The sequence below is a fragment of the Bos indicus genome, chromosome 3, assembly GCF_029378745.1.
Source record: "Bos indicus isolate NIAB-ARS_2022 breed Sahiwal x Tharparkar chromosome 3, NIAB-ARS_B.indTharparkar_mat_pri_1.0, whole genome shotgun sequence".
Lineage (NCBI taxonomy): Eukaryota > Metazoa > Chordata > Mammalia > Artiodactyla > Bovidae > Bos > Bos indicus.
The window spans coordinates 90,447,117-90,519,205 of record NC_091762.1 but is presented as its reverse complement, the minus strand read 5'-3'; the positions used below and the strand labels follow the sequence as shown (position 1 = coordinate 90,519,205).

The 72,089-nt window shown below is 40.9% G+C and overlaps 2 long non-coding RNA genes across 3 annotated transcripts; one reads left to right on the top strand and one right to left on the bottom strand.

Moving 5' to 3' along the window:
* Positions 1-36,517: 36,517 nt before the first annotated feature.
* On the bottom strand, positions 36,518-68,720 carry LOC109556247 (uncharacterized). The gene is made up of 4 exons (XR_011565876.1): positions 66,328-68,720; positions 62,289-62,516; positions 47,369-47,450; positions 36,518-45,038 (listed from the first exon to the last, which is right to left on the bottom strand). It is a non-coding gene; the product is annotated as an uncharacterized lncRNA (long non-coding RNA).
* Positions 53,325-62,295, top strand: LOC109556248 (uncharacterized). Of its 2 annotated transcripts, XR_002180374.2 has the most exons (4): positions 53,325-53,513; positions 59,430-59,612; positions 60,803-60,870; positions 61,821-62,295. It is a non-coding gene; the product is annotated as an uncharacterized lncRNA (long non-coding RNA). The 2 variants fall into 2 exon arrangements; XR_011565875.1 differs by having other exon boundaries at positions 59,430-60,870.
* Positions 68,721-72,089: the final 3,369 nt, after the last annotated feature.

Below are 72,089 nucleotides of genomic sequence, written 5' to 3'. Positions count from 1 at the left end.
GCATTGGAGAAGGAAATGGCAGCCCACTCCAGTACTCTTGCCTGGAGAATCCCAGGGACGGCGGAGCCTGGTGGGCTGCCGTCTATGGGGTCACACAGAGACGGACACGACTGAAGAGACTTAGCATAGCATTAGCATGCATCAATGGAGGCAGTGTGGCATCTGGGAATCCCTGTACTTTCCACTGAATTTTTCTGTGAACCTAAAACTGCTCCAAATAACAGTCTATCAAAATAAAAAACAGCCCTAGTAAATAAGCAAATGAACAATTAAATATGTTAGAAATCATACCTGCTACATGAATTTTTTTTTAAAAAAAGGGGTGGAGGATACATTGAAATTTTAAATAAAGTGCTCTTGTTGAGAAAGTGGCACTTTTGTAAAATAAGGAAGTGAGAGGCACACACAGAGGCTCTTTCTCTACTGGACAGACAGAAACACATTTTTAATGTTTTGGCAAATGACAAAGCAAAGTTCAGGTGCCACACAGGTTAGAGGAAAACTCTCCAATCTAGGGATTAGGAAAGGCTTTTTGGAGGAGGTAACTACTGATACTAATTTTAAAAGGTGAATAAACTCTAATATAAAGCTTATATTTTCTATTCCTGATAAAGCGATATTTAGAAGATGAATTGACAATTAGATGAGTAACCACTTTGGGGGTGCAATTTTATGCAGGGCTCTGTTAAATATGACACCTCTCACTCAGTACTGTATTACTGATTAGCATATTTTGCATACTGTCTTTTCCCAGGGGAACTGCAATTGGCATTGGGGGTGGGGGTTGGGGGTAAAGGAGCTGTCTGGTTGAATGAAAGGGAGAAGGACCCAGAAATGGAATTTTGAGCAGGCATGCCTACAGATGGAGGGTGAGGGTGGAAGCGGGTCTGTAGTTTTCCACATAGGTGGCCAACTCGTTGGCCTCAGCGTGTTACCAGTCATGAGGCTGAAGCTAAATGCTTTGTCAGTGTCTGCTCCTCCAAAAGAACTGCCATGGCAACCGCAGTACCCACAGACTTTGCTGAAAGCCTTTTGAGTTTCAGCGGAAAGAAAGGGCCATGTCAAACAAATGCTGATTCCCCCTCCTTCAAGTGCAGAGTCTGTCCAAACCTGGGAGCTCTATTTTTCAGTCTGGCGGCTCCTCTTGTCCTAAAAGCCTAACCTTCAATTTGAAAATGTTCTGAAAGCTTTCCTCAAAATGAAAATATTTGTTCAAATCCTCAGAATGCAATAAGAAAATATCCTTCTAGCAAAAGCAATGACTTAGCATTTTGGGGTTGGCACAAAAGTAGGAAAACATAGCAGAGGGAATCATAGCCTGGCTGGCTATTGGCTGGGTCTTGCTTCTGAGGATTAAATCGCCTTATGAACTTGGCTTACCTTCTCTCTTGATGGCTCTTGGATAGTATTCCCAAGACCTCATACTTTTATGTGCTCTAATTTACTTGGAGAATCGCATAGAGACTTACAATATCATGCTGCAGAGACTAACTTCCACAACCTCTTTATTTTCAAGATGGGGAAACTGAGGTCCACAGAGGTTTTATAGTTTCTCTCCAAGGCCACACAGTTAGTTGGTGTCAGAACTGGGAATAAAACCCAGTTTCCTGACTCTTTCAATTACCTCACATTACCTTCTCCTCCTCTCAGAAACGTTTTTTCCCTATTATCCTTTTTATTCCTAGGTCGTAAGATGAAGTTTGTATTGATATTAGTAAACGTTCTTGGAGCACACTCCAGAGGAAGTATTCTCAAGTGTGTACTCTTTAGGGAAACATAATACATGAATGAGAAACTAGGTGGTCTGAAAGAGGAATTATAAATGATAACACTTATTTCAAGTTCTCAGCCTTACTGAATGATAGGAGCCAACTTGCTTAACTTCTCTGTTTCTGTATTTGCAAAGTCAGGATGATCTGTTTCCATTTAGTGGTTACTCTGAGAAGAATTTGAAATCAGTGATGGGGGGAGTAGCATTTGGGGACTGAGGAGAAAAGAATCCCCATGCCCAGGTTTTGCTTTTAGTAGCTGTAATTGTGTGCAGTCTACCCGAGTCGTCCCCAAGTTAAAATTCTACTTCCCTCCCTTTGTTGTAGTTAGACCCACTCTTATCTATGTAACATGAAGACTCAATCTTACTATGTTTTGTAGTCAGATCTCTGAGTTGTGCAATATTTTGTATACTTAATTCATCTACTCAAAAAATGTTTGCACACTAGATCATTGTGTTAAGTGCTGAGGTCACAAATGGTTTCTTTTTCAACATTCGTTCAACAAAGGCTGCATTTAGTTAGTGTCTACTACATAGAAATTCTTGTGCTAGGTGCTGAGAATACTAAGCTAATTAAGATTAAAATGACTTTGAGAAACACATCTCTAGTGTGAGGCACAGGATGAACAAATAAAATTTAAACTGAATTCAGGTTTATCATACATTATTAGGTTTTTTTCCCTAAGAAAAATTAGGTAAATATTATTCAATGTCTCCCGTGAGTTTACAAGCATAATAAGATGTGTTATTATCAAAATAAAGATAAGGAAGCTATGATATTAGACTGGATGTTGCTGTCTTGTTTCTCTTTCTGAAATTTCTACAATGTTGTAGAACATTCATGGAGCATATTTCAACTCTTAATAGTTGAAGAACCACTGCTAGGACTCAAGCCCAGTCCCTAACCTTGAAGTCCTCCTAGCATATGAGATTTTGCATTGTTATCCACTATTTTATCAACTTTATGGGTTTAAGTGTTAGTGTGCTCACTTTAGTGACCTCTGAAACACCCCCCTAGCTTGGATGGATATACCATGAGTCACCATGGCCGACAGATACTTTGTTCTATCTGCCAGGCAGGGTCCCTTTTAATATCCTCCAATGCTCTGTGTCATTAATGAGGCTTTGCAGAGCTGGTTTATAGGATGTGATATATCCCTCAAAGAGATGTAGACATGTGGGATGGTATCATGATTATACTTCAGGAACATCAACTGAGAGTTTCCTTAAAGATTCAGAAGCTGCTCTTCCCTGTGGAAACATTAAGCAGAGTAATAACTGGAAAGGAGGAATAAGAAAGAAGATATGAGTGACTACATTTGGTGATATACATTTCATAATTGTGCATTAAGAAGCTTCTAATCCTATAGACTTGCTTTTAATAGAAACTAGATCCTTTTGAGCTTTTTATCTCCTAGGGCATCTTCCAGCATTGTAAGAAAATCTCCTACATAACAAGAAAAAATGAGGCATTAGGGTCTGAGCAATGGACTAGTGTCAGCGACAACAAAACGGCTTTAAGGCTGAGAAGTGTGGATTTTTCAAAACGAAGTGGGGGTCTTTAGGAAGGTATTAGATGAATAACAGCAGAAGAGAAAGCAAGAACATTCATGATGAATGTGTGGAAATGTCTCCCAAGCCAGATTGGGCAATACCAAAGAACCAGGATCACATGGCTGAAAGAACCTAGCCCACACTGTTTTGTTATGGGTCTGAAGGTCCCTGGGCAGGGACACTACAGGGAAGTTACGCTGTTTGTTACAGATTGTTGCTGTTTTTCATGCCATGTGAATGTGACCCTAGAACAAAGCAATTATGCTGCTCTGAGGGAAGTTTAGACACACCCTCATAGAACAAGGGTCAAAACCAAAACCACGACTCTTAGTCTCTTAGTTTTGACTCTCCCAGAGGCAAACCCTGAGATGAGGATTCACATACAAGTAGTTTATTTGGGTCATGCAGACAACATTGGTAGGTAAATGGAGAAAAACAGAAGAATAAAGATGGCCTATAAAAGATGTATTATTAAGTCACCTACCAGCCAGGGAATTGAAGCTTAAGCCCTGGAACTTACAGTCTGGCAAGCTGAACAGGGCGCTATTCTGTGCTTCCAGGAATGAAGAATTGCACAACTGGCATCTGGGGGTGGGGGTGGCCTCTGCCAAGGTGTACTTAACAATACAAGAGACATAGAGGCAGGGAATGGATGCGGGAGGGAGTAGCACCAAGGGCATCTACTGTGCCTCCAGCTAAGAGGTCGAGAGGGCTGGTTTAGTGCCTGCTACAGAAGAGATCTGTCCCAGTGGCGAAACCCACAGCATCCAAGAGAGCACCTGATCCCCTTCTGAGGCAGATTCAGGTCCTATAAACTCTTCTCTGCAGATTCAAGCAATAATTATAAGGATGTATTAAGGAAGTTAATATATGATGACTACTAGCTTCCTCTAGAAAGGTTAGGGCATTCCACCTCAAGGGACTAGGCTAATTGGGTAACCCACAGCATCGTGACATGCGATAGAGAATGGGCTTTCAACTCAGAGGAATCTGAGTCAGAATTCCAACTCTGATGTTGACTACGTAAATGATTCTTACTTTCTGGTGCTTGCTTTCCTCACCTGTCAAGTAAGGGTCTGATCAGTTACATTTCATGGTTCTTGGGAGAATTCTGAAGGTCTGCATCTGTGAAGTGCCTGCTATGGTTTGTGGCATCTTGGAGGAATGTCACACATATGAATCAAAGGACATAAGCACCCACAGAACCCCTTTGATCTCTCCCAGGTGCTGAGCACCACCCATTTGGGTCTCCTCATACAAACCTTGTTTTACAAACCACCTTACTGATCCAGGCTGATCTGACCTGCTGAGGCACAGTTTAGAACACTCTGCTACCATGGAGGGAGCTTCTCTGATGCCCTCTAACAGGGTTCACAGAAAATTGCCTCAAATGCAACATCCTATGGGAGAAAAGGAAAGCAGCATTGGACTCAGACAAACCTGGCTTTGCTACTTCCTATTCTGCTATGTAAAAACGTTTACTCAGTACCTATTTTATCCAGATCACTATATCAGATGCTACATAACCTTAGGAAAATCCAGGAATCTTGCCAGAAACGAGACCCTTGGGGATGGAGGAGGAACACACACAGGGATTGTCCCTTTTTTGAACACAGGAAAGGACTCCTCCTCCAACTCCTAAGTCTAGCTCAGCTATCCAGGGAACTGGCAAAAGGGGATCAGAAAGGCCATGATCACCTCAAAAGGGTTGGAAGAACTGGGAAAAAGATGCTTGAGGTTACCACCACATCATAACCTCTGAGATTTAGAACAGCAGAAATGCTAATTCCAAAACCCTACTAGGTGAAGAATGAAGGCAACTGACTTGTAAACATGTTTCCCTTTCATTAATTTCTGGAGAACATCTCTAGGCCTTCCAAAGGTGATAGATCTGACACTGACACATGCACTGAAATGGATGGTAAGTACCAAGAGCTGGCATGAGGGTAGAATGATGTCAGGGAATAATAGTGTTCTACTTGCCTCAATCAAGTCAGCATGGATGGCTTTATAAAAAGTTAGGGGACATGCTGGCTAGTCTCCATAGACTCATACTCCTTCCTTTTCTACTGTGCCCTGGAAGGTTGACCTGAATAGGTGACATCAGAAAGTTCCCTGCTGCGCCACCCTGGGATGGTTACGTCCTTCACCAAAGGTCACACCTATGGTCAGGGGACCCCTCCTGTGCAGCTAGACTCCTAGTTCTCTCCCTGACTCTTTGGGTCTCATGGTAGTCACACCTCCTGGCTAATAATCTGCAGCACTGATCTATTCCTTCATGGCTTCCATATATTCTGGATACATTTTTGGGAATAAACCATTTATTAAACTTTCCTCAATCACCCGGTTTGGGTGCAAACCCTCTGTTTCCTGCTGGGATCCTGATAGTGATCTATGCATTGGGAGCATGGAATGACCTCTTCCATTTGTTAAGTTTTGGTCAGTATAACAACTTTAGTGAGATGTCTCCAGGTACTGAAGAATAAATTTAAAACAGTTTATTCTTATTCTAACATTTATCAACTATATTCTGTTAAATCTCCTATTGGGGGCAGGATGCATGTTCTCTATATCATACTTCAATAAGAATCCATAGCTTTCAATTACTCTTGCTTACTAAGAAAACGTCATTCTGTTTTTCAGAATAGTGTCGTCCATTCTGAAAACTTCAGTCTCATTCTTGTAATCCTTCCTTCTCACCCCATGTAGGTTTGGTTAGTGGCTCTGGCCCTTGAGGACAGAGCCCATGGTCAGCTCTCACAGACATCCCCTCACCCTCCTTTCCCTCTGTTCTTCCCACATGATATTGGGGGTGATGGGGAGGAAACAGGAAAGACACATTGTCCCCACTTAAATGGCCGTTCCAGGGGAGGTTGCTGGATTCTCTAAGATGAATTGTGGTGTTTCTCTAACACTGACTGGCCATTAGCTTCTTTTGATGCAGAAGGCACTCCAATAATCATCTCAACTGGAAATTACTGGTTTACATTTTCCGTCTTCTCCTCCCATTCAGTACATCATCAAGGGCATCCTAGCTACCACTCTCTTGCTTTGGGAGTATCCCACTAACTGACTATTTTACATCAGTGATGCCAGCAAAACTGCTCAACTCCAGCCTGATGAAGGAAAATTCCCAGGTCCTTGCTGACTGTCCTTTGGCATTGAGCCCCCAAATCTCACTCTTTTCTTTCTCACACCCTGCCAGCATTGGGCATTCTGATTTGTTGGTTAAGCAACTCCAAGAGAAGAAATCCCCAGCTGAGTGCAGGGGGCACATCTTGAGTATCCTCTACCTTTATGAACACTTTTTATAGGTTATTTTTCTCTGTGCTTCAGGAAAGGGAAATTCCTGGAGAAGTGAACGGAAAGTCTAGCTCTTCCATGAGCTGTGATGTCCTCTCTCTGTGCCAGCCCTCCTCTACTGTGAAATTAGGAAGGAGATGAGCGTGTTCTCAGCAAGCCCTCTTGGGCAGGTGCTGCTTCCAAATCTGGCACTTTTCTCCTTTGTTCTCATCTTTAGTTCTTAGTCATAATTCAAGGAAAATCAAAAAGTCTCACTCAGCATCTAACACTTGCCTATTCCACCAAATTTTGATGGGAATCCCACATCTATTACATCATTTGATCTTCAAAAAAAGGTCTAAATTTCTAGGGCTAATGTGAATCCCATTTCAAAAAGCAATAAACTTTACGAATAAGGTCTAAAGAAGACTAGTGATTTGTATGAAAATTAATGCTAGAATATGAATTTGATAATAGAAACCAGGTCTCTTGACGCAGTCTTGTTGTTTGTTGTTCAGTTGCTCAGTCGTGTCTGACTTTCTGAGATCCCATAGACTGCAGCACTTCAGGCTTCCCTGTCCTTCACTATTTCCTGGAGTTTGCTCAAACTCCTGTCCATTGAGTCAATGACATCATCCAAACATCTCATCCTCAGTCACCTCTTTCTCCTCCTGCCCTCAATCTTTTCCAGCATCAAGGTCTTTTTCAATGAGTTGGCTCTTTGCATCTTAAGTGGCCAGAGCTTCAGTTTCAGCATCAGTCCTTCCAATGAATATTCAGGATTGATTTCCTTTAGGATTGACTGGTTTGATCTTCTTACAGTCCAAGGGACTCTCAAGAGTCTTCTCCAACACCACACTTTGAAAGCATCAATTCCTTGGCACTCAGCCTTCTTTATGGTCCAACTTTCACCTCCATACATGACCACCAGAAAAAAGCAAAGCTTTGACTAGACAGACCTTGGTTGGCAAAGTGATGTCTCTGTGTTTTAATATGCTGTCTAGGTTTGTCATAGGTTTTCTTCCAAGGAGCAAGCATCTTGGAATTTCATGGCTGCAGTCACCATTTGCAGTGATTTTGGAGCCCAAGAAAATAAAGTCTGTCACTGTTTCCATTGTTTTCCCATCTATTTGCCACAAGGACATGGAACCAGATGCTGTGATCTTAGTTTTTTGAATGTCTAGTTTACAGTCACCTTTTTCACTATCCTCTTTCACCTTCATCAAGAGGCTCTTTAGCTCCTCTTTGCTTTCTGCCATTATGGTGGTGCCATCTGCATATCTGAGGCTATTGATATTTCTCCTGGCAATCTTAATTCCAGCTTGTGATTCACCCAGTCCAGCATTTCACATGATATACTCTGCATATAAGTTAAAGAAGCAGGGTGACAATATACAGCCTTGATGTACTCCTTTCCTAATTTTGAACCAGTCTGTTGTTCCATGTCTGGTTCTAACTGTTGCTTCTTGACTTGCATACAGGTTTCTCGGAGGCAGGTAGGGTCTAATGATTTTTCTGATGGCAGATTAGGCTGTGAACACCCTGAGGAACAAGAGCAGATCTTGCTTATTTCTGTTTTCTTACATACTTGACAAGGATAATATATGTCCTGCAAATATCAACTAAATAGAAGAGCAAATACGATTCTAGAATTTCCACTGAGTCTCAGAATCTCAGACTGGAACAGGTCATTAAAGGCCTCTAATCCAACTATTCAGACAATGGTTGAATTCCATCTACAAATCCATTTTCCTCTTTACTGTTGCTCTTCAGTCTCTTAAAACTTATGATCATAAGCTCCAAGCATTTCCTTTTCTCAGCCAAACATTTTCAGCTAATATACTGATTCCAGAAGGGATGTGGTCTTGAATCTTTCATGGGCCATAACTGAACCATCAGAAGCAGTGCCATGAATTGACAGGCACTGTACTAATTTCTTTACTTACTCTCTTATTAAATTCTCACAAGAAACCTATGGAAGAAGATGTAATGATTATTATCCCAACTTTAAGATGAGAAAATTAGGCTTAGGCTAGTTATATTATTTTTCCAGCATCACAGAGCTAGAAAATAGTAGTGTCATATTTTGAAGCTTGAGACTGATTCCAGGGCCTGAGGTTTCGCACATGACAGCTCTCAAACAGGATTCTTAGTTGTGGTCTGACCAGGACAGTGTGCGCTGGAGACATCAATGCCCCCATTTCAGAATACTACACTTAAGGCTTCCTACACCATCTAGGAAAACATTTTTTATAATGAAAAACAGATTCTTGCTTCTCTGCACTGTCTTGAAAACACAGCTTTGTGGCATTCTCCTTTTTCATGTGTGATTCTCTTCCAGGCAGTCCCATTCCACAGAGCTGCTGGTTTTAAGAAACCAATATACATCTCTCTCACTATAAGGATGTGGCGAGAAGAGTGAAGTGTGAGCATATCAAGGCAAGTGCCATATCAATCCTGTCAGTAAAGGAAGGCTGCTTGCTGAGAAGAAGATTCAGGTTGTTTTGAATGAAGTTGAAATAGGAAACTTCTCTGTGTCTTTCCAGTGCTCCACAATACCTGTGTCCACAAGGTATTTCTCCAGAGGGAGACTATGACTATGGCATTGGGAGATAGCCTGACATCTGTAGACATACTGACTGTAGTGTCATTGATTTATTAAACTAGGAGAAGCTTTAGGATCCATTGAGATAATCTCTCACTGAGAAGCAGAGGGGCAATCACTCATCCCGTGTCACAAAACAATTTACTGGTAAGCATAGTTCTAGGCCCCTGATTCCCAGGCTTGGATTCTTGTCACTGACTACTGCTCCCTCAACCAATGATTTGACAGATAAGACCATCTAGCCAGGGGATAGGTGAGAAATCTCACTTATTGACTCTTTGAGACTCATTGTGTATTTTGTCCTCATGAGCATTAAAACTTCATTGACAACTGATATTATCTTTATATTATAGATGAGGGGATTGAGGCTCAAAATTTTAAGTAACTTGTGTATGTGCACATAGCAGGAAAGTGGAAGAATGTACCAGGTCTGTCCAACTCCAAAGCTTGTGTCCCCTCCAATAATAACATGGCCGTAGCTGAACCCTGATCATTCTTCCTCTCCTCTTCTCTATCTCTCCCTCTTCTTTCTCGGTCTCTCTGTTTCTTCACTCTCTCTCTCTTTATAGGGTCCCTTTCCCAGTATATAGAGCCACCATGCACACAGTGACCAAACCAGAAACTAGTCTTCCTTTCCTTTCAAGCCCCACATTTAATCAAGCTCTAAGATTTGTACATGCTCTTTCCTAAAAATCTGCCTACTTCTTTCCCCTCCTACTGACACTACCCATGACATCACCAGCTATCACCTGGACCACCATAGAAAGCTTTCAATCAACCACTCGCCACCCCTCACCCCCCATCTCCACACTCCATGCAGGAGCTAGAGGGATCTTATCTGATTGTATCATTGCTCTACCTAAAACTCACTGATGGCTGGCTATTGCCTTTGGGATGAACTCCCAAATTCCTAATAGAGTTGACAGGATCCTCAGATGGTGCATCTGACCCCCATTCAGACATGCCTTCCATCCTGCTCTCCAGGTCGCCACCCGGCCTTCTCATGTGCTTGGAGACATATTTGCTTTGTTAACACTCAGACTTCAGACCTCAGCCAAAACTTCATATGTGTAAGTTCACCTTCCAACTTTCCAGATCAGTTTTTTGTTGTTGTTGTTCAGTCCGTTAGTCATGTCTAACTTTTTGTAACACAATGGACTGCAGCACACCAGGCTTCCCTGTCCTGCACTATCTCCCAGAGCTTGCTCAAACTCATTTTCATTGAGTCAGCGATGCCATCCAACCATCTCATCCTGTCATCCCCTTCTCATCCTGCCTTCAATCTTTCCCAGCATCAGGGTCTTTGCTAATGAGTCAGCTCTTCGCATCAGGTGGCCAAAGTATTGGCACTTCAGATTCAGCACCAGTCCTTCCAATGAATATTCAGGATTGATTTTCTTTAGGATTGACTGGCTTGATCTCCTTGCTGTCCAAGGGACTCTCAAGAGTCTTCTCCATCACCACAGCTCAAAAGCATCAAATCTTTGGTGCTCAGCTTTCTTTATGGTCCAACTTTCACATCCATACATGACTACTGAAAAAAACATAGCTTTGACTAGATGGACCTTTGTTGGCAAAGTAATGTCTCTGCTTTTTAATATGCTGTCCAGGTTTGTCACAGCTTTTCTTATAAGTAGCAAGCATCCTTTAATTTCATGGCAGCAATCACCATCTACAGTGATTTTGGAGTCCAAGAAAAGAAAGTCTGTCACTGTTTCCATTGTTTCCCCATCTATTTGCCATGAAGTGATGGGACCAGATGCCATAAACTTTGATTTTTGAAAGTTGAGTTTTAAGCCAGCTTTTTCACTCTCCTCTTTCACCTTCATGAAGAGGCTCTTTAGTTGCTCTTCGCTTTCTGCCTTAAGGGTGGTGTCATCTGTATATTTGAGGTTATTGATGTTTCTCCCAGCCATCTTGATTCCAGTTTGTGCTTCATCCAGCCTGGCATTTTGCATGATGTATTCTACATATAAGTTAAATAAACAGTGTGACACTATACAGCCTTGACATACTCCTGTCTGAATTTGGAACCAGTCCATTGTGCCATGTGCAGTTTAAATGGTTGCTTCTTGACCTGCATACAGGTTTCTCAGGAGGCAGGTAAGGCATCTGATATTCCCATCTCTTTAAGAATTTTCCACAGTCAAAGGCTTTGGTGTAGTCAACAAAGCAGAAGTAGATGTTTTTCTGGAATTCTCTTGTTTTTTGTTGACCCAACAAATGTTGGAAATTTGATTTCTGGTTCCTCTATCTAAATCCAGCTTGAACATATGGAAGTTCTTGGTTCATGTACTGTTGAAGCCTGGCTTGGAGAATTTTGAGCATTACTTTGTTAGCATGTGAAATTAGTGCAATTGTGCAGTAGTATGAATATTCTTTGGCATTGCCTTTCTTTGGAATTGGAATGAAAAGTGATATTTTCCAGTCTTGTGGCCACTGCTGAGTTTCCCAAATTTGCTGGTATATTAAGTACAGCACTTTCACAGCATCATCTTTTAGGATTTGAAATAGCTCAACTGAAATTCCATCACCTCCACTAGCTTTGTTTGTAGTGATACTTTCTAAGGCCCACTTGACTTTACACTCCATGATGTCTGGTTCTAGGTGAGTGATCACACCATTGTAGTTATCTGGGTCATTAAGATCTTTTTTGTGTAGTTCTTCTGTGTATTCTTGCCACCTCTTCTTAATATCTTCTGCTTATGTTAGGTACATACCATTTCTGTCCTTTATTGTGCCCATCTTTGCATGAAATGTTCCCTTGGTATCTCTAATTTTCTTGAAGGGATCTCTAGTCTTTCCCATTCTGTTGTTTTCCTCTATTTATTTGCACGGGTAACTTAGAAAGGCTTTCTTATCTCTCCTTGCTATCCTTTGGAACTCTGCATTTGGATGGTATATCTTTCCTTTTCTCTTTTGCTTCTCTTCTTTTCTCAGCTATTTGTAAGGTCTCCTCAGACAACCATTTGCCTTTGCTCCTCGTTTCACACACTCCCATGGCAATCTTTGTTTAATCTATAGTCTCATTCAGCAGCCTGGAAACACATGGTCCTCATCTATCTTTCCTTGTGGACCATGTGCTCTGTGAGGACTGGTGCTCTGACTACCCTGAGTGCTCTGCTCTTCCATTTACCTAGCCCAGTGAGTGGAACATGTTTTTAAGTCACTTAGTCACGTCTGACTCTGCAACCACACAAACTGCAGCATACCAGGCTTCCCTGTTTTTCACTATCTCCCTGAGTTTGCTCAAATTCATACCCATGGTGTCAACGATGCCATCCAACCATCTCATCCTCTGTCGCCCCTTCTCCTCTTGTCCTCAGTCTTTCCCAGCCTTAGGTCTTTTCCTAAGTGAGTCAGCTCTTTGCATCAGGTGGCCAAAGTATTGGAGCTGCAGTTTCAGCAACGGTTCTTGCAGTAAGTATTTGGGGTTGATTTACTCTAGGATTGACTGGTTTGATCTCTTTGCTGTCCAAGGGACTCTCAAGAGTTTTATATAGCACCACAGTTCAAAAGCATTTATTCTTTGAGCCTCAGTCTTCTTTATGGCCCAACTCTCACATGTTGAGTGTATAGTTAATACATGGTGAATGAATAAATTAAATTAAGGATTAACTCTCCAACTGAAAAGATGAGTAATGTGTGGAATCTGAGCATTTCTGCTACTACGACTACTACTAAGTCACTTCAGTCATGTCCGACTCTGTGCGACCCCAGAGATGACAGCCCAGCTGGCTCCCCCATCCCTGGGATTCTCCAGGCAAGAACACTGGAGTGGGTTGCCATTACCTTCTCCAATGCATGAAGGTGAAAAGAGAAAGTGAAGTCACTCAGTCATGTCTGACTCTTAGTGACCCCATGGACTGCAGCCCACCAGGCTCCTTCGTCCATGGGATTTTCCAGGCAAGAGTACTGGAGTGGGGTGCCATTGCCTTCTCCTACAGACAACCTCTAACTCACATCCTTATAGACTGCTACACATTGAATCATAGAATCGAGGTATTAAGTGTGGTTTGTCTTGTGCTGTTTAATGCTTCTTTGTTTTCCCAAAATGAATGGTACTATTGTAAACAATAGCTTGTGTGGACTGGATTTGGATTCACTAGCATTGGTTCACGTGGTGAATTTAATCATTGCATGCAATGTATTGGCCATGTTTTTTGTTGTTTTTTTTTTCCTTTCCATCACCAAATATTAAATGCATGCTGGCTTAACCTCCTACTAATGGTCTTCCTTCAAAGATAAATAACCAAAAGGCCAGCACATGTGTCTGAGTGTTGGCAGCAATATTTATATATAAACACAATGTGCCTAGATGTAGCAACTTCGAACAGCACAGTGCTTGAAGGATCTCTGGGAATCATTAAACACAAATCTCTTACATCACAGATGTGAACATTGGACTTCCAGGTCAAGAGGGTAGATTAAGTACATGCTAAAATTACCCCTTCCACAGTTCAAACTCATAGAAATTCTGGATGAAATATTTTCAAAAGGACATAAACCAACTACAAAGCAAAGAAGGAAAATCTCACTCTGCCAGAAATTTAGAGAGAACCCCAGTGGTGAGTGGAAGCTGAGGCTGAATTACTCCTAGGGGATTAGGTCCACCACAAGCTTCAGGAACCAAAGTTTCAATGCTACATTGGAAAAGGATTGGGGCAAGACTCAGATTTCTATGAGGATCTGAAGCTAGGACCCCTGCATGGACACAGGAGTTAGAATAGGCTTTTTGTCCATGAAGAAGGATATGAAAATCTCCAACAAGTGGCACTAGACCATAACCAGAAACAAGCCTAAGGTACCCGGGCCCCTTACTGAGAGTAGGCTGCAGCATGAAATGAGAATCTAAAATTGTGACTTACCAGGAACAAACTTAACTTGTCTTATACATGTGGGAAGTCAAAATTCTAGAAACTAACTAACATGGAAAACAATTTAGAGGAAACAAGCTCTACAATGTCTGGTCAAGGACAAACATTAAAATACCTTATTGACTTTGGACACGACTGAGTGACTGAACTGAACTGAACTGATTGACTTTGGACAGAAAATCAAAAGCTACTTTAAAGAATTTATAACTTTACACAGCATTTGGAAGGGCCCGGAGAACAAGATCAGGAAGGCCATTGCTGGCTTTCAGGATATGGCAGTGCAGGAATAGCAAGCAGACTGCTGCCAGTGAGTTCAGCTGCTTGAAGTGGGAGATTCTTCAGAGCAAGAGTCAGAAAGTTATGGTCTATGGGGCAAACCTGGATCACAGCCTGTTATTACACTGCTGGCTACCTACGAATGTTTCTTCTTTTTTTATATTTACAGAGGGAAGTTAAAAAGAAGATAGGATATGAAATGGAGACCATATAGCCTGCAAAGGTGGAAATATTTATAGCTTAGACCTTAACAGAAAAAGTTTTCTTGACCCTTCTTCATGAGGCTCTCTGGAAGGTGCTTGACAAAACCCCACCTTTGCTGTTGCCAGTGTTCTTGCACACTCTTGCAGCAGCTGTGCCTGAAGAACAGTTCTTACACTATCCAAGTCTTATGTGTTTCTCACTGTCAAATTCTAACCAAAGGATTCTGGGAAATGTAATTCTCATACTTCACTCCTAGATATAGTGGAGACTGTTCAAAGGACAGTGACAATCCAGATGTGAAGTTCACAACCCAGCATAAATGTGGGAGAAAAATCCTGCATAAGATAACTCACACAGAAGATGAGCCCATTCCAAAACATATATATATATATATATATATGTATGTATACACACACACATATAAAGGTAAATATATAATTAAATATATATATATATATAATGTAGCATATAATATGTATTATGAAACATGTATATATGTTCAAAGACATAATTTTCTCAGTCAAACCTGATTCTGTATGACCCCATGGGCTATAGCCCGCCAGGCTCCTTTATCATTGGGATTCTCCAGGCAAGAATACTAGAGTGGGTTGTCATTTCCTCTTCCAGGGGATCTTCCCAACCCAGGGATCAAACTCATGTCTCCTATGTCTCCTGCATTCCAAGTGGATCCTTTACCCAATGAGCTATTAGGGAAGCCATTATTATATGTCATATAGTATATATTATAAAACATGTATATATATTCAAAGGAATAATAAATCAATACATAAATCAATGCATGTAAGAAGGATCATTAAGTGTCTAAGTGTCCCTGTAAAATAGGGACACTTAAACATGAAGACCAGAAAACATTGTGATCTGAAGAGAAATTTAATAAGCATACTTAAAATGTTTAAAGAACAAAGGCAAAATGGCAACAAAAAGAAAAAGGGAGATTTTTGAAAAGTAAATATAACAAAAACCAAGGTAAGTGTTAGTCGCTCAGTCATGTCTGACTCTCTGTGACCCCATGGACTGTAGCCCACCAAGCTTCTCTGTCCATGAAATTCTCCAGGCAAGAACACTGGAGAGGGTAGCCATTCCCTTCTGTAGGGGATATTCCTGACCCAGGAATCAAATCCAGCTCTTCTGCATTGCAGGCAGATTTTTTACCATCTGAACCATCAGGGAAGCCTACAAAAACCAAAGTAACCACCAAGATATCACTTCATATTCACTTTACTATCTATGGAGCTTTGCTGGAAAATAAATAACTGTTAGATAGAAGTACATATAAGAAATAACTATGAAGAAAAAAATGGCAAACTAATTGGTAATTCTAAATAAGTAAATAAGAATCAACTATAATATGAATAAACAATAAGCATGAAAACATTCATGTAAGTATTGAAAATGAGCTGAAAGTATAAAATTAGGTGGGCTTCTGTGGTGGCTTACAGGTAAGGAATCCACTTGCCAATGAGTCACACAAGAGTTGGATGTAACTTAGCGACTAAACAACAATAACATAAAAATAGATAACAGTATCATCATAGTGGGGGTAGGGCTTTGGCAGAGAGCTGTGAAAACACACTCAGATCCACATATCTTTTGAGAATAGGATATAAACACTGATTAGCTTTAGACTTAGAGTCCCTTAGGCAACAAGGAGATCAAACCATTCAATCCTAAAGGAAACCAACCCTCAATATTCATTGGATGGACTGATGCTAAGGCTGAAATTAAAGTACTTTCGCCACATTATGCAAAGAGCTGATTCATTGGAAAGGACCCTGATGCTGGGAAAGATTGAGGGCAGGAGGAGAAGGGGATGACAGAGAATGAGCTGGTTGGATGGTATCACAGACTCAAGGGACATGAGTTTTTGAGAAAACTCCTGGAGATAGTGAAGGACAGAGAGGTCTGGCATGCTGCAGTCTATGGGGTCGCAAAGAGTCAGACATGACTTAGTGACTGAACAACAACAAAAAGCTTTAGACTTTATTAGAAAATTGGAAATTTAGGCATATAATACATGCTAAAATCTTAAGTGTTAGTCGCTCAGTCGTGTCCAACTCTTTGTGACCCCATGGACTGTAGTCCACCAGTCTTCTCTGTTCATGGACTTCTCCAGGCAGGAATCCTGGAATGAGTAGCCATTCCCTTCTCCAGGGTGCCTTCCCTGGAGATTCAATCCCCATCCCAGGGATTGAATCCAGGTCTCCTGCATTGCAGCCAGATTCTTTACTGTCTGAACCATCAGGGAAGCCCCTATTGATAATTTTTAAATGAATAAATTTTACATTTTCTAAATATAGCAGTGTAAATATGAGCATCAAAGAAAATTTATCATTCCCACAGAAGGTAAAAAAGGATGAATAGCAGAAGACCCAGGGGCTCAAGAAGGAGTCCTGGAGAAGCTGAAGTCCTGCAGCCAATTCAATCTGGATCAGGACCATGTCCATGGAGCAGGATTCCCAGGTCACTGTTATTATATTTACAACAAGATATCTCTTTCTATACAGCACAACTGATTTTTGCAGAGGAACCTTGTGAGTCAAGAAACACCTGGAGTAACAGGCAAATTTGGCCTTGGAATACGGAATGAAGCAGGGCAAAGACTAATAGAGTTTTGCCAAGAAAATGCACTGGTCATAACAAACACCCTCTTCCAACAATACAAGAGAAGACTCTACACATGGACATCACCAGATGGTCAACACTGAAATCAGATTGATTATATTCTTTGCAGCCAAAGATGGAGAAGCTCTATACAGTCAGTAAAAACAAGACCAGGAGCTGACTGTGGCTCAGACCATGAACTCCTTATTGCCAAATTCAGACTTAAATTGAAGAAAGTAGGGAAAACCATTAGACCATTCAGGTATGACCTAAATCAAATCCCTTATGATTATACAGTGGAAGTGATAAATAGATTTAAGGGCCTAGATCTGATAGATAGAGTGCCTGATGAACTATGGAATGAGGTTCGTGATATTGTACAGGAGACAGGGATCAAGACCATTCCCACAGAAAAGAAATGCAAAAAAGCAAAATGGCTGTCTGGGGAGGCCTTACAAATAGCTGTGAAAAGAAGAGAAGTGAAAAGCAAAGGAGAAAAGGAAAGATACAAACATCTGAATGCAGAATTCCAAAGAATAACAAGAAGAGATAAGAAAGCCTTCTTCAGCAATCAATGCAAAGAAATAGAGGAAAACAACAGAATGGGAAAGACTAGAGATCTCTTCAAGAAAATTGGAGATACCAAGGGAACATTTCATGCAAAGATGAGCTCGATAAAGGACAGAAATGGTATGGACCTAACAGAAGCAGAAGATATTAAGAAGAGATGGCAAGAATACACAGAAGAACTATACAAAAAAGATCTTCACGACCCAGATAATCACGATGGTGTGATCACTGACCTAGAGCCAGATATCCTGGAATGTGAAGTCAAGTGGGCCTTAGAAAGCATCACTACGAACAAAGCTAATGGAGGTGATGGAATTCCAATTGAGCTATACCAAATCCTGAAAGATGATGCTGTGAAAGTGCTGCACTCAATATGCCAGCAAATTGGGAAAACTCAGCAGTGGCCACAGGACTGGAAAGGTCAGTTTTCATTCCAATCCCTAAGAAAGGCAATGCCAAAGAATGTTCAAACTACTGCACAATCGCACTCATCTCACACGCTAGTAAAGTAATGCTCAAAATTCTCCAAGCCAGGTTTCAGCAATATGTGAACCGTGAACTTCCAGATGTTCAAGGTGGTTTTAGAAAAGGCAGAGGAACCAGAGATCAAATTGCCAACATCCTCTGGATCATAGAAAAAAGCAAGAGAGTTTCAGAAAAACATCTATTTCTGCTTTATTGACTATGCCAAAGCCTTTGACTGTGTGAATCACAATAAACTGTGGAAAATTCTGAAAGAGATGGGAATACCAGACCACCTGATCTGCCTCTTGAGTAATTTGTATGCAGGTCAGGAAGCAACAGTTAGAACTGGACATGGAACAATAGACTGGTTCCAAATAGGAAAAGGAGTTCATCGAGGCTGTATATTTAACTTATATGCAGAGTACATCATGAGAAATGCTGGACTGGAAGAAACACAAGCTGGAATCAAGATTGCTGGGAGAAATATCAATCACCTCAGATATGCAGATGACACCACCCTTATGGCAGAAAGTGAAGAGGAACTCAAAAGCCTCTTGATGAAAGTGAAAGAGGAGAGTGAAAAAGTTGGCTTAAAGCTCAACATTCAGAAAACTAAGATCATGGCATCCGGTCCCACCACTTCATGGGAAATAGATGGGGAAACAGTGGAAACAGTGTCAGATTTTATTTTTCTGGGCTCCAAAATCACTGCAGATGGTGACTGCAGCCATGAAATTAAAAGACGCTTACTCCTTGGAAGGAAAGTTATGACCAACCTAGATAGCATATTCAAAAGCAGAGACATTACTTTGCCAACAAAGGTTTGTCTAGTCAAGGCTATGGTTTTTCCTGTGGTCATGTATGGATGTGAGAGTTGGACTGTGAAGAAGGCTGAGCACCAAAGAATTGATGCTTTTGAACTGTGGTGTTGGAGAAGACTCTTGAGAGTCCCTTGGACTGCAAGGAGATCCAAAAGTCCATTCTGAAGGAGATCAGCCCTGGGATTTCTTTGGAAGGAATGATGCTAAAGCTGAAACTCCAGTCCTTTGGCCACCTCATGCGAAGAGTTGATTCATTGGAAAAGACTCTGATGCTGGAAGGGATTGGGGGCAGGAGGAGAAGGGGATGACAGAGGATGAGATGGCTGGATGGCATCACTGACTCGATGGACCTGAGTCTGAGTGAACTCCGGGAGTTGGTGATGGACAAGGAGGCCTGGCATGCTGTGATTCATGGGGTCACAAAGAGTTGGACATGACTGAGCGACTTATCTGATCTGATCTGATCTGATAAAAAGTTAGCATATAATTTGACAGTATAGTGAGTGGGGGAAAAAAGCAACAGCAGTGCACGTTGTGTTTAAATATACATAGTTTAAATTCCAACTGCTGCATCCACTGGCTATATCTTGGGATAAACTATTCAACATCTCAGATTAAAGTTCATTTGCTGAATTAAAGTAGTAATACCTATCTCACAGAGTTACTGTGAATATCAGTTTATTTAACATAGATTAAACAAACACAAAGCACCTGGTTTAATTCTGTATGCTTAAGGCAAGTTCAATAAATAGAGCTAGAGTTAATGCTAGAGGAATTTCCAAACTAAGAAGAAAGATGTCCACACTGGAAAGGTAGTGTTGAACATTAGCTTTAAAGAATTTGGCAAAACCATTAACCAATAGATAGATAAATTAATTTTAAAAATGGATGGTGAGGTGAGAAATAAAGAAGGTTAGGAAACACGTTGGGAAACATGGCATAAAATGAATGAAAGCAAAGCCTTAGCATTGATGTAGGAAGATGTAAGCCTGCCAGAGTCTCACCTACATAGGGCCAGTTATGAGGCATGGAGACAGGTTAGGTACCTTAGCACAAGTTGGGCAACAGGCTAACACCTGTTTTTGTAGACATAATTCTAATGAATCCCATCCACACCCATTGTTTATGTACTGTCTATGGCTACTTTAGCAACAGCTAGGTTGAGTAGTCATATCAGAGACCATGTTTCTATAAGGCCTACAACATTTACTCTCTGGCCCTTTTAGAGAAAGTTGGCCAACTCCTAGTTTAAGGAATATGCATGCTTGAACCATCTCTCCTGCTATATAAATAGTGAGGTCAATTCTATGCCTTTAAAACAGATCAACTTATCATATAGTGGGTCAATTAAAGATGAGCTCCAACTACTTTCAACCTACTTTCTACAAGTGTTTTAACTCCCTTGCTTTGGTCCCATCTAGTTTTGACTATCTTCTCACCTCTAGCTTTATCTCTCATGTCTTATCTGTGCTTACTTCTTGAAACTGATCATTGAACCTGACTTCCCTAGTTTAGGAAACACCCGCAAAAGTGCTCTCCTCTGTCTTTTCTTGCTCTGCCTGCTTTGTATAAATGTCCTATCTTATCTGGATGTAGTCCTCCATGAAGGAAGAAGACACCAGAATCACTTTGAGAGCAAGGAGCATATCTTACCTCTGTTCTCAGATTCTGACACATGAGAGAACCTAAGGAAATATCTATTGAATAAATAACATTATGTAAAGAGAGGAAAATCCAGACATTTATAGAGAACAAGCTGGCCAAAAGAAAAGAGGAAAGAAAATGTGCATACCTTAGTTTCATAGGAGCCAAGGAGTATTGGGGAATTGGTGAAACAGCAGGAAGAGTCCAGATCAAAGAGGGCGACGTGTATATGGTAAGACATTTGGATCTGAGTTTGAAGGCAGCTGAATGGTTTACAATCAGGACTGGGACAAACTTTTTTTTCTTTTAAATTTGTTTCAATGTCCTGTGATTTGAAGCTAGAAGGATAGAGGTGACAGGGATGAGAAAAGAGAAAGGAGGGGTTTAAGGATTGTGATATCAACTCCCCACCCTGCTGGGCCTTGAAGAGCAGGAAAGCTGAATTCTGTGAAACTCTGGTTCCCAGGCACCCATGCCAACCAGCTTCAGTTCAGCTTGGCAACGTGAGGCACTTGTGGCAGTTTGGAAGGGGGAGGAGGGAAGCTATCAGTGTATTTCTGCCCCCTCTTTCTGTTCCAGAGGTGTCCCTAGTAGCGTCAGCCTCTCCTTTACTGTCACAGCACCCTGTGCCAGGCCCTCTCTGGATATTCCCAGGCCCAGTTGGTTTTCCTCTCTCCTGGGTTAACGCTGTCATGCAGTATGAATTCCTTTGGTCCCTGAGGCCCTAAGAGTGGAAGCAGCTTTCTCTTAAATTTTTAATCTCTAGGTTGACTCACTGTCTCTACTTGACCTTGCAGTTCTGCTAACAAATTTGTCACCAGTTCATCAAGCTAAATCTCCCCTATTAAATGTCCTGGTAGGTTATGTTTCTCTGACTGCACTTGATTAAGACAATGATGAAAGAAGACCAAAGAATTAGCATTTATCCCTGCATTCCTAGTCCTTTGGATCAACATAGTAGATACTCGTTGAGTCAAACTATTGAATGAAATGAACGCTCTTTCCTTCTCTTTTCCAACTCTTAGTAATAATGAATCCAAAAAGCAAGGATGAAAATGATAGCTAAGATAAGAAAGCATTCTCTGGATTCATGCATGTGAAAGAATCATAATGAGACAAGCTCATGTGTTAGGGACTGCCATGCATTCTGAAGCCACAGAAAGCAACCTTCTCATAAGATCCAGTTTAGACAAAGTGGTTGGAATACAGAAGCTACCCCAATTTGTGTGGAAGGATCAAATTTAGATACAATGCTGGAATTCTAAACGCCTTGCGGTTCAGGTTGGAAGATTGGATGGAGGTTGACAGCTACATAGGGCTCAGCAGGACAGGAAGACCTAAGAGCAGCAGACATGGGCTCATTCTTCCCAGTATCGTATCCAGTTTCTAACCCTCAACCAACCTCTGGAATATTTTTTATAATCAGTCTTTCCGAGACTCTATGTTTTGATCAAACTTTCCGTAAGTGGCTGTATGACATTGGAATGAACACAGAACTTGGAATCTGAAAATAGGATACTAATTTTCACTTTGCTGTTTAATAACCTTGAAAGATGGTTAAGATATGAAACTCTTTAAGCTACAGTTTTTCATCTATAGATAGACACAATAATACCTACATCATAAGGGAATTGTGACGTCCAAATGAAATTTTCTACTATATTAATAAATAAGACTCAGGGAACTCAAACAAGGGCTCTGTAATCACCTAAAGGGGTGGGATGGGGAGGGAGATGTGAGAGAGGTTCAAGAGGGAGGGGACATATGTATACCTATGGCTGATTTATGTTGATGTTTGGCAGAAACCAACAAAATTCTGTAAAGCAATTATCCTTCAATTAAATAAAAATCAATTGATTTTTTAAAAAGTACGTAGGGCTTCTATGGTGACTCAGTGGTAAAGAATCTGCCTGCCAATGCAGGATACATGGGTTTGATCCCTGGTCCAGGAAGATTCCACATTTCCACATATGTGAAGCAACTAAACCCACGAGCCATAGCTACTGAAGTCTGCATACCCTAGAGCTGGTGCCCACAGTAAGAGAAGCCACCACAATGAAAAGCCTGGGTACCACAATGTAGCCCCCTCTCACTGCAACTAGATAAAGCCCACAAACACAGCAAAAAATAAATAAATAAATAAAATAAGTACAATGGTGCTATGAAGTGGTGCTATAAAAGAAACAGATGTGCTGTGAAGTCAGATTTGGGTTGGAGCCTTATTCATTGCTTTAGCTCAGGGTCTCTTCACCTGTAAAATGAGGATAATAATAATAATATCTATTTGGTAGTGTTTTTATAAAGATTAAGATCAACAATTGTAAATTGCTCAGCACAGCCTTTGTAAATTGTAAGCATTCAGTGCTATCAACATCATGTCCTGCTTTGCACATTTGAAACACATGCTTATGTGCATACTTTAATCTCCAGAACACCCCTTAAGGTAATTATTGCTGTTAATCCCATTTTAAAGATGTTTATACTGAGGCTTCACTTGCCTAAGATAACATTCATCTTTGCCTAGGATTACATAGCTACTTACATAGTCAGATCTGACCCTGACTGCAAAACCCTACTCAGAAATAATATGCATATTACCTCTGAATTATCAGCTATTAATATTGTTGTTATTATTACTGAAACTTATGTAAGGTGGCTGGCACAGACTGGTTTTTTTTTTTTTTTTAATTAATCTACTTTTTATGTGTAAAGGAGCATTTACTACCATCTATGATGTATACCAGGGCTTCCCTGGTGGCTCACATGGTAAAGGATCTGCCTGCAATGCAGGAGACCTGGGCTTGATTCCTGGGTCAGAAAGATCCACTGGAGAAGGAAATGGCAACCCACTCCAGGATTCTTGCCTGGAAAACCCCATGGACAGAGGAGCCTGGCAAGCTACAGTCCATGGGGTCGCAAAAGAATTGGACACGACTTAGCAACTAAACAACACCACCAAAGATGTACAGTATTGTGGGTGAGGTGCAACAGTCATTTTCTCAAGTGAATTAGGGTCATTTTGCCTGCTGACATACAAAGTGAGATTTTTTTTTTTCAATTTGCCATAGAGACAGTAAATCCTATTTTAAAAAATTTTTAAATTAACATCTAAATCAAAATGATGTATATTTTAGAGAGATTTTTAGTAAAAGTAATACAATGTTATCTGTATTTTTTTACAATAAGCCAAAAAAAGAGCAATGTGCTCAGAGTCCAGGACCCAAGGGGTTAGGTACAGCTCTGTGACCTTGAGCATATCCTCAGATCTTGCTGAGCTTCAGTTTCCTGGTCCATAAACTGAGAATATTGAATAATGTGACTTCTGGCATCTTTTCCAATTCTAAAATATGAATGTTATTGTGCCCCTAATGTCAATGTCTTTTATGGTGATGATGGCAATAGAAGAAATATATTTAACTGGGCACCTTCAAGTTTTCATCTGATAGCACTAATGCAGGCTCATATCCTCTCATACTTGGCTTGCAACAAAGTGTTATTCTAAAATTACAGCTCCCTCAAATCACATTATTTCAATGTATTAAGCTGAACCCTAACACTTGAAGTTTGAAGTTTTTATGATTTTGGCCAGAGTAGACATCCTGTTTTCCAGCAAGAGAGGCCTTTAAAATTCACTTCTCTGCAAATCCACTCTCTCTCAAAATTGTGTTTTGATGGGTTAAGTGCAAATGAATCAAAAACATACGGATTTCATTTTCCTTGAAATTCACATGGGTGAAAAGTGGGGAGTGGAAGAGAAGAGAAAGAGGAGAAAGAGATAGTGGGCAGCTACACAATAGAAGAGAGAGGTTCCATCAAATCAAAGAATTTGCATCAAATCTGATACAACTGCCAGGTGAGGGTTGTAACAGATTCACTGCCACTCTCCGATAGCTAAAGGGACTCTTGTGTCCCTAAAGATCGAACTACAAATGCAGCACAATGAGAGGAAAAGGACACTGGCTTTGAAATCAGATCACAGTTTGGACAATTGCTAGCAGTGTGAGTCCATGCAAGTCAGTTATCTTTGGAGCTGCATTTCTGTAAATGGAGATGGTAACACCTACTACATCTGGTTATTATAAGGCTTGTTAAACAACATGGATAAAGCTCTTAAGAACAGACCTGGAACACTGTATTAATAGTACCTACTATCTGTTCTTTCTTCTAGGTTATTTGGCATCTAACCTAACTGCCAGGGAGAATGGGCCTCTGGTGGAACCATCTCAATTTAGGCATCTGTAAATGTGCTTTATCAGCTCCGCCCACCCTTCACCCTTCATTTCTAAGTCCTGTGGAAAGTCAGCATCCTGCAAAAATAATTGTGTGTGCCTTAGAATTACTGTGACTGCAAAACAGTATGCACATAAATACGTTATATCTGGTGGCGGGAAAGACACAAACAGAGGCAAGTCTCCAGCTCCTTCTCAGCTGTGAGGAAGGCAAGTTCCTCATTTGCTTCCTTCTGGACTCTTACAGGCTTGCTTCCTATCTCTGTTCAATTCCTGTTGCCCTCTGTCTTTCTAGCTGTTTCCAGAGTTTCCTTCTATTATTGATTCTCCCCAAGGCCCCTGGGGCTGGTTGTAAGGAAGAAATTAATTAAGACCAAGTCTCCCTCTCTGCTCCTCTAAAGCCTTGGGCCTGCTTTGTTCCTTTTATGTCACTACTTAATCCCACCCCCTCACCTCTTCCCCTCACAACTGGCCACCCCTTGAGAGTGGGAGGAAGGGAGGAGTAACCACACAGTTAATTTGCTGCTACTGCTGGTCCTAACAGATTAAGTGGATTGAAGTTTAAAATGCACCCTTACAACACTCTAAACCCTGAACCAAATTGCTTTTAAAGACCAATCTTTGGGTTGTACCCACACCCACGTATTCTGTGACTTGGCTTTTTTTTTGTCTTTAAAATGCATTTAGTAAGTCAGTCTTTCCTGAGTGTTATCTCTCACACATCTGTCACTATGCCTTAAGGAGGTGGGGTGTTGACCCTAGGTCTCTGATCTCTATAGAGGTGCTAAGGGTCCAGTGAAACTAGCAAAGGAGCTGATGGAAGACCAAAAAAAAAAACTCCATAGATTACCATTTTCTTCCTACAACCCCAAAAGATCAAACCTATACACATGTTTTTTTGCATTAGTCAGGAGGGAAATTATTATGAGAAAAATATATAATAAAAACAAGAAAAAATAATACCTACTTCCTGAGCATCTTGGAGAAGGCAATGGCACCCCACTCCAGCACTTTTGCCTGGAAAAGCCATGGGAAGAGGAGCCTGGTAGGCTGTAGTCCATAGGGTCACTAAGAGTCGGACATGACTGAATGACTTTGCTTTCACTTTTCATTTTCATGCATTGGAGAAGGAAATGGCAACCCACTCCAATGTTCTTGCCTGGAGAATCCCAGGGAACGGGGGAGCCCAGTGGGCTGCCGTCTATGGGGTCGTACAGAGTCGGACACGACTGAAGCGACTTAGCAGCAGCAGCAGCCTGAGCATCTACTATGTGCCAACACTGTATGAAATGCTTTACGTTCATCATCTTCCTCAACTGCAACAATTCTTGAAATGCATATTTTATACCAACCCTACAATTGAGGATACAGAAGGTCAGAGGGGTGAAGTAACTTGCCCAAGGCCACACTGTTTGTTCAGAGCCAAGACTGGATACTAGGCTTTTCAGACTGCAAACTGTATGCTCTTTCTACTGTTAGAAGAAAAGAGAAAGAAAGAAAGTGAAATCGCTCAGTCATTTTTGACTCTTTGCGACCCCATGGACACCAGGCTCCTCCGTCCATGGGATTTTCTAGGCAAGAGTACTGGAGTGGGTTGCCATTTCCTTCTCCAGGGAACTTCCTGACCCAGGGATTGAACCCAGGTCTCCCACATTGTAGGCAGACACCTTACTGTCTGAGCCACCAGGGAAGTCACTGTTGGAAGAAGGTGATCCTTATTAGCTACCTATGGGTAGGTAATGGATTAGAAAGACAGTGAAGGAGGCAGGGCTTAGAACTTACTTTGGGAGACACCCACGACCTGAGCACCTGAAGCCAGGCAGGAAGCCAGCACTAATGAGGGTGCCAGCAATTGGAAGGTTGAGGCAGGGCTTGAATGCAGGGCAGCACATTTATGCCAAATAGAAGCTTTACCTGGAGATGCCAAATTGAGCCACTCCTGTATAAAGATGGTTTTCTGAACTCAGTTCCAAAACTAAAAGGAAATTTAATGGTCAGGATGGATCAACAGCTCAACGGTTCGGGCCTAGACCAATCCCACCACCATACATGAGTCTCCTCGTCTCACCTGTGCAGTGTGACAACAGAACATTATCATTTTTAAAATGTGACTATTAGTATCACTAATAACACATCATTATCATGTGAATATCATGTATTCAGTTCCTGCTATAGGATAAGCATGGGATTAGGCAATTGTAAATTATTTGATGTAACTCTTAGAACAAATTAAGTCCATATCAGGACCTCTTCAGGGGTTTAAAGAGTTGAATTACATTGTCCACTTACTTTGTAAGTAGCAGAATAAGGATATGAACAGAAAATTCTGAGGAATATATTGTATGAAACTGTGGGTATGAGGAACTACATATCTTGAATAACTGAAAACAAATAATAACAAAAGCGATGGAAGCCTGTGTTTTGCTTCCTCATTAAGAGGAAAAAAGGGAAGTCTTTGGCTCAGATGATAAAGCATCTGCCTGCAATGTGGGAGACCCAGGTTTGATCCCTGGGTCAGGAAGATCCCCTGGAGAAGGAAATAGCAACCCACTCCAGTACTTCTCACCTGGAAAATCCCATGGATGGAGGAGCCTGGTAGGCTATAGTCCATGGGGTCGCAAAGAGTTGGACATGACTGAGGGACTTCACTTTCTTTCTTTTTCTTTTAAAGGGAAAAAAAATCAGTCAGTGATAATAAAGAAAAAGAAAATGGTTTATACCTAGTGAAAAGTCTTCAGCATAGTAGTTATAATTCTATGAGTCTTTGGTTTTCTGAGTCTAAAGCAATCACTTCCAGTTCACAGTATATAGCAATTCAAACTCTTCATTTCTTCAAACTTGTTAAGTATGAGAGATGGGGGAAGGGAAAGAATGTGGTCTTACTGGTCTCATCATTAAAGTAAATTTCATAGCACACTGCCTTTATTGAAACACCATCCCCACAGCCCACTTTTGTCTACCTTGAACGGACTGATAAACTTCTGTTCATCCTAAAAACTCCCCCTAGATGTCAATTTCTCAGGGACATCACCCATTTCAGGCCAACCCTTCATTCTCTACCCATTATCAATGTGACTGCAGCAGCTGGGGCTCACTTGCCATGGTTCCTATTATACTGTTTTCACTGCATATTCTGTTTTGTGGACTCTGCTCCCCTTGAGGCAGGGGCTGCCCTTTTAATCTCTGTACCTCAGCGTATAGTATATGGCTCAGTAATCAATGAGTAAAGGAATGAATCAATAATTTTTTAATTTATTTGTTTTAATGGGAGGCTAATTACTTTGCAATATTGTAGTGGTTTTTGCCATACATTGACATGAATCAGCCATAAATTTTTAAGACTAAAACTTGGTTTCCCTGTTAATCCAGAATTCTATTTAAACAAACCCACATCCATGCTTCTAAACTGTCTGTAATTTACTCACCATAAATAATGTGAAATTATGTGTACATTCCCTAGGTAAAAACTAAGCCCAGAGGCCTCCACAAGGATTCTAATCAGGAATAGAAACTGCAAAGGGTATGAGCTGGCATTACATGAAAAAGGCTGTAGTCAGAAGCAACTATGACATCAACAGCTAGAAGCAATTCCAAGGCTTTGTTATTTAGCAAAGTGAATGTCATAAATATATTTAATTGGTGATATTTATAGTTGGAAAATTACCAAGACAAATGTTGGAATGGGCTCCCATTGGTGAAATACATACCAATTGGCTAAAGTATTTTAGAGATTCTCTCACACTCTTGTATATTCAGGGTGTTAAGAATCCAGCAAGGTTTAGAAGTTGTAACTCTTCAGAAAGTTGCCTCCACCTTTTGCCCTGGATGGCTGGTGGTAACTTCAAGAGTCATAGAACCCTGCCTCTGGGAAGTTGCTATATTTGCCTTGGGAGTCACATTTTATTCAAAATTCTGTTTATAGTAACTGAAAAGACAAAGAGCTAGATATTCAACTTTAGAAAACACATGTATGAACTGTTTGGTATCAGCTTGTTAATGATATATTTGTTTTTTATGAAATGTTTATATGCATGGAATAATTTGATCTGAGATTAGCTTTTAAAATAACTTGGTAGCAAGGTTTTAAGGGAGCAGCTAAAGTGTGCCCACCCCAAACTCTTTGAACCTTCTACTTTCTACCAAAAAGAATCCAAGATGTGTGTTTAACCCAACTGACTTAAGTCAGTTTCTGACACATGACCTTAATATCTTGCATTATAACTAACCAAGGCAATTTGCACATATGAAAAAGGTTTCTGCAAAGAGAAATAAATGTTTACTTAAAGTGCATGGAAGCAAATTAGTGCCTCCACTGAAAATTTCCAGATTGTTTTAAACACAATCCAGTTTTGTCAACTGAGGATTTTTGTACTTGCCAATGCAAAGTTTGTACTTGCTAATTCAAGAGAACAGAAGTAGACTTCCCTCTAAGATCTGGTTCCCTATTACATAAGTGACCTTTTACTTCCTATTGTTTTACAAAACTGCTTTCAAAAGTGTCACATGCTAACCCCCCCTCACCAAAAAATGACTTTTGTGGTTATATGGTCAAACTTTCAGTTGTAGTCAATAGAACCGACACTAGCTAATTTGAGCAGAAAGAATTTTATAGAAACCATTATATAACCTAATATTAAGTACTACATGCAGTCAGTAAGGTGTCTATGCTAATGCTAAGTCACTTCAGTCGTGTCCGACTCTGTGTGACCCCATAGACGGCAGCCCACCGGGCTCTCCCGTCCCTGGGATTCTCCAGGCAAGAACACTGGAGTGGGCTGCCATTTCCTTCTCCAAGTAAGGTGTCTAGCTGCACCATAAGAATGGCTGATAGGACTCCAGTAAGCATTTTCTCAGACTTTAATATGCACACAAATCTTCTTGACTCTGGTTAAAACAGATTCCCATTCTACAGGTCTAGGGTGTGGCCTGAGTTTTGCTTTTCTAACAAGCTCACTGGTGATGCCAGTGCTGGTCTGTGAAACACACTTTGGGTAGTGAGACTGCCTGTAGCAGAGTCCTAACTATCATGGCTGCTACACGCCACAGGAGACTCATAATGCTAAAACTGGACATTCGAGATTCTGCCTCAACTTCCTTTTCCCAAAACTAAACATCTCTCCATTTTCCCCTTCTAGAAGATTGAGTCATTCTGAGCTCCCTCCTCTCATTTACTCTTCTTCCTTTTAAAACTTGTTTGCCTGGCATGACTCAAGTCAAACACAGCATTTTAGTTCAAGGATGTCTAGCAAATGCAGCTTTGGGATGTCTATCCAGTGTAGGAAGACACCCTAAAAATGGAATAAAATGGGTGCTGAGTGAGCCAATCTGTAATATTTTGATTAAGAACAATTATAGTGGCTAGCAACCCACTCCAGTACTCTTGCCTGGAAAGTCCCATGGATGGAGGAGCCTGGTGGGCTGCTGTCCATGGGGTTGCAAAGAGTCGGACATGACTGAGCAACTTCCAATTGCTCAGCAATTGGAGCAACTTCTCCAATGCAAGAAACTTTCACTTTCATGCATTGGAGAAGGAAATGGCAATCCACTCCAGTGTTCTTGCCTGGAGAATCCCAGGATCGGTGGAGCCTGGTGGGCTACCGTCTACGGGGTCGCACAGAATTGGACACAACTGAAGTGACTTAGCAGCAGCAGCAACATCTATTTTAACTACTATATACTACTAGACATTATGAAAAATGTTTTACTTGTAGTATCTTAAAATCCCATGACATATGAATTATTTTTATCCATGCACAGATTAGGAAACTGAGAAGCAGAGCTGTTGGCAGTTTTGCCCAAAGTCACAAAGATGGACAATGATAAAGAATTAGAATACAGTCGTCAAACACCAAAGCCCACATTTACTATTAACCCATGCTGTCTTATATGAGACTGGAAAAATCCTATTGCTATGTTAGAGATGCATGACCTAGTGCCCTTTAAAGTCTCAGAGAAATTCTACAGTAAAAAAAAAGAAAAAAAAAAAACAAACCTGTTCAGCCTTGCTAAACCACTATTTCCCAAACATACTTGAACATGGAAATTTTTATTTTGTCATAATGTGTATCAACATTAGGAACATTAGAAAACATTGCACAAAACAAACTTTAGAAAATGTAGTCTTATATAATTTTTTGGCTTCAAATAGATTGTAGTTTAGGATTTTAAGCCAGGCCAAACTTCCACTGCTACCTTCTCCCCTGAAATGGTAGGTCTCGAAATTTCTTGTGCATCAGAACCACCTCGACTTCAGATTCCATAGTTCTAAAGAATTTTCCTTCCTAGAAAATTCTCAGGAGATGCTGATGTTGTGATCCACACTTTGACTATTGGCCTGGACATTAGGAAAGTCGTTGTCCGTTTCTGAACTTTGTTTCTTTGTTTGTAAAATGGAGACAATCATGTCTACTTCATAGTAGACAAAAATAGATAAATAAAAGAAGGCTTCATTCACTCAAGTACTTTGAGTGTTTACTATGTGCAAAATATGTTGCTTACTGTGGGGATACTGTGATGACTCCAATAGAAAAGATCCCCATCCTCAAGAACTTCCATCCTGCCTAAAGGAAGGACGTGAGATAACTGTGTGTGTCGTGTGTATGATCATACATGGCCCACTGGATGTGTTCATTAAGCATTCATTCTGTTGCTTCTTTCTCCTTTATTCACCTCCAAATAAGCCTTACCCATTCCTAAATCCCCATCTGCATCCATAGACATCATCTACTCCACACCTTTTCCCAAACCCAATCATATTAATCCTATAGTCCACAACCCAGAACCCACCTCCTTACTGGAGTCTTTCTTAAGTATACCATGCCATGATTACTTTTTATTACATTAAACTTCTATTATACTTATACCCCACTTTCTATGTGGGACTTTAAGTGCAATCATCATTTTCCATTAGTATACAGATATAGATATAAAAATATTCCTAAGCAGATTGTGGCAGAAAGTGAAGAGGAATGAAAAAGCCTCTTGATGAAAGTGAAAGTGGAGAGTGAAAAAGTTGGCTTAAAGCTCAACATTCAGAAAATGAAGATCATGGCATCTGGTCCCATCACTTCATGGGAAATAGATGGGGAAACAGTGGAAACAGTGTCAGACTTTATTTTGGGGGACTCCAAAATCACTGCAGATGGTGACTGCAGCCATGAAATTAAAAGACGCTTACTCCTTGGAAAAGAAGTTATGACCAACCTAGATAGCATATTGAAAAGCAGAGACATTCCTTTGCCAAAAAAGGTCCGTCTAGTCAAGGCTATGGTTTTTCCTGTGGTCATGTACGGATGTGAGAGTTGGACTGGGAAGAAAGCTGAGCGCCGAAAAATTGATGCTTTTGAACTGTAGTGTTGGAAAAGACTCTTGAGAGCCCCTTGGACTGCAAGGAGATCCAAAAGTCCATTCTGAAGGAGATCAGCCCTGGAATTTCTTTGGAAGAAATGATGCTGAAGCTTAAACTCCAGTATTTTGGCCACCTCATGCAAAGAATTGACTCATTGGAAAAGACTCTGATGCTGGGAGGGATTGGGGGCAGGAGGAGAAGGGGACGACAGAGGATGAGATGGCTGGATGGCATCACTGAGTCTGAGTGAACCCCGGGAGTTGGTGATGGACAGGGAGGCCTGGAGTGCTGCGATTCATGGGGTCACAAAGAGTTGGACACGACTGAGCGACTGAACTGAACTGAACTGAAGCAGATTGTAATAATCTAGGGGAGACGGGGGCTTCATGCCTTACCCGTGTCTTCAAATACTGATGGAGTACCTACTAGATACAAGACACCAAGGGCATGTTTTGCCTTCCTCAGAGTGCACTGTTCACCAAAAATGCTTGTAAAATTGAATACTTGACTAATTTGATGAAACCTATAGAGCCCCTACTATTTGGTGAAAAGTGCTAGAAATTCAGAGATAAATATAATAATGGCCCTTTTTGTTAGATGGTGAGTTCCTTGGGGACTGAGATAATGTTGGTTTCACATCTGAATCCTTAACAGGAACAGAGTATCTGGTGCAGTGGAGATTTTATTTTATTTTAATATATTTATCTATTTTAAAAAATAGATAAATAAAAGAATGCTCTAGAATAACTTACAGAAAATCACTATAATACACGGTGGCAAAAACAATGATAGAAGTCCACCCAGAGTTCTATTAAATCCTAGAGGAATAAGTTTCTCTTTCTATGGAGTAGAAGTCTTCTTAGGAAATGGAAAAGTTGCATGAAGCTGATTGTGAAATATGAGAGCATTTCTCCAACTGAAGATTGAAAGAAAAGACCATAAGAGGAAAAGTAGATGCAATGGTCTTACAGAATAGAAGTATGAATTGTTATCAAAGAATGATAGAAATGAAAGCGATTGCCAAGAGTGGATAAAAATAAAGTGGAGAATAGAGGGAGGCAGGTACAAACTTGGAAAGGCATGGACTATATGCAAAGGAATCTGAATCTTATCTTAGGCTAGTGGTTGTACACCTGGAGGCCTATGTTTTGTGTGCCAAACCAGATTTGAGATCAGGTTAAATGACTTCCCAATATTAAAAGTGGTAAAATTTTACATAAATGTTCAGGCTTTTTTTCTTTTCTTGAAAATTTGAAAGATTTGGCAATACTAGGCTCATATTTTTTGTGGCATTCATGGCTAGTACTAAGTAGAGGTTGATCCCATAATTTGGGGTAAATAATGAAATAATCATGCTTTGATTTTCCATGTGTTTTTTTTATCTTAGATTTATTTATTCATTCTTCATTCATCAAACATTCCTGAATAGCATGTATCAAACTCTGTGTAAGGGAAGTAGACAGGGGTTCACAGTCTAGCAAAAAATATGAGTCTATAAATAAACTTTTACCAGAGTTACCAGCACTTTCCTAGAACTCTTTACTGGTATGGAGTAAAGGAAGTCAGATAGACCTGGTAAAGACCTGAAAGCCTTTCCGGAAGAGCCGAGATATGAACAGTTTCTTAAACATCGAACAAATAAACCCCTTCCAAAAGAATAAATGGGGAAATGGGTTTCCCAAAGAGAGCAAAAGTGAGTGTGCTTGATACGGAGAGGGAATTAAAGAAAACTTTTACATGGCTTGACACAGGGGGAATTAAAAAATAAAGGTTGGGATGAAGAAAAGTGACTATGAATTGATAGGCAAGGGTGAGATCACAAGTTTTTAGCTCTTGTGTGAGGAAATGTAGACTGTGTTACCAGGAATACCATGGCTGCATTAAGTACAGATGTTCTGGGCACATCAATGGTGACTCTGATATTCTACAAATTCTGAATTTTTTTAGCCTTAGTACTATTTTCTTAGAAAGAGGCTAGGCTTCAAAACATACTTCAAAATATTTTCTGATAAATTAATGGATACAGATAAAGAGTACTATTAGATTTTATATTTCCAGTGTCCCAGAATCTTAAGGCTGGAAGTTATCCTATGCAGTGGTCCCCAACGTTTTTGGCACCAGGGATGGGTTTCCTAGCAGGCAATTTTTCCACAGACTGGGAGAAGGGGTGGTTTCGGGATGATTCAATGCATTACATTTATCATGCAGTTTATTTCTATTATTATTACATCAGCTCCACTTCAGATCATCAGACATTAGATCCAAGAAGGTTGGAGACCCCTGCAGAGAGTATCTAACCTCTCACTTCCCAATTAAGAAATGAAAGCACAGAGAGGGAGAATCTTGCCTAATGTCACACAGGATATACAAGAGAACTAGGTCTAGACTCTGAGCTTCTTCTCCTCCTTAGTCTGATGTTTAAGACCAATCTCTCCACTCCATTCAAGGACTTCCTGCAGCATAATCAAGCTGCATTGCTGAGTCCTGTTTTCTAGAATTAACTGCCTTTCTCAAACTGTTGTTTTAGTAACAATTTTCATTTCCAATGATTTTCATTTAAAAATTGGAATTGCATTACCCAGGTTGGTGGGGGGTTTGGGGGGAAGAAGGGGGATAAAATTTTGGTTTAAAGACAATGTAAAATTGCTCTTAACTTTTTGATTAAAATCACCTAATTAGAGACATTGTGCTCTTTGGGGCAAGTCACAAATCAGAAAAGAAACTTTGCTAATGTTTTTGGACCATGTCCATAGGGAAGGGGACTTGGGGAATTAGAGGTGAGGTGGGGGGAGGGATTAATTACACTGTAAAGGAGTCACAAATTATCCCTGCACAGCGGCTAGGATCTGGGCCCCTGAATTTAAAAGTCTACAGGAAATACAAGCAGGCTGTCTGCCTGAACAAAACTCCTAGATGAAAAAGTTCCTCTGCTTCTACATCTGGCTTTTCTCACTCTTTTTCCCATTAAGTAGCATTTGAGTAGATTTAGAGAAAAAAGTCTTATTATACCATGGCAATTGAGAACCAACATTTCGAATAAGCACAGATTATAAACAACTAAAGATCACTGAGCAGAGAGTTAGGAAACCAATGGGTACCAATCAGTCTCCCAGGAAACCACCTCCAATTCCCAGCAAGCCAACTAGAGTTGGTCCTCATTATTTGTCAATTCTGTGTGTGTGAATGGATGTGACAGCTGGACAATAAAGAAGGCAGAGTGCCAAAGAACAGATGTGTTTGAACTGTGGTGTTGGAGAAGACTCTTGAGAGTCCCTTGGACTGCAAGGAGATCCAACCAGTAAATCTTAAAGGAAATCAACTCTGACTACTCTTTGGAAGGACTGATGCTGAAGCTGAAGCTCCAATACTTTGGCCACCTGATGTGAAGAGCTGGCTCATTGGACAGGAGCCTGATGTGGTAAAGATTTAAGGTGGAAGGAGAAGAGAGTGACAGAGAATTAGATGGTTGGATGGCATCACAGATTCAATGGACATGGACAAGCATCTGGGAGATGCTGAAGGACATGGAGGCCTGGCATGCTGCAGGCCACAGCGTCATGAAGAGTTGGACATGACTTGGTGACTGAGCAACAACAACAAAATATGTGTGAAATCACAAGCTTGCTAAAATTTATTTGTAATCCCCCGAGTCAATACTTAGGGGGCTTTCATGTTTATTCATAGACATGCACAAGGCGCAGAAGATTTGAGATGCTCATCACACACGACACCAGCTAAGTTCAAACTAGGAGATGCTTGGTCTTCTCATCTTGGCCCACCCTATAAATGAGCGTCCTCCTTGTGTTCTAACAGGCCAGGTTTTTCACACATTTTTGCTCTCTGTTGGTGATTTTACTGTTGAAAATGCCACCACCAAACATAGTTGCAATTCTGTCTAGGGTTTCTAAGTGTAGGAAGATTGTGATGTGCCTTACAGAGAAAAATATGTGTGTGTTTGACCAGCTTCCTTTAGCCATGAGTTATAGCACTGTTGGGTGTGAGCTCAAGGCTAATGATTCAACAATATATATTAAATAAGGTATCTTTAAACAGAAATTCACATAAAACAGGATTATGAATTGATTAGTTGACAAAGGTGTTGTGAACAGAGGCTCAGAGGAGCCTAACACTATATTTCCCCTAGGAGCCAAGGTTCAGTATTTTCTAATTTGGTACTTGTGGCAACTTTATAGAACATAGGTCCATAAATAACAAGAATTAGCTGTAATTCAGTGACAGCTCAAAAGTCTCCAAATCTCTGACCTCTTTATTTAAACCAGTGCCACTCCTCTCCAGAGGCACTTCCCATTTCCTTTCTCACCATTAGTTTTCTCCATGGCACTAATCACCTTCTGACATATTCAATAGCATGACTTTAATTGTTTATTTTTTGCCTCTCTCCTCTAGAAAGTAAGTATACACACTACTATATATAAAATAAAAAACTAGTAAGAACCTTCATGACAAATAGATGGGGAAAAAGTGGATGGTGGCAGATTTTATTTTCTTAGGTTCCAAAATCACTGCTGACAGTGACTTGAGCTGTGAAATTAAAAGATGCTTGCTCCTTGAAAGAAGCTATGACAGACCTAGACAGCATATTGAAAAGCAAAGTTATCACTTTGCTGAAAAAGGGCCATATAGCCAAAGCTATGGTTTTTCCAGTAGTTATGTATGGATGTGAAAGTTTGACCATAAAGAAGGCTGAGTGCTGAAGAATTGATGCTTTTGAACTGTGGTGCTGGAGAAGACTCTTGAGAGTCTCTTGGACTGCAAGGAGATCAAACCAGTTAATCCTAAAGGAAATCAACCCTGAATATTCATTGGAAGGACTGATGCTAAGTCTGAAGATCTAATACTTTGGCCACCTGATGCAAAGAGCTGACTCATTGGACGAGATCCTGATGCTGGGAAAGATTGAGGGCAGGAAGAGAAAGGGACCACAGAAGATGAGATGGCTGGATGGCATCACTGACTCCATGGACGTGACTTTGAGCAGACTCCAGGAGATAACAAAGGACAGGGAGTACTGGCATGCTGCAGTCCCTGGGGCCACAAAGAGTTGCACGTTTTAACGACTGAACAACAGCAGCAAGAAGAACCTACTGTACAGCACAGGGAATTTGACTCAGTACTCTATAATGACCTATATGGGAAAAGAATCTTAAAAAGAGTTGATATATGCATCCATATCTAAGTATAACTGAATCGCTTTGCTGTACAGCAGAAACTAATACAACATTGTAAATCAACTATGCTCCAATAAAATTTTTAAAAAGTAAGCTTTACGAAGGCAGGGATGTTTGTCTGTCTGGTTCAATGCTCTAAACTCAGCACTTAAATAATAAGTAATGCAGAGTAACCATATAAGAAAGAGTTGAAAGGGTGAATGAATGGATGAATGAATTACGTATGCTTGTCAAGACTTCTGGGAGGAAAACCAGCAGGTCCTGTGTCTCTTCCTGACTCTATTAGTCTCTTGGTGACTATATTACTTTAGCTAAAATATGTGCTTCATTAGGCTTGTACTTCTTTAAGCTTCATTCATGAAGCATAAGGGTAGAGTTTGAGCATTTTGTAGATTGTGTTCTGCTTTTAAAATAGAGAAAAGCTATGCATACCCTACCTAGAAAAAAATACATATTCAGATTTACATGCAACATTTTACACATATCTTCAGGTGCTTTGTGGAATGCTATCTATAATTTGTGGATCTCAGTTTGAGAAATGGCAGCCTTGGACTAGACTGAGTATCTGAGTTATCTTCTTTTAACCTCCTTTTTTTTTTTTGACCCTCCCTTAGGAAAAAAAGGAGTCCTCAAAACTTACCACATACATAGCTTTGGGTTAGGTGATACGAGGAAAGCATCAGTTCAGTTCAGTTCACTTCAATCACTCAGTCGTGTCAGACTCTTTGTGACCCCATGAATCATAGCATGCCAGGCTTCCTGTCCATCATCAACTCCCAGAGTTCACTCAAACTCATGTCCATTGAGTCAGTAATGTCATCCAGCCATCTCATCCTTTGTCATCCCCTTCTCCTCCTGCCCCCAATCCCTCCCAGTATCAGGGTCTTTTCCAATGAGTCAACTCTTTGCATGAGGTGGCCAAAATACTGGAGTTTCAGCTTCAGCATCAGTCCTTCCAAAGGACACCCAGGATTGGTCTCCTTTAGAATGGACTGGTTGGATCCCCTTGCAGTCCAAGGGACTCTCAAGAGCCTTCTCTAACACCACAGTTCAAAAGCATCAATTCTTCGGGGCTCAGCTTTCTTTTTTTTTTTTATTTTATTTTTACACTTTACATAATTGTATTAGTTTTGCCAAATATCAAAATGAATCCATCACAGGTATACATGTGCTCCCCATCCTGAACCCTCCTCCCTCCTCCCTCCCCATACCATCCCTCTGGGTCGTCCCAGTGCACTAGCCCCAAGCATCCAGTATCGTGCATTGAACCTGGACTGGCATCTCGTTTCATACATGATATTTTACATGTTTCAATGCCATTCTCCCAAATCTTCCCACCCTCTCCCTCAGCTTTCTTTACAGTCCAACTCTCACATCCATACATGACCACTGGAAAAACCATAGCCTTGACTAGACAGACCTTTGTTGGCAAAGTAAACCACCTCTGCTTTTGAATATGCTATCTAGGTTGGTCATAACTTTCCTTCCAAGGAGTAAGCGTCTTTTAATTTCATGGCTGCAGTCACCAACTGCAGTGATTTTGGAGCCCCAAAAAAATAAAGTCTGACACTGTTTCCACTGTTTCCCCATCTATTTCCCATGAAGTGATAGGACCAGATGCCATGATCTTATTTTCTGAATGTTGAGCTTTAAGCCAACTTTTTCACTCTCCTCTTTCACTTTCATCAAGAGGCTTTTTAGTTCCTCTTCATTTTCTGCCATAAGGGTGCTGTCATCTGCATATGTGAGGTTATTGACATTTCTCCCAGCAATCTTGATTCCAGCTTGTGCTTCTTCCAGTCCAGTGTTTCTCATGATGTACTCTGCATATATGTTAAATAAGCAGGGTAACAAAATACAGCCTTGACGTACTCCTTTTCCTATTTGGAACCAGTCTGTTGTGCCATGCCCAATTCTAACTGTTGCTTCCTGAGCTGCATACAGGTTTCTCAAGAGGCAGGTCAGGTAGTCTGATATTCCCATCTCTTTCAGAATTTCCAGTTTATTGTGATCCACACAGTCAAAGGCTTTGACATAGTCAATAAAGCAGAAATAGAAGTTTTTCTGGAACTCTCTTGCTTTTTCGATGATCCAGCGGATGTTGGCGATTTGATCTCTGGTTCCTCTGCCTTTTCTAAAACCGATTTGAACATTTGGAAGTTCACTGTTCATGTATTACTGAAGCCTGGCTTGGAGAATTTTGAGCATTACTTTACAAGCTTGTGAGATGAGTGCAATTGTGTGGTAGTTTGAGCATTCTTTGGCATTGCCTTTCTTTGGGATTGGAATGAAAACTGACCTTCTCCAGTCCTGTGGCCACTGCTGAGTTTTCCAAATGTGCTTGCACATTGAGTGCAGCACTTTCAGAGCATCATCTTTTAGGATTTGAAATAGCTTAGCTGGAATTCCATCACCTCCACTAGCTTTGTTCATAGTGATGCTTTCTAAGGCCCACTTGACTTCACATTCCAGGATGTCTGGCTCTAGGTGAGTGATCACACTATTGTGATTATTGGGTCGTGAGAGAAAAGCATAGGAGATGTAATAAAAATAAGACTCAATTTTCAGCCTCAGTGGTATAACAAAAGAGAACAGAGAGTAAAATATAAAATAAATTAATTTTAGATGGAGGGCATATACTGGGCAAAGACAAAGATATGAAAAATTCAGGAGATGGTTGTGGAATGAATAGTTCTGGTTTCTATCTGGGAACCCCTGTCAGGCTTAACTACACAAGTCGATTAGGGAAGAAACAAGTTGTCCTGTTTTGTCAGCAAGAGCACAGGAAGACTACAGTCATCTGCAACTGAAGCTATCGTGGATAATTTTGTTCCATCCCCACCACCTTGTCCTACCCCAAGACAGCCAATGTCTAGACCCAGTGGCCAGGAATTGCTTGGCTTTCTTCTTTCCACCCCTATCATTTATTATGCATGTACTAAGTACCTATTCTGTACCATATATTTTCATATACATGGTCTCATTTATTTACTACTTTTTTTCAGATGAGGCAGTTGAAGCTCAAAAAGCCACATTTATTGGTAGAGCCAATGCTAAGAATCCATGGCTTATGACTGCAAATCCATGTTCTTTATCCTGCACCATACTGCTTTTGACTGGGCACACCTATCCTCAGTTGTAGTGGAGTGGAATTTGAAAGGATGCAGAGATAAGGATGTAGCCTGAAGGAATTTGGAACAAGGTGATGGACATATGTCAGGATGTTATAACAGAGACACCAAGTTAAGATAATGCACCACAGAGAATGGACTGTTTACACCATGCTGCAGGTGATACCGGCATTGTGACACCCCCTAAAATACAAACATCTCCTCTTAAAGTGTTTAATTATGACACCATTAAATCACAATAAATATTATTATTTTTTGGAATATATGGTTCAGGAGCTGAGAGACAGAAGACTTGTTTGAGTTCTTAGAACTTGTCAGGAAAAGACCCAGACTTTGGACCCAGGGGTGAATGATTCCACAGTTGGCCTTTTTCCTACCCTATAGCATTGCTTTTCTGGTTTGAACGTAGACTTTGTTGTGAAGAGAGAACTCGCCAGATAAGTATTCCATTCTGCACTTAGGAAAGTTTAGGTGGAGCCAATTGATTTCAAATGGTTCTTCTAGTAGACACTTTCACAACTCCCAATTTCCAACTTGTTTTATAGAACTCTTGGATCCCACATGTCTTCCTCCTGCTTTTATTCGAGGACATATGGCTTTCTAACTGGAATCCCTTCTCCATAAGCCAGTGAACCTTGATTGAACAGGAAATTAAGTTCCTTCCCTCTAGTTTGCACACTTGCCAGCTGTCCCCTCCATTTCCCTTTTACAGCCCAGGTAATATGCGAAGACAGACCCTGCGTGTACCAGTTGGTGAGAAAAAATGCTAACTGTTGGTTGAACCTGAAGAATGGCCCTACAGATGTTTCTATAGCCATTGTATTCCACACATCCTGCTCTCTGCTTTCACTTAACTAATTAGTATTTCCACAATCAGGACATCCATGTGCCCCATCTTGGTGCCTCTGCTCAAACTATCTCATTTAATCTATGGCCCCTTAACCTCAAATCCTCTTGCCTAAAACTTGTTTATCTTTAAAACAAAGAAAAAAAATAGCTCAAATGCTACTTCCTCTAAGAAGTCTTCACTGGTCTCCAATGATGGTGATCTCTACTTTACATACTCACCTGTACACCTCTTATGGTACCTTATATTATCACAATTTATAAAAATGTATGAAAGTGTATTTTCTCCTCTACTTAGCTACTTGACACCTCAATTTTCTTATGACAGGAACTCTATGGGATTAACATTTGATTCCCCACAACACAGTGTCTTGTGTGTACTAGTTAAATTCCTCGCCAAAACGATCATTGTCATCATACTGTCTCTAACTTAACAAGCACTTATTTTGAGCCAAGTTATTTTTCATGCATTACTTCCATTTTTTACAATAACCCTGAAGGGTATTTTTCAATATCCTCATTGTTCAAGTGAGGAAATCAAGACTCAAGTCAGCCAATAATTGGAGGAGCAAGAATTCAATCTTGAGTCTAGGTTTCCAAAGCCCATTCTTCTTGACAATACAGTTTGATGTTACTGAAAAATATGCTTTAAATAAGTGAGGGATTGCATATATTCATGGAAGTCTCTCGCACCCCTACCATCTGAAACAAAATTAAGATCAGAAAAAGGTCACTGGGGAGGGAGGATGGAGGAGGGTTCAGGATGGGGAACACATGTATACCTGTGGCAGATTCATTTCGATATTTGGCAAAACCAATACAATATTGTAAAGTTTAAAAATAAAATAAAATTAAAAAAAAAAAAAACTCAAGTGAAAAATCCCTCCCCCCAAAAAAGAGAAAAAGGTCACTGAGTACCTCCAATAGTTGTCAAGAAGTCCTTAAACAAAATAAATAAAGCCATTTATTTTGAGAAACATTGCAGTATAGTGATCTTGAACACAAATTCTAGAACTAGATTTCCTTCAACTGAATGTTGATTCTCCTATTTGATAACTAGGTGTTCTTGGAATTACTTAACCTCTGTCTCATTTCGTCATTTGTAAAATGGGCATCATCATCATGATCATCTTCATCACCATTCCTGCTTCCAAAGGTTTATTGTGAGAATTAAATGAGTCATATAAATAAGGAACTTAGGAATGTGCTCAAAAGCTTAGTTGAGTTTTTATTGGGCCAGCCATTGCAAATTGCTGGCTTATAGATAGGATCCAGTTTACAGACTGTTTTTAACTGTAATTGTTTCACTTAGTATATTCTAAAGCAGTAATTTACTGCTAACATTTAAAATACTTTAGATTATCCACAAAAAATGCAGATTTCTCTTGGAAAATCAGACAATCTAGTAACTCTGAAAACCTCTTGCTCCCTGGCCATAATCTATTGGTCCATGAGTAACAACTGGCCCTATTTTTAAAAAGCATGCTCCTAGGACTTCTCTCAGTGCCTAAGACTCCAAGCTACCAATGCAGGGGGCCTGGGTTGCATCCTCGTCAGGGCACTAGAATTTACATGCTGCAACTAACAAGCCCACGTGAGACAACCAAGACTAAATGCAGACAAATAAATTAATTAATTTAAAAATTAAAATAAAAAAGGATGAACTCTTCAGTATATTATCAGGATCCTTATATGCAGGTCAAGAAGCAACAGTTAGAACTGGACATGGAACAACAGACTGGTTCCAAATTGGGAAAGGAGTACATCAAAACTGTATATTGTCACCCTGCTTATTTAATTTGTATGCAGAGTACATCATGAGAAACACTGGGTTGGATGAAGCACAAGCTGGAATCAAGATTTCCAGAAGAAATATCAATAACATCAGATATGCAGATGACACCACTCTTATGGTAGAAAGCAAAAAAGAACTAAAGAGCCTCTTGATGAAAGTGAAAGAGGAGCATGAAAAAGTTGGCTTAAAGCTCAACATTCAGAAAGCTAAGATCATGGCATCTGGTTCCATCACTTCATGGCAAATAAATGGGGAAATAGTGGAAATAGTGGCAGACTTTACTTTTGGGGGCTCCAAAATCACTTCAGATGGTAATTGCAGCCATAAAATTAAAAGATACTTGCTCCTTGGAAGAAAAGCTATGACCAACCTAGACACAATATTAAAAAACAGAGACATTACTTTGCAACAAAGGTCCATCTAGTCAAAGCTATGATTTTTCCAGTAGTCATGTATGGATAGAGAGTTGGAATATAAAGAAAGCTGAGTGCTGAAGAATTGATGCTTTTGAACTGTGGTGTTGGAGAAGACTCTTGAGAGTCTCTTGGACTGCAAGGAGATCCAACCAGTCCATCCTAAAGGAAATCAGTCCCGAATATTCATTGGAAGGACTGATGTTAAAGCTGAAGTTCCAACACTTTGGCCACCCTATGCAAAGAACTGACTTATTTGAAAAGACTCTGATGCTGAGAAATATTGAAGGCAGGAGGAGAAAGGGTCAACAGAGGATAAGATGGTTGGATGGCATCACTGACTCAATGAACATGAGTTTGAGTAAACTCTGGGAGTTGATGATGCACAGGAAGGCCTGGTGTGCTGCAGTCCATGGGGTCACAAAGAGTCAGACACGACTGAGTGACTGAACTGACCTGAGCTGAACTAAGTCACCTTATGCTCAAACACTCTCACATATATATTTTGCTCCTGAAATTGTGATCCCTGTGTTCAGATCAGATCAGATCAGTCGCTCAGTCGTGTCCAACTCTTTGCGACCCCATGAATCCCAGCACACCAGGCCTCCCTGTCCCTCACCAACTCCCGGAGTTCACCCAGACTCACGTCCATTGAGTCAGTGATGCCATCCAGCCATCTTATCCTCTGTCGTCCCCTTCTCTTCCTGCCCCCAATCCCTCCCAGCATCAGAGGCTTTTCCAATGAGTCAACTCTTCCAATGAGGTGGCCAAAGTACTGGACTTTCAGCTTTAGCATCATTCCTTCCAAAGAAATCCCAGGGCTGATCTCCTTCAGAATGGACTGGTTGGATCTCCTTGCAGTCCAAGGGACTCTCAAGAGTCTTCTCCAACACCACAGTTCAAAAGCATCAATTTTTCACCGCTCAGCCTTCTTCACAGTCCAACTCTCACATCCATACATGACCACAGGAAAAACCATAGCCTTGAATAGACGAACCTTTATTCGCAAAGTAATGTCTCTGCTTTTGAATATGCTATCTAGGTTGGTCATAACTTTCCTTCCAAGGAGTAAGCGTCTTTTAATTTCATGGCTGCAGTCACCATCTGTAGTGATTTTGGAGCCCAGAAAAATAAAGTCTGACACTGTTTCCACTGTTTCCCCATCTATTTCCCATGAAGTGGTGGGACTGGATGCGATGATCTTATTTTCTGAATGTTGAGCTTTAAGCCAACTTTTTCACTCTCCTCTTTCACTTCATCAAGAGGCTTTTGAGTTACTCTTCACTTTCTGCCATAAGGGTGGTGTCATCTGCACATCTGAGGTTATTGATATTTCTCCCGGCAATCTTGATTCCAGCTTGTGTTTCTTCCAGTCCAGCGTTTCTCATGATGTACTCTGCATATAAGTTAAAAAAACAGGGTGACAATATACAGCCTTGATGAACTCCTTTTCCTATTTAGAACCAGTCTGTTGTTCCATGTCCAGTTCTAACTGTTGCTTCCTGACCTGCATACAAATTTCTCAAGAGGCAGATCAGGTGGTCTGGTATTCCCATCTCTTTCAGAATCGATCCCTGTGTTATGCCCATTCTAAAAATGTTTGAACAGTTATTTAACCTACCATGTGCTTCAGTGAGTTATCAAATTTTCCAGTCCAAGTACAATTTTAAAGACTAAACCAGGTAAGCATTTATATGAGTTGGCTGATAGAAAAATGGGTGTTGGAAGAGATATAGTTAATAATCAGGAGAAAGAAAAACCCAACAGCAGACATAACACTTCATTATCATAAAGTGTCATATCAAAATGTAGCATCACACTATGATATCATATTACATGAAGGCTTGTTTATAAGGTTGGTCCCTTCTCCTCTCTTCAACTTTAAGGCCTTACTCAAATATTATACCTCTTTAGGTCTATCCAAATCTTTTAATCATATTCTCTAAACAAAACCAGAAGGAATTTCTTACTCCCCTATCTCACAGTTTGAGAAATTATCTTCTCATCCTTATCACAGCCTTCTCCACCAGACCATGAGTCTAGAACACAGACACATCATAGAATTTGCTTATGTGCCCCTTACGGCAAAGCAAAGTGCCTTGGAGTTATTTGAGAAGTCTGTATTTGAGTGAATTGAAGTAAGAAAATGAAAAAAAAAAATCATCCACTTCCTAGCCTACTTAAGCAGAGAGTATGAAATGCAATTTTTCACAAATAATTCAATAAAAAATTCAAAATGCATTAGGCATATAAGTAGGTCAACTCCCATTGGAAACATTTATGTTATTTTGCCCTTAGAGCCAGACATGAGTTGGCTTCCTCTTTGTTTTCCGTGCTAGGGCAGATGGCTTCGACTTTCTAAGTCAGTTTTCTCATTTTTTAAAATGAGAATTTCTATTTGTCCATCACATCTCACCTTGCACTTCACCTCCTATGAAAAGCCTTCCATAACATCTACAACTGGATTTAAGTGACTCTCTGTGAGCTCCTACAGCCCCCATGTTCCATCACACTACCCTGAAATTCCCTAGACTATCACTTCCAGAAAGGTAGAAATTATGCCCCGTTCGCCACAGGATCCCTTGAAGAGACGAAGTGCTCAGAAAACATTTGCTGACTGAGAAAGTAGATGAATTAGTCAGTGACTGAGTATACGTCCAAGGTATCTGTAAGAACCCAGCGCAAGTTGTCATCAGTATTACCAGCAACGTCCAATACGGAGAAGCAAAGCTGAGAAGTCTGCTTTGGCCAAAGCTGCTGTCTGTTGCTCCCATCTGTCGCTGTCCTGGCCCCAGTCCTTCTCCCATTACACTCCCCTGAGCTTTCCTGAAGCTGACCCCATGCAGGCAAGGCTAGTGGGGTGTTTTCCAGCCTCACCAACCTAATTGTTCCTCATTTCCTGCCCATAAATGGTACAAGGTGCGGAGTTGCACCTCCCAATGTCCCTATTTCAATCATTTGTCTACATTAATCGACACTAATGGCTTTTACAAATGTAAGTCTTTAAGCTCCAGTAAGTTACATGTGTTTGAGGAGGCCACTGAAAAAAAGCAAATTCCCTGCTCCTTTAGCTTCCAGGGAAATGTTTTCCAAATATCCTGAAAGCAGGGGCAGAACCTAGCATTCCAAAGCCCTGTGCCTTTGCTCAGTGATCCCTCAAGAGATTGGGTTGTTATTATTAATAAAGTGTGACTTTCTCCAAATGAAAGAACAAAGCCCTGTGTGTTACCAACTGCATGGAAAAGACAGACGCAATCAGATTTGAATCACATCAGTTTACTTTGACACCAAAAATTGCATGTGTTTAACTGCTATTTACTTTAGAAATATTTTTAAGGAATTTAACAGCATTATATAACATTTTTAAAAAATATTTTTGTCCTTTAGCCCAAGACTAGAGTACTATACTATCTGTTACTATCTCAGAAGAATCACTGTCAACCTTTTTTTATAGTTATTGTATTCAATATAATACAGTTTTATTATTCTCTGTTTTCATTTAATGTTATACCATAAACATATTTTTCTGGTTATAGTTCTAGTTTTAAGAGCTAGTGCTATTTGTTGTTAATATGTACAGTTTAATCTCCCTAATCATTGACTATTATTAAACATTAAATATAAGATCAACAATTTAAAATAAAAAAAGCTAATTTAGAAAGTAAGCAACAGACTAGGGAAAAATCCATAGCAAATATAAATTGTTATGAAAGATTCATTACCCACCTTGTCATTAGCCATCTAATCAGCATCCCTAGTGAGAATTCCCAAATATCATTCTGAGAACCAGACACAGGAAGGCAAAAATCTGATGGTAAGAATAGACAACAGAAAAGAATTGTTAAAAATTGTTTGCAAACTGTAAGTAAAATGACTACCGTGAATAATTCAAAGTAAATTAAAAGGTGTGTGTGTGCTTAGTCACTCAGTAGTGTCCTTTGCAACACCATGGACTGTAGCCCACCAGGCTCCTCTATCCATGGAATTTTCTAGGCAAGAATACTGGAGTGGGTTACCATTTCCTACTCCATGGGATCTTCCTAACTGAGGGATAGAACCTGCATCAAATTAAAAGGTAAGCAGTCTCCAATTCATCAAAACAAATAAAAATCTAATAATATAGTATTTACTTAATATATCTATATCTGTATATCTATATGTGTAATATAGTATTGCTACAGTCCATGGGGTCACAAAGAGTCGGACACGACTGAGCCACTTCACTTTCTTTCTTTCTATAGTTCCTTTTGGAGAAGGAAATGGCAACTCAATCTAGTGTTCTTGCCAGGAGAATCCCATGGACAGAGAGGCCTGGTGGGGCTGCGGTCAATGGGGTTGCAAAGAGTCGGACACAACTAAGCAACTAAGACACACACAAGACTAGTTAGCCAGTACAATTAGAAGACAATCTCAAAACTACATGATCTTAACCTATCTACCCCCCTAAAGTAGACACTGAGACAAAGGCTAGTGTGCAAATAATTTATTTGGGAAATGATTCCTGGAAATAGGAGTTGGGAGCAGAGCAAATGAAACAGAAAGAGAAAAGGAAAGAAAACTTACATGAGGATGAATCGTTATTAATTTGGTCACCACACAGGAGAGTGATGCTTGATCCTGCCAGCACTCCTAAGGAGTCTTCTAGAATGTATCTCAGAACTATTTGCCCAGGAGGTCAGTGGAGGCAGAATTTATTCACTGGCTATTGACCCCATTGTTCAAGCATAAAGATTTACTGAGCATGGCCCCGCTCATTAGAATAAGACCCAGTTTCCCCCTCAGTCAGTTCTTCCATCACGAAGGTTCCATAAGACTCTTATCCTTCTCCATCAGAGGGCAGACAAACTGAAAACCACAATCACAGAAAACTAACCAATCTAATCACATGGACCACAGCCTTTTCTAACTCAGTGAAACTATGAGCCATGCCATGTGGGGCCACCCAAGACAGCTGGGTGATGGTGGAGACTTCTGACAAAATGTGGTTCACTGGAGAAGGGAATGAATGGCAAACCACTTCAGTATTCCTGCCTTGAGAAAACCATGATCAGTATGAAAAGGCAAAAAGATAGGACACTGAAAGAGGAACTCCCCAGATTGGTAGCTGCCCAATATGCTATTGGATCACTGGAAAAATAACTCCAAAGAATGAAGGACAGAGCCAAAGCAAAAACAACACCCAGTTGTGGATGTGACTGGTGATGGAAGTAAGGTCCAATGCTGTAAAGAACAATATTGCATAGGAACCTAGAATGTTAGGTCCATGATTCAAGGCAAATTGGAAATAATCTAACAGGAGATAGCAAGAGTGAACATCGACATTTTAGGAATCAACGAACTAAAATGGACTGGAATGGGTGAATTTAACTCAGATGACCATTATATCTACTACTGTGGGCAGGAATCCCTTAAAAGAAATGGAGGAGCCATCATAGTCAACAAAAGAATCCGAAATGCAATACTTGGATGCAACCTCAAAAATGACAGAATGATCTCTGTTCCTTTCCAAGGCAAACCATTCAATATCACGGTAATCCAAGCCTATGCCCTGAGCAGTAGTGCTGAAGAAGCTGAGGTTGAACGGTTCTATGAAGACCTACATGACCTTCTAGAACTAACACCCAAAAAAGATGTCCTTTTCATTATAGGGGACTGGAATGCAAAAGTAGGAAGTCAAGAAACACCTGGAGTAACAGGCAAATTTGGCCTTGGAGTACAGAATGAAGCAGGGCAAAGGCTAATAGAGTTCTGCCAAGAGAATGCACTGGTCATAGCAAACACCCTCTTCCAACAACACGAGAGAAGACTCTACACATGAACATCACCAGATGGTTGACACCGAAATCAGATTGATTATATTCTTTGCAGCCAAAGATGGAGAAGCTCTATACAGTCAGCAAAAACAAGACCGGGAGCTGACTGTGGCTCAGACGTGAACACCTTATTGCTAAATTCAGACTTAAATAGAAGAAAGGAGGGAAAACCACTAGACCATCCAGGTATAACCTAAATCAAATCCCTTATGATTATACAGTGGCAGTGAGAAATAGATTTAAGGGACTAGGTCTGATAGAGTGCCTGATGAACTATGGACAGAGGTTCATGAAAATGTACAGGAAACAGGGAGCAAGACCATTTCCAAGAAAAAGAAATGCAGAAAAGCAAAATAGCTGTCTGAGGAGGACTTACAAATAGCTCTGAAAAGAAGAGAAGCGAAAAGCAAAGGAGGAAAGGAAAGATATACCCATTTGAATGCAGAGTTCCAAAGAATAACAAGGAGCAATAAGAAAGCCTTCTTCAGTGATCAATGCAAAGAAATAGCAGAAAGCAACAGAATGGGAAAGACTATAGGTCTCTTCAAGAAAATTAGAGATAACAAGGAAACATTTCAGGCAAAGATGGGCTCAATTAATGACAGAAATGGTGTGGACCTAACAGAAGCAGAAGATATTAAGAAGAGGTGGCAAAAATACACAGAAGAACTGTACAAAAAAGATCTTCACGACCGAGGTAACCATAATGGTGTGCTCACTCACCTAGAGCCAGACATCCTGGAATGTGAAAACAAGTGGGCCTTAGGAAGCATCACTACAAACAAAACTAGTGGAGGTGATGTAATTCCAGTTGAAATATTTCAAATCCTAAAAGATGATGCTGTGAAAATGCTGCACTCAATATGCCAGCAAATTTGGAAAACTCAACAGTGGCCACAGGACTGGAAAATGTCAGTTTTCATCCCAGTTCCAAAGAAAGGCAATGCCAAAGAATGCTCAAACTGCCGCACAAATGCACTCATCTCACATGCGAGTAAAATAATGCTCAAAATTCTCCAAGCCAGACTTCAGCAATACATGAACCGTGAACTTCCAGATGTTCAAGCTGGTTTTAGAAAAGGCAGAAGAACTAGAGATCAAATTGCCAACATCCTCTGAAAGTCACTGTTGCTCAGTCATGTCCAACTCTTTGTGATCCCATGGACTATATAGTCCATGGAATTCTCCAGGCCAGAATACTGCAGTGGGTAGCCTTTCTGTTCTCCAGGGGATCTTTCCAACCCAGGGATGGAACCCAGGTCTCCCACATTGCTGGCAGATTCTTTACCAACTGAGTCACAAGGAAAGCTCATGAATACTGGCGTGGGTAGCGTATCCCTTCTCCAGGGGATCTTCCTGATCCAGGAATCTAATCGGGGTCTCCTGCATTGCAGGCAGATTCTTTACCAACTGAGCTATTAGAGAAGCCCAAACTTGTGGATCATCGATAAAGCAACAGAGTTACAGAAAAACATCTATTTCTGCTTTATAGACTATGCCAAAGCCTTTGATTGTGTGGATCATAATAAACTGTGGAAAATTCTGAAAGAGATGGGAATACCAGACCACCTGACCTGCCTCTTGAGAAATCTGTATACAGGTCAGGAAGAAACACTTAGAACTGGACATGGAACAACAGACTGGTTCCAAATAGGGAAAGGAGTACTTCAAGGCTATATATTGTCACCCTGCTTATTTAATTTGTATACAGAGTATATAATGAGAAACGCTGGACTGGATGAAGCACAAGCTGGAATCAAGAGTGCCAGAAGAAATATCAATAACCTCAGATATGCAGATGATACCACCCTTATGGCAGGAAGCAAAGAAGAACTAAAGTGTCTCTTGATGAAAGTGAAAGAGGAGCGTGAAAAAGTTTGCTTAAAATTCAACATTAAAAAAACGAAGTTCATGGCATCTGGTCCTGTCACTTCATGGCAAATAGCCAGGAAAACAATGGAAACTGTGGTAGACGTTTTTTTGGGGGGCTCCAAAATCACTGCAGTTGGTGACTGGAGCCATGAAATTAAAAGACGCTTACTCCTTGGAAGGAAAGTTATGACCAACCTAGACAGCATATTAAAAAGCAGAGATATTACTTTGCCAAAAAAGATCCATCTACTCAAAACTATTGTGTTTCCAGGAATCATGTATGAATGTGAGAGTTGGACTATAAAGAAAGCTGAGTGCCAAAGAATTGATGCTTTTGAACTGTGGTTTTGGAGAAGACTCTTGAGAGTCCCTTGGACTGCAAGGAGATCCAACCAGTCCATCATAAAGGAAATCAGTCCTGAATATTCATTGGAAGGACTGATGTTGAAGCTGAAACTCCAATCCTTTGGCCACCTGATGTGAAGAACTGACTCATTGGAAAAGACCCTGATGCTGGGAAAGATTGAAGGCAGGAGGAGAAGAGGACAATAAAGGATGAGAGGGATGGATGGCATCACTGACTCAATGGACATGAGCTTGAGTAAACTCTGGGATCTGTGATGGACAGGGAAGCCTGGCGTGCTGCAGTCCATGGGGTCGCAGAGTCAGACATGATGAAGCGACTGAACTGAACTGAACTGAGATTTGCTCATGCCTTCCATTAAGTTCATCTCCTTCCAGGAGGTGCCTAGCCGCTATTCTGCAAGTGAAACAATCTAGATCCTCACAGTCTCAGCCGTTCCAAGCCTTAATTAGTATCTATCACTTCACTCCTCCAACACCTTCTACAGGTTGCCGTCACTCCCATCTAGCAGTTGAGTCAGTCTAGGCTGCTTTCCTGGCGACCTGCCCCAAGATGATATCTCTAAGGTGTCTAAGCCCATGGCAGCTCCTGGGCACGGTTGCTTCAGTTGTCAACTTATCATTCTCACCATACATGGAAGATGAGTCCCTTGAGTTTCTGATGTACTCAACCCTGCCTCCATTCTGTGGCAGCAACCCTAGCTTCTCTTGGGAGTCAGGATCCATTACTCCCACCAACTCAGCAACTCCTTCTTTGCTTCTTGGTCTAAAGATACCAGAGCCCAAAATGGCCAGGTGAAAATACAGTTTGAAACTCGGTGGAAATCTTATTGTGTCACCTGGTTGAAGTTCCCTTCTTGGAAACTAAGCTTTTGATCCCAAAGAGCCTACTGATCAATCCCAAAAATGTCATTCTAAGACTTCTATAATCAACTCTCTTAGTCTGGTTTCCCTCAAAGGCAGAACTCAAGACAAAAATGCAGGCAGTTTATTTATGAAGTGATTCCAGAAAGAGGGGATGAGGGGCAGCAGAAAAACACAGGCGAGAAAGAGGAAGGTGAGAAAGCCAATACAAGGTAACATTGTTGATTTGGCCATAGCTATGGTAGACAGGTGCTCAATAAATGCAACTTGAAACTGTCCACCCAGGAGTCAAAGAAAAAAAGCATAGTTATGTAGTTATTTTTTTTTTTCCCTTGCAAAAGCTAAGTCACTAGCCATTGCCAAAATTCCCTTTCTTTAAAACCCTGCCTTCCCAACATGCAGTGCAAGCTAATTTTATTTTATTGTCCAGGTCAGAGACATTTTCTTATATCAGATGTCATTTTCTATTTTCCTTGCTCTGAACTTCTAAATTACTCTGCCTTGACGCTCCAGTATTGGATTTCTCTCAATTCCAGGACTTCAACATTCCTCCTCTCTGTTTAATGTAACTTCCAACGGTTCACATAGTGTTCCTGATTCCAGAGGGGGCTTTGCTCACCCCTCCCCTTGCTCCTCCTTACCCATCCTCCATGCATTATGGATAGATGTCATGCTTCACCATCCACGTCAACCCATTAGTCGTTCAGAACATACTGTGATGATAAAAATCTTTGCCAAAAATTTCTGGCTATGATCACGTTGAGCTCTGAAGGAACACATGAGATTTTTCAGACAGATTCAAAAAAGCAGTAACTTCAGCAAGTGAGTTCTAACTTCTTCCCCAAGAAGAAGCACTTCTGGTGGGAGAGAGCCACAGAAGAAGCCAAAAGGTGTGAATTTGAGCCTGGCCCTGACACCTACCTAATGAGGGACCTTCAGTACACTGAAGCATGAAAGGGGTAAGACCATTTTCCCATCTGTAAAATGGGCAGGATAATCATAATTGTGTCTCTTGAGTTACTGTGAGGATCAAATACAAAATCAACCAACATTTGCATAGCTTCTTATTATCTCATATGTTAATGTTGTTGCTATTAAATTATAATTAGCTTCATGTAAACTGGTAAAAAATACCTACCTATTGATCTTTTTCAACACAAGTTTATTGAGAACCACTGTTTGTCAGGTCTGGCTGTAAATTTTGACGCCTATAAATAGAGGCATTTGACAAAACCTAATTGAATGTCATATGGCCTGTATTAGTCAGCCCAGGCTGCTATAACAAAATACCACAGACTGGGTAGCTTAAAACAACAGACATTAATTTTCTCTAGAGTCTAGAAGCCGCAGATCAAGGTGTGGGCAGATTCAGTTTCTGGTGACAATCTCTTCCTTGCTTGCATATAGCTGTGTTCTTGCTCTGTCTTCAGATAACTTTTCCTCTGTGTATGGAGAGAGAGAGGAGGAAGGAGGGAATGAAGAAGCAAGAAAGAAATGGTGCCTCCTCTTCTTTTTATGAGGACATAAGGCCTATGAGATCAGGGCCCCACTGTATGACCTCATTTAACCTTTTATCTGCCCATAGGCTGTATCTTCAAATACATTCACACTGGGAGTTAGGCCTTCAACATGTGAGTTTCAGGGGCTCAAAACTCAGTTCATAACCTCTCCAGAGCTTGTAGTATTGTATAAGCAAGTTAGAAAAAATAGATCCCCCATTCTTTCTTCAGATTTGTGTATTGAAAAGAACCCCTCCACTCTGTTCTTTAAAGAGAGAATCATCTCACAGTTCAAATCTACTTCCACTCAAAACCCCTTACCCTTGGAAGACATGTTTTTGGCCTTTGATTCTCTAGGATTTCCCATTCCAGGCCCCCCACATTCTTCACTTCTGCGGTTGAGTTACAGAGTTGCATGGTACATGTCTCTGTCCTAGCTCTTCATGTAGCTTTCTTGGTCTAAGCTTCTGAATCATATCTATCTTTTTTCCTAGCTCTTGGTTTTGCTCTGCCTGTCTCGCCTCACCCTCTCCTCTCCTTGTCTCTCTTCTGTATCTCTTTCTTTCCAGGATGCCAGTATGCTACAAACAAGTCTGAAAATTCAAGGAAAATGGTGTGTTTATTTGAACTTTTTAGGTTAGCAATTGGACCCAATGCTTTAAATATGGAGGTACTTCACCTGAAAAGGTGTCTGGAGGTTGAAGAAAAATATATTGCACATGGTATCTGGAAAAATAACTAATATACCCTTTAAAAATAAGCTTATTCTAAGTCCTCTGGCTTTTGGATATCTTGTGTTTGTCTCTGCCTTCACCTTCCCTTTTCTCTTTCTTCCTCTCTTTTCTTCTTTTTGTATGTTCCCTAAGTCCATCTGTCTCTCTGCTTCCCTCTAATCTCTCACTGGCTCCCTCCTTTCTTTGTCTTCTCATTTCTCCATCATATCTGTCCATCCTTCCCCTAACCCCTCCATCCTTCTCCCTGCTTTCCTCCACAGATACCCTCCATTAGCAGCTCTATCTGGCTTATCATTCCAGCACAGTCTTTTTGACTTAAGAATCTTTCCAATTTCCTGCTGGAATAATAATGAAGCTTACAGGAGAAGGTCAAAATTTTCCTGTTAACAGAGAGGGTTCCAAATGAGCTCCCTCACTGATAGGGTTTAAGAAATTGGGTATTTTCACCATTACTCTCCAATAGAGTGGTAAGTGTTTAGGCTGGTTGCAAGACCCAATTCCCAGCCAGATGGAAGACACACTTATTGAAGGCAGACTGAGTCCTAGAAAGGGCTCGCAAACAAAAGTCAGGAGCTTGCTATGCAAAACACTGCTCTGTCACCTAAGGACTCTGATCTTTGAAAAATCCCTTGACCTCTCTGGATTTAAGTTTCCTTAACTCTGAAACAAGGGAACTGGAGTGATGAACTTTAGGAGCCTTCTGGTTTTGACTTCATGACTCAAAGTACTATACTTCAAATATATGTACTCTATGTGATAATTATAGACATCAGAGTATATGTACATAAAACACACACACAAATATATGTGTGAGTGTGTATGTATATGAAATACACACATGTATACACACACATATTCTTTGGAGTAAGCACTCTGGAAAGCCATTCTGGAACTTCTTTCTTACAAGCTATTAACAGGTCTTACCCTAAATCATGCTAAAACTGAAACTCTAGTACTTTGGTCACCCCATGCAAAGAGTTGACACATTGGAAAAGACTCTGATGCTGGGAGGGATTAGGGGCAGGAGGAGAGGGGACGACAGAGGATGAGATGGCTGGATGGCATAACCTACTCGACGGACATTAGTCTGAGTGAACTCCGGGAGTTGGTGACGGACAGGGAGGCCTGGCGTGCTGCAGTTCATGGGGTCGCAAAGAGTCGGACATGACTGAGCAACTGAACTGAACTGAACTGAACCCTAAATCAAATTGCTTATGACTATACAGTGGAAGTGAGAAATAGATTTAAGGGACTAGATCTGATAGAGTGCCTGATAAACTACAGATGGAGGTTCGTGACATTGTACAGGAGACAGGAATCAAGACCATCCCCAAGAAAAAGAAATGCAAAAAAGCAAAATGGCTGTCTGAGGAGGCCTTACAAATAACTGTGAAAAGAAGGGAAGTAAAAAGCAAAGGAGAAAAGGAAAGATATACCTTTTTGAAATCAGGGTTCCAAAGAATAGCAAGGAGAGATAAGAAAGCCTTCTTCAATGATCAATGCAAAGAAATAGAGGAAAACAATAGATTGGGAAAGACTAGAGATCTCTTCAAGAAAATTAGAGATACCAAGAGAACATTTCATGCAAAGATGGGCTCAATAAAGGACAGAAATGGTAGGGATCTAACAGAAGCAGAAGATATTAAGAAGAGGTGGCAAGAATACACAGAAGAACTGTACAAAAAAGATCTTCATGACACAGATAATCACAATGGTGTGCTCACTCACCTAGAGCCAGACATCCTGGAATGTGAAATCAAGTGGGCCTTAGGAAGCATCACTATGAACAAGGCGAGTAGAGGTGATGGAATTCCAGTTGAGCTATTTCAAATCCTGAAAGATGATGCTGTGAAAGTGTTGCACTCAATATGCCAGCAAATTTGGAAAACTCAGCAGTGGCCACAGGACTGGGAAAGGTCAGTTTTCATTCCAATCCCAAAGAAAGGCAATGTCAAAGAATGCTCAAACTACCACACAATTGCACTCATCCTACACGCTTGTAAAGTAATGCTCAAAATTATCCAAGGCAGGCTTCAGTAATACGTGAACTGTGAACTTCAGATGTTCAAGTTGGTTTTAGAAAAGTCAGAGGAACCAGAGATCAAATTGCCAACATCCACTGGATCATGGAAAAAGCAAGCGAGTTCCAGAAAAACGTCTATTTCTGCTTTATTTATTATGCCAAAGCCTTTGACTGTGTGGATCACAATAAACTGTGGAAAATTCTGAAAGAGATGGGAATACCAGACCACCTGACCTGCCTCTTGAGAAACCTATATGCAGGTCAGGAAGCAACAATGAGAACTGGACATGGAACAACAGACTGGTTCCAAATAGAAAAAGGAGTACGTCAAGGCTGTATATTGTCACCCTGCTGATTTAACTTATATGCAGAGTACATCATGAGAAACGCTGGGCTGGAGGAAGCACAAGCTGGAATCAAGATTTCTGAGAGAAATATCAATAACCTCAGATATTCAGATGACACCACCCTTATGGCAGAAAGTGAAGAACTAAAGAGCCTCTTAACGAAAATGAAAGAGGAGAGTGAAAAAGTTGGCTTAAAGCTCAACATTCAGAAAACTAAGATCATGGCACCTGGTCCCATCACTTCATGGCAAATAGATGGGGAAACAGTGGAACCAGTGCCAGACTTTATTTTTCTGGGCTCCAAAATCACTGCAGATGGTGATTGCAACAATGAAATTAACAGACACCTACTCCTTGGAAGGAAAGTTATGACCAACCTAGATAGCATATTGGAAAGCAGAGACATTACTTTGCCAATAAAGGTCCCTCTAGTCAAGGCTATGGTTTTTCCAGTGGTCATGTATGGATGTGAGAGTTGGATTATAAAGAAGGCTGAGCACCGAAGAATTGATGCTTTTGAACTGTGGTGTTGGAGAAGACTCTTGAGAGTCCCTTGGACTGCAAGGAGATCCAATCAGTCCATCCTAAAGGACATCAGTCCTGAATATTCATTGGAAGGAACAGATGCTGAAGCTGATACTCCAATACTTTGGCCACCTGATGCGAAGAGCTGCCTCGTTTGAAAAGACCCTGATGCTGAGAAAGATTGAGGGCAGGAGGAGAATCGGATGACAGAGAATGAGATAGTTGGATGGCATCACCGACTCAATGGACATGGGTTTGCGTGGACTCTGGGAGTTGGTGATAGACAGGGAGGCCTGGTGTGCAGCCGTTCATGGGGTCGCAAAGAGTCAGACACGACTGAGCAACTGAACTGCACTGAACTGAGGTTAATAGGAGAGCTTCATTCCCCTACAAAAAACACTAAGAGTAATGAAAGAATATAGAAAACAGATCACAATGAAAGCGAGGTTAGATGTGGATTTCTTGGAAGTGGTATATTTTGGTTTCATGTTACATTGGCATTGTAAATGTATTAAAAAAAAAACAGGCATTTTACATAAGAATAAATCATCACATATTTGAATCTCAATTCATAAATACTTCAAAGTTGGTATTTATTAAAATGCTAATTTTTCATTGGTTTTGAAAACTAAATTAAAATTAGCAAATTATATTAGTGGATAGTGACTGCAGCGAGAAAGCTATTTTTACCTTTGATGAAAACGCTCCCACATATGATGGGCCATGCTTGGATTTCATAGGGCTCTAAGAAAGCAATGGCATCATCAACTAATTAGTTAATATATGTCTGCTGCTGCTGCTGCTGCTAAGTCGCTTCAGTCGTGTCCAACTCTGTGCGACCCCATAGATGGCAGCCCACCAGGCCCCGCCGTCCCTGGGATTCTCCAGGCAAGAACACTGGAGTGGGTTGCCATTTCCTCCTCCAATGCATGAAAGTGAAAAGTGAAAGTGAAGTCGCGAAGTCATGTCCGACTCTTCGAGACCCCATGGACTGCAGCCTACCAGGCTCCTCTGTCCATGGGATTTTCCAGGCAAGAGTACTGGAGTGAGGTGCCATTGCCTTCTCCGAATATATGTCTATCATATACCTAAGTTTTCAGGAAATTAGATATGGCTCTTGCCCTTCTAGATATGTACAATAAACAATAAAAATACATAAACAGTACTGTGATGCACTATGAAGGAAAAGAAACAAGGTAATAAAGTAACACATATGGGTGATGGTGGAGGGGGAACATGTGGGGCAGAAAATGTGACAATCTGATCAGGATGTGTGCTCCTGGGCACCTTCCTTACTTTGCTATCCCAAGGGTGATAGGAAGCCTTGCTTTGTTTAGGTCCTGCTTGCCAATCAGTACAGGTGACTAATATTAAGCTACTCCATTAATCATGCCTGACTCACCTGAGCATTTACACAGGGGGAGAGATTCATTCACATTCTCCCAACCACCTCAGGAGGTGTTATTGTCTTTATCTTACATGGTGGGGGAGGGATTGCAAAATTACACACTGATTCTAATGTTCGAAGAAATATAGTTCATTTTCTCCTTAACTTTGATGAGTTGAACTATGAGTGACTCTCCATCTCCTGGGGAGTTGGGTGGGGATGGGAGGACTATTCTAATGCAGTCTGCTGCACATACATTCTGATGCAATAAGTTAGTAGTCCTTTGCAGTTAGTTAGCTTTCTTTGGGTGAAACTGACTCAGTCACTCATATTTGGCCCATTTCTCCTGCTCCTGTCTAGTGGAGAAAGACCAACGGCAGCAGACCGAGACCTGGACACTCTGAGACCATTGTCACCCTCTTCTGTGGAGGGACCATTTAGAGCTGCTCCCTGGACTGGCCACTGCTATTACTTCTGGCAACTACCCCTGTGTCTGGGCAGTGCCCTTCTTTGCTACCAATGGTGACAGCTAAGTAACTCAAGGTCTCTATGTCTTTCCCCACCTCCTCCCATTCCCCCTGTCAGCTCCTGAAGGTCCTGGGGCACTTGTTCATACCTTTGTCTCTGACACTTCAGGTTCTGCCGAGGCCTCACCTCCGGTCCCTGCCATGCTCTTCATCCTGGCCCTGGCTCTTCTTACTCATTACAGCAGGTCCTACAGCAAGCTTGGGTGCATGCTAAGTTGTTTTAGTCATGTCTGACTCTTTGCGGTCCTATGGACCATAGCCCGCCAGGCTCCTCTGTCCATGGGATTCTCCAGGCAAGAATAGTGGAGTGGGTTGCCATGCCCTCCTCCAGGACATCTTTCCAACCCAGGGATGGAACCTGTGTCCCTTATATCTACCAGCATTGGCAGATGGGTCCTTTACCACTAGCACCAGCTGGGAAGCCCCTAAGGCAAGCTTGCTGCCTCTGAAATCAATCACCTTCCAAGCCTGCCAGGGTCATGTGGGAAATTTGGGTCACCTGTTCATAGCACACAGGGGAGATGGATGGCTTGGAAAAAACTAGTTCTGGTTATCCCTCTGTCTCCCTATTCTGTCCCAATGAGTTCGAATTTGTAGCTCCTTTCAGAGTCCTAAATATAAGGCCAAGGGCAGTGCCTCGGCCTGCCTACATACTAGGCAGCTAACACCTAATGTTCTCTCTATGTTGGGCTGAGGTTCAGAGAGAGGTAGGGCACAATCTGCCTGCCTTTCTTATTTCTCTCTTTTTCCCAGAATCTTTCTAGTTGGAAGGCATGGGCCTCAGGGCTCTCATTTCCTACACATGTGTTCTTCTACTTCAAGGCCTGGTTGCCTCAGGTGGGGCCAGGAATATTTCTATAGCTTATCACAGAAGAAACTGCGATCTAAGACTTTCAGTATTTGTTCTTTATATGATAAAGGAATTTTAAAAATCTTCTCTGCAGTTGCCAACCCAATCTCCATTCCCTTGTCCTTCCTTACTCTAGATCCTCTGTTTTATTCAGGGTCCCAGGGTGCCCAGTTAAAAGTGCTCTCCTCCACAGACCCAAAGGTTGCTATGCTAGTCCTGGTCATGTGACTCGGTCCTCCCCAATGAGCTACAAGTGGAAAGCTCTGGGCAGGGTTTTCCTTGTTAAAAGAGAACAGGCTTTGACTGGTGTTTGTTTTGGGTTTCTGTCCTTTTTCTTTTCCCCTTCTTCCTGCCAGGAATGTAGGCATGACGCCCAGCCATGCAGTAGCCAACTTGCAAGCACTAAAGATGGTGACAGAGAAAGGTAGGAGTCTGGGTCTGTATCAGGCACAGTTCCATAGAGAAGCAGAACTAGTTTGGGGGGTTGGGGACGGTGACAGAGAGAGAGCTAGATTGCAAAGGACTGATTTATGTAATGGTAGGGGCTGTCTAGGCTAGGCAAGTCTAAAACCTGTAAGGCAGCTTGTCAGGAAAGGTGAGCTAAAACTCTGGGGTCCAGGAAAAAGCTGCAATCTATAGTGAAATTCTTTCTTCGGGAAAGCCTCAGTTCTGCTTTGAAGATCTGCTCTGAATGGACTGAATCAGGGCCACCTAGATTGTCTAAGATAATCTTCCTTGCCTAGAGAAAACTGATTGTAGATTTTAATTGCATCTAGGAAATGCCTTCCCAACACTAATTGGAGACTATAGTCTATAGTAGTCTAGCCAAGTTCACACATAAAACCAACCATCATGGGGTCCTAAAGAACATTGTGTTGCCACCACACTAGTTCTGAATTACCTGCCTCTGGATTTGTTGTTATGTAAGAAAACACACACACACCCACACACACAAACGGACCAAACAAAACTCTATGGATAAAGTCTTACTAGCCAGATTTCTGTGACATGAAACCGAATGCAAATCCTAACTGCTGTATTCTTCCTCCAAAAAACTCCCCTTAAACTTTTAACTTGCTATGGACTCAGATGCCTAACATTAAGTCAAAATTGAGCAATAGCTCTGTTGTTTTATAAAGGTACTGGGCTTCTCCCCAAAGCCCTGAATTTCATTGTTTCAAAGAGTGAGAAGGCCTGCAAGCAACAAGATTTGTAAGATACGAAAGTGCAACTAAAAATGTTTGACAAAAAAAGTGGTCTGTTATAATACATAAGTAGAAAGTAAGTAATTTGATCAAGGTTGGAACTCAGAATTGCCTGAGTTCTATTTTAGCCTAAGATAGGCTAAAACCTATCACCTTTCTACTCCACCAGGATCAGAGGAAAACGCTCTGCTTGGCTGTCTACGGGAAAGAGAACCACCAACAAACCTACAAGTTCTATTTCTTTAGAACGCTATAGTCATAAAAATGATCATGATAAAATTACTGCCAGTAATATTTAGCTCAATCAGATTCACTGTATATTAATTTGCTCTCACCATCACTATTAAAATTGACATTTCAGTCTTCATATCTATTCAGAATGACAGTAGGCTAATCTATGGCTGTGTGGGAAAAAAAGAAAGAAAATCAAAGCTGATCACTTCTCAGCGCAAGCTGTCCAAAACCACAAACACGCACTTGCAGGAAGTGGGATGGGGCCAGGGTGAGCAGGTCAGCCGGTGCTTTAGTGTCTCTGCTTGTTCTTGTCCAGTGAGCATATCAAGATGGGACTATTAATTTGTATGTGTCAACTTGATTTTGAAAATGTTGGTGTTGATCTGTGAAGACAGCAACATACCTTCCTTGTACTCCCTCCAGAAACCCCTGATAATAAAGAATCCTTGTATTTCCACAGAGTTTTAAGGAATCTTCTCTCTCTTTCCTGACTCAGTTCCACAAACAACCTCAGAGGTAGACAGGGTAGAGATTTTGAGTTTCATTTCATACATGAGGAAGCAGCTTCAGAGACTTGAAATGACTCACTTGAGTTCACATGGCGAGCAAACCACACCACCCTCCACGATCCCTGGGAAAGAAAGAGAGGAAAACACAGCCTCTTAAAGTATTTGAAAAATCTTTTGCAAATTGAATCGAACTTGAGCCAGAATGTCTTGCTAATGACAAGAGACCAAGGAATGCGGAGGATCAAGGCCCTTTGCTCCCCCTTTTAATCAAGGACTAAGATTTGCACAATCTGCCCAGACTAATGCACTTCCCACTACCTCAAATGTTAATTTCTTATGAGATCATTGAGAGACAGTTTCAGGGAGGCTGGGCATGTCTGCCTGGTTGTTATCCTTTAAATGCTATTAAATCCATGTCTGAATTGTTCTAAGGCCATGTACATTTTCAGACCCTATTACTTAGGCCAATAGGGGTGTGGCAAGTACAAGCTTAGTCACTAATGAGGTCCCCTGTGGTTGGCCACGAATGGTGGGAAGAAGAAAACTTCATCCTTTTCCATAGGCTAAAATTAAACTAGACCTAACCCAAAGATCAGAGAAGACAATAGCACCCCACTCCAGCACTCTTGCCTGGAGAATCCCAGGGACAGGGGAGCCTGGTAGGCTGCCGTCTATGGGATCGCACAGAGTCGGACACGACTGAAGCGACTTAGCAGCAGCAGCAGCAACCCAAAGATATGCAGAAGTGTATCTGACCATTTTATTTCCCGCTTATCATGTCCTAGGTTGTATGTGTGCGTGTGTGTGTGTGTGTGTGTATGTGAGTCACTCAGTCACATCCGACTCTTTGCCACCCCGTGGACTGTAGCCCACCAGGCTCCTCTGTCCATGGAATTCACCAGGCAAGAATACTGAGTAAATTTCCATTCCTTTCTCCAGGGAATCTTCCCAACCCAGGGATCAAACCTTGGTCTCCCACATTGCAGGTGGAGTCTTTACCATCTGAGTCACCAGGGAAGCCCTACATAGTAGATAATAATTATTAAAATTTGCATGGCACTGTATGACTTTTAGAGACTCAATTTCAATTGAGCATGCACACTACAGAAGAGTGGGCAAAACGCCTAAGCTGACCCTCTGGTCCAAGCCTTGGACACATCCATACCCTCACCTGATATAAAGAATAAGCTCGTCCCCACCTCAGTGAGCAAGCAAGCAAGTGAACATGTTATTTTTTTCTCACCCTCTCTTACTGCAGCAGGTGCCCCAATAAACCCTTGCCTGAAAAAGAAAATACACTTTTCATGTAACAGAAACCTCACCTCATGAATGGGATCAGGGAAGAGCTCTCTCTGCCTCAGTAACTTTTGAGTTTTACCCTAAAGCTAAAATCTATCTCATTTCTACTCCACCAAGATGCAATGGCACCCCACTCCAGTACTCTTGCCTGGAAAATCCATGGACAAAGGAGCCTGGTAGGCTGCAGTCCACGGGGTCGCTAAGAGTCGGGAATGACTGAGTGACTTCACTTTCACTTTTCACTTTTCACTTTCATGCATTGAAGAAGGAAATGGCAACCCACTCCAGTGTTCTTGCCTGGAGAATCCCAGGGACGGGGAAGCCTGGTGGGCTGCCGTCTCTGGGGTCGCACAGAGTCGGACACGACTGAAGTGACTTAGCAGCAGCAGCAGCAGCAGCAGCAGCAAGATAGAAAAGTCTCCACTTGGCTGCCCAAGGGAGAAGAATCAATAGCACTTTCAAGTGGATTTGTTTAGAATCTATATTCATAAAAATAATTACTATAAAAACTGCCAGTAATATTTACCTAAATTAGATTTATTCACTATTCATTTCTCTCCCATCTCTACTGAAACTGAAATCTCAACCCATATGTCTTATTCAAAATGACAAATGTAAGCTAATCTATGGCTATTTGAAAAACAAAATAAAGTAAAACGTGAAATAAAAGTACAAAAAAGTGTGTTTTAGGGGAGTATGAACGAGGTGACAAGGGTTCAGGATGACAAAGATGATGCCAAAGAGAGGTTAACCCAATTTTGAGGATATAATAGGTATAGTAGGTGCTTTTAGAATATATACATAAATATATGTATGTGTGAATATATTCATGAATAAATATATGTATGTTTGTATACGAATATATATACATATTAGACATCATCTTGAATTCACTTGAACATATATATATTTAATTATATTCATATAATAATATGTAAATTCAAATATATATTGATTTGAATTCATTTATGGCACTCTCATCTATTTCATTTTATCTACTTATCCATAACCCTTTGTTCCTGATGCCTACCACAGTGCTTGGGGCCACTGTATTTCATAAATATTTGCTATAGAAATTAAACCCTTATTTTCTGCTTCATGAGGTCTCCTTCTATTGCCTCTTCCATAATGAATACAGATGTCAGCACATAGTAAGTAGCTTGATAAGAACTTGATCAACTGAACTGAACTGACCCCTTCAAACTTTGTTTCCTGAGTTCAAAGGGCCTCACTGTCAACACCACTTAGACAACCCAGGAGCTTACCTTCCCACTGCCAAGAGGAGGAGGTAACACTATGCAGAAAAGTCCCCACTCTGACAAGTCTGTGGTGGTAGGGGGTGGTCTGGTTTCATGGTCAGAGACCTAGCAATCAGCTAGAGAAAGGGAAATGGTTGCCATTGGAAACCTTGAGGCCCTGTAGCTGTCAGAGGGAGTGAAAGGCTGGAAGCTAATCAGGCATAATGAGCTTACAGTACCATAGATCATGTCAGCTAGCATTCTTATTAATTTCCTGCCCAACGGCCATGCACAGAGGACCGATTCATCCATCAGTCCTTCCCCAGCCTGGGACACTAAATCACTTGTCAAATCAGGAATGTGGTGATGAAAATTCAGGAGTGACATAGTGGCAGAAAAATCATCCATCATCCTGCTACACCTCACCTTTGGAGAGCATCTTACCCACACTGCCTTCTGAATGGGAGGGACCAGGCACTGAGAATGTAAAACCGTCAAGGACCAGAAAGAACGTCTAGTCCAAAGATGACAATAAGATTCATTAACTGTAGAAGATGTTGGACTAGATCAAGGTTGGCACAAATATGGCACAGGTGCCGCCAATTCCCCCTTTCTGTGTCCTTGGAAGAATTGCAAATCAATTACTCCATTCCATCCTGGGAACAACTATAAAATCCTTCTCACTATAGCATACTGTAAACCTAATACCACTACAGAGGCAGGGTAGAAGGGATGAATACTCCTTATTGGGGATGAACAACCAAAGGAAAAGTTTAATGAGTCTCATCTGGCTCCATTTGTAAATTCCTAATTAAAATAGCTGCTACCTTTTTAATACACATGTTCTGGTTTGGGTAGTCTTCCTGTCCATCTCTAACAGTTTTTTTTTTTTTCTCTTCTCCTCAGATCTAGGGAAAATCCATTGAGTTAGGGTGAGCCAGGAAAGAGTGTTTGACATAGGAGTTCAGCTTTGGGGCATGAATTACCCTGAGAGGGGGAACCTTTGGGAACCAAATGATTCTTTCAGAGTCCAAGAGCTGAAAGTTTAACTGAGGGATCGTGCAAAGAATCTATACAAATAAATGCCAGGACCATGAATATAATCAAGGTACAGTTCAGGGGGAACAATTCAGTGTGTGGCTTGTGGATGGAAAATATATATCCCAGTGTCCCTTTTTGTTGTAGTAAGACAAACCTGAGATCTGAAGGGTACAATATGTCACCCAAAGATGCCACATACCAGGAGGCAATATATGAGTGGAATTCTGAATCTTAAGGAGGGATTTTCCAATAAAGAGGCAGCAGAGACCAGGAAGGTTCATCTCAGACAAAATGGAACACCAAGTAAAGATTCAGATTCTCCAAGAGAATTTCAAAGTTATTTCATGGAGCTTACCTCATTTGGAGCCCAGAATACCTTTGCATCACAGGTCTTATGAGCTCTGTTTCAGAGTAAAGGCTACAAAGACCTAATAAAGTTAATAACTCACCCAGAGTCACATATCTAGCTGCACAGATAGGAAACAAACCCAAGTCCCTTGATCAAGAGCCCAGACTCTTTCCACTAATTCACCACCTCCAGTGGAAGGGTTGATAACACCTCTTTATTTTATTTTTGAGAAGAGAGGTTCTTAATGAATGAAGAACCAACAGGAAAACCAGAACCATATCAAATTAACGGTAAAGAAATAGTAAGGATATGAGATCAGAGTTGGCAGGCAGCCCCTGTGATGGGGGGGAACGTTTATGTTAAGTTCCTACATGTCAACAATTTAATCCGCGTTGATTTGGCCTTGCTATTGCAAGACCCACAGTAGCGTGCTATGAACATTAATAGATGATTTCCTTTTAGCTAGTTGGAGCTAGTGCCCCAAAAGAGGATTGAGGCAGATTGGTAGAAATTTAAGCACTGTTTTTCTTTCTTCCATTCATTCAAGCTCTGAACAAGGATGAACTGAATTTCCCCCTTTCACCAGTCACTGCACTAAACACTGAAGATATAGAGATGAATCAGACACTCTCGCTATACTCGAGCTCACAATTTAATATGGAAATAGAAACCAAGAAGTACCCAACAAGAAACATGTGTAAGGAAGGGGACATTCATAATACAAGGGCACACAAAGAACTGAGACGCTCACTGGGCCCTGTAGACTGGACCAGGCTTCTGAAAACAATGAGTTTTGAAACAAATATGGAAAATGACTAGAGGTGACCAATGGTACAACATGAGCAGCAAAATAAATATAGCAAATATTGTAATTCGCTAAATTAAAAAAGAATACATGCATGAGTCTGTATGAATCTAAGCAAATGGTGAAGAAGGGAAAGATACTCCTTACAGTAGAAAGCCAACTAATAAAAACAGACAAAATATTGGATTTAGAAAATCACCACTTGGCAGTCATGACGATAATTGATTCAGGCAAGAATTATCATGAGTGCTAAAACTAGTGGGTGACAGTTTGAGGAGTAACAGGATATCAACATAATTTCAAAGTATCTCTCCAAAACTACTTAATTATAAAGAAGAAAATAGGATCTTTACAGTAGAGAAAATTGGCAGACACCACATGCCTCCTGACATAAAGCACTGAGAAGACTGTAACATCATTCTGTGATATTTTTGCCAAAAATGCATAATCTGAATCTAATCCTATGGGAACATAGATAACCAAATTGAAGAACATTCCACACAATAACTGACCTGCACATTTAAAAAATGTCAGTGCTATGAAAGAAATAGGGAGACTGAACAAAATTGCTCCAGATTAACTAAGACCAAAGAGACATAACAATTGAGTATAATGAGTAAGCCGTAATTTTCTTTTGTTATAAAGGATATTGTTGGGACACTGGAAACTTTTGAAAAAGGTTCATAGATTAGATAATAGTTTGAGGCTTCCCTGGTTGCTCAATTGGTATAGAATCTGCCTGAAATACAGAAGATGTGGGTTCAATCCCTGGGTCAGGAAGACCCCCTGGAGAAGGAAATGGCTACCCACTCCAGCATTCTTGCCTGGGAAATCCCATGGACAGAGGAGCCTGATGGGCTACAGTCCATGGGTTTGCAAAAGTCAGACGCAACTAACCACCACCACCATACTCTCAATGCTAACTTTCTGAGTTTGCTAATTGTAGTGTGGTTACAAAAGAGAGTAACTTTGTTTTTAGGAAAAACACATTGAAGCACTTAGGGATAAAGAAATATGTCTACAACTTATTCTCAAATGTTTCAAAAAACACAGAGAGAAAGAGAAAAGAATTTCTAAAATTTTAATAAGATATTGACATTTAGAAAATCTAGGGGAAATGTATAAAGAATGTTATGGAATGAATGTTTGTATTTCTTCCGAAATTCATATATTGAAATCTTCCCCTCTAATGTGATGGCATTATCAACTCGATGCACATGAGTTTGGGTGAACTCTGGGAGTTGGTGATGGACAGGGAGGCCTGGCATGCTGCGATTCATGGGGTCACAAAGAGTCGGACACAACTGAGTGACTGAACTGAACTGAATGTGATGGTATTAGGAAGTAGGGTCTTTGGGAGGTAACTGGGATTAATAAATGGAATCAAGAGGGTAGAACCCTCATGAATGGTATTAGGGCCCTTATAAAAGTCATGAGATAGCTCACTTGTTCTCCTTCAGCTATGTGAGGACACAGGGAGAAGTGGGCAGTCTGCTACCCAGAAGAGAGCCCTCACCAGAACCCAGCCATGCTGGCAATGATTATTTAGTTACCTCTCTTCTATATCCTATTTCCCCAGGGAAAATTGAGGTGTTAGAACCTAAAATGGAAAAGAATCTGAAAAAGAATATATATATATATATATATATATATATATATATATGGCTCCCCTGGTGGCTCAGATGGTAAAGAATCTGCCTACCATGCAGGAAACCCAAGTGAAATCCCTGAGTCATGAATTATCTAATTGCGGTGATTGCAGGCAAAAGAAGACAGCAGAGGATGAGATGGTTAGATAGATCACCAACTCAACGTATATGAATCTGAGCAAACTCTGGGAGATAGTGAAGGACAGGGAAGCATGGTGTGCTGCAGTCGCAGGGAGTTGGACACAACTTAGTGACTGAACAACCACTATATATATATATATGTGTGTGTGTGTGTATGTATAATTGAATCCTTTTGCTCTATACCTGAGACATCATAAATCAACTCTCCTTCACTTAAAAATTTTAATTAAAATAAAAAATGAAAACCTAACAGAAATTATATTTTTAAGTGGAATAAACTATCTATTGTGATCATTGCTACTGAAATTATCACATTGCTTTGATTTCGGCAGGAATACTATCAGTTGAATATGATCACACTACTTTGTTTATTCTTGTTAGAGGCTGTAGATGGAAGTGGTTATTAAAGTGAGAAATCCACCTGATTATGATCTAATTTACTGAATCAGTTGGGACAGGCCAGATTACACTATGACAATAAACATCTTCAAAATGTCAGTATTGGACTTCCCTGGTTTTAATGAGTAAGAACCTGCCTACCAATGCAAAGGACATGGGTTCGATCCCTGGTCAGGGAAGATTCCACATGCTGCGGGACAACTGAGTCCCCATGCCACAACTACTGAGCCTGAGCTCTAGGGTCTGCAAACTGAAACTATAGAAGCCAGTGCTCCTGGAACCTGTGCTCCTCAACAAGAGAAGCCACTGCAATGAGAAGCCCTCACACCAGAATGAGGAGTAGCCTCTGCTCACAGCAACTAGAGAAAGCCCACACACAGCAACAAAGACCCAGTGCAGCTAAGAATAAATAAGTAGATAAATAAAAGTCTCAGTGCTTTAAAACAATAAAAGTGTGCCTCTGCCTCGGCTGCACATCTGTTGAGTCAGCTAAGACTCCACGCCACTGTCCTCCCTCCAGGACTCAGGCAGACCAGATAGCCCCCATCGAGAATATCGTCTTCTTCCTGTGGACAGAAACGGAAGGTTTGAGGATCTTGCCCTGGAGACTACATGTTTAGCCTTTCTCTCACAGCTCACTGGCCAGAACATGTCTAGTGGCCTAGTGCAGTCATGAGGGGACTTGGCAGAGCCATCCTACCATATGCCTGGGAGAGGAGAGCATTTGAAATACTTGGTAAAAAGCACAAATGACTACCAAGCTTAAGGAAGTTTTAGAGACACTAATCATGTAAGCAAATATCTACAGAACTCTGGTTTTGTGCCAGGCATTGTATTAGGCACCAAAGATAAGACATGTCCTTAGTTTTTTCTTTTTAATAGAAAATTAAAGGGTGCTTGAAATCATTTATTATATCAAATGATGTCTTTAGTGATACGAAGTTTTAAATATCCAGCTCTAGACCAGCTTCTTTTGCAGAGGGGTAAATTGAAGCCCAGAGATGTGCCCAAGATGACCCAGCTGGAAAACTGGTTTCCAAACCCCAACACTCCATTAAAACAAGTGGGAGAAGGAAGGTTTACAAACATCTCTATGTTTAGAAATCTCTCTTGAAAGTTGCATAAGTGGGCCAGGGTGTTCTGTTTATCCAGAATGACCAAGGAATGTAGACAAGGCAGCCACTTTGAGGGGTATGACAGAGGCCAGGAAGGCCATGAACCGTAAATAGAGCCATGAAAGCTGGGATCAGCTGCTCTGCCCTGGCACCAGGCCACATGCCAGGCTCTTGACAGAGTCACCTATGTTCATACTTAGTCCTGTGGGATGGATGATTCCCCAGTCTGCAGGGGTAGAGACTTCTCATGAAACAGCCTCAGTTATGTGGTTAAAAAAATAAGCAGCTCATTCAAAGTGTCTGAAAACAAGACTGACATAAATCAACTTATACGATGCTTTCTTTGCCCCCATTAAACATCTATGGACTAGAGCAATGGACTGGACATCTCCCCAGAGGCAGTAAGGGGTGGGCAAAAGCTTTGGACTTCATCAGATTTGCCTTGAATCTCGGTTCTCTCACTCACTTGCTGTGCAATTTATATTACCTTTCTCTATTTCACATCCCTCATCTGTTAAACAGGGATCATAATACCTGGCATTATGGCTTCCAAGAAAGGGCTTCCAAGAAAAATTATATGGGAGAAATTATGCAATGCACCTGCCACTTGCCAAGTATTAGTTTTGGTATTCAGTGAGCCCAAAAGGAAAGTTAGTTTCTATTACCCTTCACTTTGGTAGCTCAGATTCACTTGTGATCCTATTTTTCTGGACCCCAAATTTGATTTGTTTATGTACCTAATATTGTATTAGGCCAGGCTGCAGTAACAAACAGACAAAATTTCAGTGGCTTAACACAGTCAAAATGTATTTCTTGTTCACTTAACAGTCCTTAGTGTGTGTTGGCAGGGCCACTCTCCTCCATACTGATGGAAGCTTGGAATATTTACTTTGTGGCTTCCAAGATTACCCTAGGTGTCGACATCGCAGTGGGCTGGAAGACAGAGGAGCATGGAGAAGCAAACGTGGGAGGCTGATGTGGGCCAGGCCTGAAGGCAGAGCCATCACTGTGCTCACAGACCCTTGGAGGGAACTCAGACACGTGGTCACACTTCATATAAGGGAGACTGGGAAACCTCAACTAACTGCATACGAAAAGGGGATTTTTGAGGGCAGTTTTCAGTCTTGACTGTTAATCAGTTAAGAGCAAACAGTGTTTCCCTTACAGCTTTTATCTCCAACTAAGCACATAGAGAAAGATGAGATAAGAGTTGCCTTGGGAGAGTCTACAGAAGCAAAAGTAGATTTGACCTGAGCCTTGAATTTTAAAAGAACATTCTAAACTATGGTTCTTATTATCCTTTAAACAATATTTATTTAATTTTATTAGGTATCACATGCTGGGGATACAGAAAAAGAGATGTGATGTGAGCTGGAAGGATCAGAAGATGATAGGTTAGCTAGAAAAGCATGAAGAAATCCAACTATTTTATTAAATCATGATTAATCATACTTGTCTAACAAATGAAATCACACTTGTCTAACAAATTTTCCATAAGCAAACACAGTTATGTGCAAAATTATTGCCTATGTTTTTTTTTTCAACTCTGACATTTAGAATTGCCTAAAAGATCACATCTAGGATTTCTAGTCTAAGTTAATTTTTTTTCTTTAAGGGCTTCCCTGGTAGCTCAGATGGTAAAGAATCTGCCTGCAATGT